Raw genomic sequence first — 72,089 nt, 5'->3', positions numbered from 1 at the left:
AAAATAATTATAATGTGGGTCATTGCATACCTACCTATTTACATGAAAACGAGCTGGATTTTACTAATACGTCATAGATTAAAAGACACTACGCATCGATTTAATACAGTTATCTTGATGACTATTTTAGAATAAAAAGCAAAGAAAAAATCTACAAAATTAGTCTTCGTGATATTGCAAACATGTTGAGAGCTACCGTCTTCCTTGTAGTGGCCCTTTTCGCTCTGAGCCATGGTAAATAAACAATGTGATAATATCACAAAATATCTAAATAATTGTCCTAGTGAATTAGTAGTTAGATATATAAACACATTAAGTTGTTTCATTAAAGTGCAGTGCTTTTCTGTTATATATTATGTAAATCGAATGTCTTATTTATCATTTTTTTATAAATAGCTTAGGTAGATACCTAATTAAACCTAAAATTTTAATATTTTTTTCTGTTATTTTTTGTTACTAGTAATGCTTCATTATTATTGAATTATGTATATTTAATATGCTTTTTTAAATACCATATTATTGTTTTTACTATTTTGCCCTTCTAAGTAAAAATATAGTGCTTTTGGTTTTAGTTAAATGAGAACCCAAGTGTTCCTTTATCTTATAATATATATTTGAATTTTTTGTCATAATCTCTAAATACACTTAGAGATACTTAGATATTGTGTCAAAACAATCCAATAATATTACATAATAATATAAGAGAAAAGATAGTTTAAAACTTGGATTCTAATTTCACCAAAACCAAAAACACTATCTATTTACTAGCAGGGCAGTATGCAGTAGTATCAATAATTAATGCAAAATTGTAACTTATCGACTCCAATTGAAGCATTCATATTTTGTCATATTAAACTACTATTAAATTTTTACTCATATCGGCTGGGTTTAACAATTTAAAGTTATATTTATGTCGCTTTATTAATTAATATGTAAATAATCTACATTTCTACTCTCGTCATAATTTCACTCGCACTATCGTCACTGGCTAGGTACTTTCTTATTTTTGAAATCCATATTATGCTTCATCCAGGATTAATTCATTTAATTTTCAACAGAGTACCTCAGGCAGAGAGTTTAGGAAAAATCCTTATACAGTCCTTGTAACTTATAGTATGACAAAATTGGTGTTGCCTGTAAATATTGAAGGGAATATATTTCGGGGATGAGATCTAAAACGGATAGCATCGCAGCCACTGCTGCATGGAATCATACAAATATTTTTTTTACTTTTATCAGTTCATAATGTTTTATTGCTGTAGAATTATGTTAAACTTGATTAGGTACCTCATCAATCCAGCAATCTCACGGTCGTCATTTGAACAATTTTATTTTTCAGGTGCTCCTGCTGAGTCCGAATTGGATTGGCGTATTGTTGGAGGATCCAACGCTGCTCCAGGAGCTGCAAAATACCAGGTCTCTCTGAGGTCAACATCCAACTCCCACTTCTGCGGAGGCGCAATCCTCAACAGCCGCACCATTGTCACAGCTGCTCATTGCATCGCTGGGTAAGACTATTTTTTTTTAATTAACAAAGATTTGAAATTATCATTACCAGGGAACTCAGAAATAATGGGAGTTGAAATACCCATCGGGTGTGGAGTACCAGGCGACCGATCTCGAGTGTGGCAGAATATGGGATTAACGTGTCAAAAATACGCTTGTCTCTCATTCTGACAACCGCTCTCGGACTATGCACTGACGCTCATTCAATATTGGTGAATTTGAAGGTTGCAACACCCACTATTATTGCGCGTCTATAATGTTTTGTCAATTTTTCGTAGGACACTCACACATTCAAAACATTGCGCCAAAATGCAGTGTAGGTATAGCCTATCGGAATTCTATTTATTAATCTGTTCTGTGATCATTACTTTGTTGTGTCATGGTATAACCATGAAATAAAAGTATATTATAAAGAGTCAACGCAATGTCTTTCTAAGTAGAACTATTTCCTGTGTGTTTGGTTGTGTTGGTGAGTGAACGTATATGTATGTATACAAATGTTTGAGACCATAAGCGTGCAGGAAAAACGCTCTATGATTAAAATTATTGTTAGATACGTTCATTGGTAGATATTTTCAATATAATACGTCATATAGAAACTTTGGTATATATACTATTATATATTTCTTATAAGTAATGTGATCAAATTAACAAAACGGTCAATTATGAATAAGTATCTACAAAGGTATGAAATCACATAATTTAAAAATTAATACCTATCAAAAATTATATAAAATAGACATGCACAATAGGAAAATCGAATACAAAAAAATATAGATTCTTAAAAATTCTTGAATAAATAGATTAAAACAATACCAATGAAATAACTTTGAAAATTATTGATACACAACGTGGAATGCCAATGAATGATGAGTGATGACTTACATATTATTAAGCCGGGTACTCATTACTGAGCCGTAACTGTGACCGTTGTAGATACAGTAACTAGTATGGGCGCCAAACCATTAGTTTGCAAGCATAATAAATGATTATTTCACGTCTAGAGCTGGAACGATACAGTTACGACGCGCTAATGAGTATCCTGCTTTATAATACGTTTTTGAAACTATTCTGTTTGTAGCATATTGCAACGGCTCCAGTTAACCTTTGTTGGATTATCGTAAGTATTCAAATTATTTAACAAACTGATCCTTTTTTGCAGTCGTTCTGCTTCAAGCACCATCGTCGTTGTCGGAACCAATACACTGAACTCCGGAGGAACTGCGTACTATGTTTCTAGACTCACAGCTCATCCATCTTACAACCCTAACGCCATCATTAATGACGTTGCTGTGGTCATTACCTCTCAGGCAATCAGCTTCGGAGGATATGTTGAGCCTATCAGCCTTTCTAATTTTGAGACCGGCGGTGGTTCACCACTAATCCTTACCGGATGGGGATCTACTTCCGTAAGTATTAAAACTTCTAAAGCATTATTATATTTTATATCAATCAAAATTAATCACTTTTTAATACTATAGTATATATTGAGCTTAATACAATGTATACCTTCTGGGATCGTGTCCGTAAATTTGTACGTATGCAGTTCGCCGTATCACACTTCACTGTGAAATGTTGTATTGGAAATATATGGTCGTATATTAAGACGATACATCAGTGAAACGGCAAATAATTTTCAACTATAGGCGCGACGAAATTTTGGACTCGCTGGCATTCGAAGAGTGAACGTCGAGGTGTCAATACGTCAATTTGTTTTGTGATGGCGACGGGGGTATTAATTCTTAAATCGTGTAAAGATGACTAAAAACGTTACCCATTTACTTGAAAAAGAAAACATGTCAATGAATATATTATTATTGTTACTAATAGAACAATAAGTGCCCACCACCACCCGTCATATATGCACAGCCGTGGATATGCACGGCCGCTCTCTATGACGCTTTAAACGTGTCTGAAAGAAGTGATTTTAAGTGCTCATTCCGTCCCGAGACGGGGCCGCACGGGACTGATGCTGCAACCATGTACCATAGTGCTTAAAGAAGAAAGTTAAGAAAGAAAATTTTTGTTTTTTGGACTGGCTCTGCTGTCCGCTGACGTCAAGCTCTTTGTGTACCCGCATACTGAGTGTCACGAATTGAAATGGATGAGTCTACAGAAGAGTCGGGACTATCCCGCTCCCCATACGACGCTGCAAATTTCTTGAATGCCGCAAAGTTGGCCTCGGTTGCTATCAGATCTCCATGACCAATTAGGCCCGTGTGAGGACGGACCCTGGCAAACAGCTCCGCTCGTTCGAGTTCCATAAGCGGGAAATCCCAGAGGATGTGTTCAACATCTTGGTGGTGATGCCCGCAGGTACAGCCCGGCCCATCTACTATCAAGCCAAACTCGTGGAGTCTGGCGGCGAAGTTGCATAAACAGAACATTAAATGGATGCATGTTGGATTTATATGACAAATTATATTTCGTTCGGCATGCGTTATTTGCACCCGCGATCCGCAATCCGCGCATCGCCTAGCCACGATCTTTTTAGACCATGCCTCAACTGAGGTATAGCCTTAAAGACCGTCCAACCTCTTTGGGTCGTATAGTAATGAGATAAAATTCATGTCTAAATAAAAGACGGTTCTTGTTGGTATACACTATAAATACAGGAGGCCAGCGGCAAATAATTTTTGAAAATAGCCGATACTGAATTATTGCTTGGGTTAGGTAAAGGACAGTAGACAGTAGGTATGTAAATTAGAAATACAAAATATCAAATCGAACATATCAAATTTAATATTAGATAACAATAATGATAGAGTTATTAACTGATATTTGAAACGAATCAATATCAAATTAATGTTCATATTGAATGTAATAAAATTGGAAAACTATTGTCTGCAATGCTCCACGAACAACGCGTGTTTTTTTCATCTCGGTGCTCTCCAAAAAGAAAGCTCACGGCGAACTGTATTACGGTGAAATGTACGTACAATTATATTTACGTGTAACCTTCTGGGATATGTTCGTTGTGTTCAAAGAATTTAAAATTTAGAACCATAAACCTATGGAAAATCTCTTTCGCGTGGAGAACTACTGCCATAAAATTATTAGGCAGTTCACAAAATGGTAGGTAGTTATTAAATATATTATAATATATATTATTAGATGTTAATTTACATGTCTTATTTTTACAGTACCCTGGATCAGCCCCCAACAATCTTCAGATCATCACCCTTAGGTCTATCACTTACCCTGAGTGTCGGAATGCCATGTCTAGCGTCAACCAAGTTTTCGAAACCCAGATCTGCACATATAACGGGGTTGGACAAGGTGCATGCCACGTAAGTCGATTTTTGAATGAATTCTTTTTTATTAGTTTGAATCTTTTAAAAAGTACTTATAGTGACCTCTGCGTCTACAAACGCAAGTATCACCCAAGCTCTAGAGCAGTGGTTGTTAACCTTTTCGAAGTCACGGTGCAATTTTGGTCATAAGAAAAAATTGTGGTGCACCAAAATCAAACGGTCAGAAAACAAAGAAAAATATGCGGGCATAACTTTTATTTCAAATTAAACAGATTTCATAACAGTCAAAGAAAATATATTATATAATACATTTATGTAACTGTAATAAAATGACCCGTAAAAAAAGGAATTTATATTATATGAAAATCAATTAATGTGATACCTGAGCTTGTTGGATTTTGCAGATTTCAGAAATATTAGGTCTAATATTTGATGTAGCTAACCTCAATAATTATTCTTCGTCTAAATTCGTATGTCTTTCTAGTTTTTTACTTTTTATATTAGTCATTGTTGAGAAACCGAGATGACACAAATTTAATATGATGTTGAAAACTGTAACAAGATTTTCAGTGCCCGCATGTACAGAGCTGGATATTTGTCTTGGACAGAAATCCAAAATTCCTCCATAGTTATTTCAGAAATTTAAATTTTAGAGTACGATCCGTTGACAGGGTCACTTTCTTGGTACTTCTTTTATTAAATTCTTTTTCTTGGTACGAAAATTTACAACTCGGTGCATCAATCGTAGAAAATGAACTTTGTCTCCAGTCATAATTTTCTATATTTACGGCAGGAAATTAATATTCAATCTTCTCTTCCAATAAAGTTAAACGTTCTGTTATAACGGAAATAATTCCCTCGCAATGTTTTGAAGGACTTTATTTTTATCTTATTTCACGGATTTTTTTGTTTTTATCGTTTTTATCGCGGCGCACTTGCAACAAGTTAGCGGTGCACCAGTGCTCCGCGGTGCACCGGTTAAGAACCACTGCTCTAGAGTCTAGTTGTACGTACGGATCCTGCTTCTTTGTATATTCTAGTACCTAATACTTTTCATCTTAAAATCCTACGGTTTCGTTTTTGTTAATATATTTTCTCGCCGGTCTCTGCCTTGAAAAAACTTTTTATTTATATATTTTTATTAGGTTTTTAATAAAAAATCTTTATCTCTTTGTAGGGAGACTCTGGTGGCCCACTGGTTGGCAATGGACAGCTGGTCGGTATCGTGTCTTGGGGCTACCCATGCGCTGTAGGATATCCTGATGTCTTCACTCGAGTCAGTTCCTACGCATCATGGATCAACTCCAACGCACAATATTAAATATCTAATATATACCTTTTGTATTTAACAAATTTAAAACTTTTATTAATTCTACAATAATGTCAAAATTACGTTTCATTGTAATTCTAAACATCTAAACCGCGAAATATCTGTAAACCATTGTGATGATAATATTAAATATTTTTTTGTATAAAAACTGTAATATTATTTATTTCGATAGTTGTAGTAGGTATCCTATCCATGGCCTCCCACAAGAAGTGGGCTGATAGTGCTCTAGTCTTGGGACCCGGGCTTAGGAGGAGCCCAGCGTGGCAGGTCGATCAGTTAAGTGCGATAAACACACCACAAATTTGTTTTGATGAGTAGAATTTTATTTTATAATTACTTTTAGTGTGTTTCATATCACAAAAGCGGGTCGCGATCAGTGCTTCATAATATGAGTGCTGACAATTCATGCCAATTCATTTAAAAATACCAAAAATCGCTAAAACTATACGAAATACCTTGGAGTTCCGCGGAATACCGTTTGGGAAACACTATCTTAGAATATTACACTGCCCTTAACCTTAGCGACAGGGTGAGGGTCCGCTATGGTTCTGTATTTTTCAACTTTTCCCTAAGAAGATTTTTCCGCCTGATTAAACAAAAATATTGATATTTTTATTATGGTGCCATGGCATTATGGCTGAATGTCATACAAGACGTAAATCAACACCTATTTCATTATAACATAAAATCAAACCAGTTAAGCAGGGATTCACAAAGTTTGTCCCGCGTGACTTTTCGATATGACCCGCGACGTTTATGTTAAATCTGCAAGTATTATTTTTTATTCTTCATATCGAATATTAAAAATTACATTTAAAATTAAATATCCTCTGGCAACAATTAATGGTGGTAATCACTTTGATATTTGTGTATGAAACTTAAGATCAAAAATAACAGACAACCATATCACATCTGTTTTGCGTATTTACTTCACAAAATTTGAGCTTAGATTGCAGGATTTGGTTTCAAACAAACTTGCATAAATCATATGGTGAAAAAATTAAATATTATTTTTAGTAATTATTAAGAGTAATAATGAATATTAATTAAAAATATAAGTTTACACAATAAAATATTTTTTTTGCCTTATTCTTTTTAAAAACAGAAAATATTTATAATGGAAAGGGCAGCCCTCCAAATATTTTTGTTTTCAAAATCGTCCCTTTGACGAAAAAGTTTGTTTATCCCTGAGTTAAAGTATACCATAGGGCATAGGAGAATCAACGCCGCCGACTGGACGATTACGCATTATGGATAAGCAAGCTGGGTTGAAAATATTTATAATATAATTTGAAATATTATTTGAAGTTTACAATACTATAAAAAATAACCGTCCCTTAAAATATTGTAAGTACATATATAAAATAAAACAATAATCAAATATGTCGTAAGTATATAGTATAATATATTATATAGGCGTAAAAACTACATTTTTCTTTTGAATAAATATTGTGCCCACCATTTCAATTTTTTTTATTATAAATGTGTTCTTGGTCACAAACCAGTTGGGTTCCCCTGTTTTCAGAAAAAAATGTTATATGGATACCATCTCCGCTCCTAAGCGGACTATATGGACCTTAATTAGGTGAAGTTTATAATATTAAAATACTATTTTTACGACAAATAGTTATTGTAAGTGATTTTCTCAATCAATTGAGATTGAGAATTTGCACTGGATATACGGTGTGATTCAGAGACAGCTTCTATACCAACCAGGCCATCGTGAATGCATTTAAAATAGTATTCCATTATAAATATCAATAAAATGTAGATTACAAAAATAGTACTAATATCTATTAACATAAATATGCAGGAGGTTGTAGAGTGTAGTCCTTTCCTCAATCCTCTTATATAAATGTAACTCTTTTTCTTTTCATCATTTTAGATACAACAATAGTAGGTAAATACTGATACCAAATATTACAATGCCTAAATCCCCCATCAAAAATCTTGTAGTCGACAGAGTTGGGATGATAATAATATTATATTTTGTAACTGTAAATGAGTCGAGGCCAGGCCAGGGTACACAGCCAAACAAACAAACAAAAAATACCGTTAATTGTTTCTGGGCGGACGAAGGACCGAGAGTAGGTACGGGCAGTCGGTAACCTACCCCCGAGCCTTGAACTTCGCGTCTAAATACAATTTGCCACCTTTCCGCGCCAAAGCGTGCGTTTACAATTGTGTGTGTGCTAATAATTAATAAATTTTTACTCGTCTTAAAAGCGAAATATACTTACGTAATACTTAATGTCCCTGAATCCACGTTTTTAATAAGTATAATAAAAAGTATAAACCAACACCCTACATAAACCCATACCTATCAATACATACGAGAGTTTTGATAACTACTGTAATGATTATGGTAAATTGACATAAACAAATTTATTTCATACCCGGTAAAATTTTATAAATTTCAAATATCGCGGGGATATGTACCGTGATGTTCCGACTTAGACGTGGCTGCCTTGGTCTCAGCTACCGGTGACTTTTTTGAAATTAGTCTCAGCCACGTTTTTGTATGTGAAGGTTATAGTTTAGTTATAAAAAGTGTGAACCTCCGTCCGTTCGTGTCGTCGTGTCTGTTAGACATGCCCCATCGGAATACTAAAGCAACCAATGGATGGCTCAGAGAATTGCACCAATTTATGAATGCCGCAGGTCTTCCAGTGGCCACATGTCTTGCGTATCGTATAATACCGAGATGAGTGAGGTCAACCCGTGGATAATGTTGTTCGACAGCCAACTGTGAAATCATCCGCGACACGATCCTCAATCATGAGGTCCTGGAAAAGATGAAGGACTATTTTATTCACCCAAATCATTTGTGGTTTTGAATCAAAGTTATGTTGGTTAATTTTAGTTTAGTTAACTTATTAATGTTGAGAGCTGTTTCGGGCTATAGACTTATCATTGGAACGGTCGACTGGAAAAATAACTTCGTTCAAAAACCATTATAATAGAGTTCTACAACGTAATCGCGAGTTCAATTAATACATAAGTAGTATTTTTTTCGTTTCTGGAGAACGAGGGTTTGGACCCGAAAACCCTCCTCTTGTGTACGCGTCTGTAGATGTCAGTGCGTGTACCTACCTGGTATGATATGAATAATTTAGCCTGGTAATTCGGAATCTTTCGAATTGAGAGCCTGCTGGTGTCTGCAAATAGTAAGTGCGGACTGCTTTCATTAATGCTCTATTGTGTTCGGAGTTATTTTCCGTCGTCTCTATCATACGTAAATGTTTCATCAATATTATTTTTAATTTTAAGAGAGCTCAGTAGTTAGTAGTCTGCATAAGATTAGCAGTAATAAAATTTGTCTGCACAAAAAATAATAAAACAGCTTCTTCATACAAAATAAACCTTATTTAATATCATCACAGGGGTTTTCACGTAAATATTTTACGTCTTAAAACAAATAGAAAAGTAAATTTGACAATACTGAAATAGACTTATATTATATTTAAGATTGTGCATTGGAGTTGATCCATGATGCGAAGGAGCTGACTCGAGTGAAGACATCAGGATATCCTTTAGCGCATGGGTAGCCCCAGGAGACGATACCAACCAGCTGTCCATTACCAACCAATGGGCCACCAGAGTCTCCCTATGAAAGAAAGAAGATTTTTTTTATTGATATCAAAGATAAATTTGGCGTGGAGTTGATTTGTTTAGGAAAAGTGATTTTAAAAAGATGGAATGAAAAGAGTTTAAAATAAAAGGAAATTCAATGTCAATGAAAATGTAGACACAAACTCAGCAGATAACATAATAATATTTGTAATCTGAATTGAATAGAACTTAGAATTTAGATATTTATTGTTTCAAAGGACTTGAAATGGCGTCTCTATAAGATCAAACAGACTTGAACTAATACGAAGCAATAGAAAATTGCACATATATATCCAAAATTCGACTTACGTGGCATGCACCTTGTCCAGCTTTAGTAAATGTGCAGATCTGAGTTTCATAAACGGAATTAATCCAAACCAGGGCGTTTTTGCAGTCAGCGAAGGAGACAGACTGAAGGCTTATGATCTGAAGATTGTTAGGTACTGATCCAGGGTACTATAGAAATGAGACAATATCATAAATGTTTAATGAATTCATTTTTGTCTCGAATAATAATACATTTTAAACTATTGACTCTATAAAAGTATGCCAAATTATAAGTAGGGACCTACTTTCAGATTTACAGGTCCCTATGAGACACAGCTTAAATTGGTCTCAAAACAATCCACCAGGAGCAAATTTAATGCAAAATATTGTGCCACTTAATTATTATTGAATCTGACTAATCATAACCCGGAAGAAACTCGTTATATTATAATATTATGTGCTTAAGTGTGATTAATAAGTATATAACAATGCTCTAGCTGTTTTAATACTTACAGAAGTGGATCCCCATCCGGTAAGAGTTAGCGACACACCGCTTCCGGTATCCGAAGTGGAAAGACCGATAGACTCAACGTTTCCTCCGAAGATGATTGGCTGAGCGGTGATGACGACGGCAACGTCGTTATTGTGGAGGTTAGCGTTGTAAGATGGATGAACAGTGAGTCTAGAAACCGAGTACGAGGTGCCTCCGGAGTTTAAGGTAGTGGTTCCGACGACGACGATCGTGTTTGAAGCAGAACGACTAGAAAAAAACAGTTCTCTTCCACATGATATTCCAATTTCTATTAAAAAAACAAACATTGTACAAAAGACTGTAGCTACATATTCGACTACGTTAAATGAAGTCAACTAACTGATTAAAATTGTTTAAAGTAATTATAATTATTCAAAAATAATGATCTCACCCAACGATGCAATGAGCAGCTGTGATAATGGTGCGGCTGTTGAGGATTGCGCCTCCGCAGAAGTGAGAGTTGGACGTTGACCTCAGAGAAACTTGATATTTTGCAGCTCCTTGAGCAGCGTTGGATCCTCCAATGATTCGCTTGTCCCAATCTGACTCGGCGGGAGCACCTGAAAATTAATAATGTTGGAATTTATACCTAATGATATTTTTCATTTATTCTCACCGCTATATATCCCTTGCTTGCTTCAAATGCATCTTGACTAATTAAAAATCACTGCATTCTGAAGAAAAATAATCGGATTCGTATACATAACTATCAATTAAACGATTATTTTTTTTTAATAAATCACAACGTATTTTTACCATGGCTAAAGGCGAACAGTGCCACTACAAGGAAGACGGTAGCTCTCAACATGTTTGTAATATCACGAAGACTGATGTTGTTGTTAATTTTTGTTCGCCTTTTTATTTTGAAATAGTCATCAAGATAACTGTATCAAATCGTTACGTAATGTGTTCATTGATGCAGCCGTAATCTATGACGTATTGGTAAAATCCAGGTTTTTTGTGAGTATGTAAGAACTTATAATAATTATTGTAATGATACTTCTGTGGGGAAATTGAGTTATCACAACATATGATAAACGATCAACATCCTAATAGACATCCTGATAGGTTCAACTTTTCACCCAAAAACATGCATGTCCATAATCAAAGAACTGAGTATGTTGTCTTATGAGTATGTCTTTCATATTATTCATCTTCTTTACCTCAATTCACTCATCTGTATTCCTAAAACGTATCCTTTAAATCAGAAGCATTGACATTTTCGGTTGAAAGGAATGTCCTACTCAAGAACTCAAGTGTAACCGACCTTGAGTTATCTGAACAGAAAATGTGACTTGGCTTTCAGGTAAAACAGTGTCTTTGTATATTTAGTATATTTTATCTACCAAACAACAATAGTGACTATTATTTCTTCTCATAGATACTCGACCTGGGATCTTGCTCCCAATAGTGCACTTTCAGGAACGCTCCTACATCAACTTTGAAATGCGCTTCTTGTTCATTATGCCAAAGTTAAAGTTCAAACCAATGACAGAAGATTAATCGAAAAGTCCATGACAACATGGGAAGAAGAAAATTTGAGAATATGAGGTACCTCTCTCATACGTCATTCCATGCTCCAAGACTAAGTCAGTTAACTAAGTATAATTATTTTGAAAAAAACCCAAAGGTTTTCAGAAAAACCATAAGTAATACATCGAACTTTGTGTCGTATATTTTTAGACATATATTCATTACACATTAAAAAATCCAAGATTATTTCGGTTTATTTATCAATTATACCAAGAATATCTGGTATTTTCACATATCATAATATTATTGAAAATATGTACATCTTGATAAATAAATTATTAGTTAACTTACAAGATAGATTACAATTCATTATTTTAATCTTTGTTGTAATTTCACGTAAATTTCGCAGACATTTTGACTAGTGTAAAGAAGGAATAATGTATTGAAAAAAAATATTAATTTATTCCACAATATTTTCCACACACAAGACGCGTTTAGAAATCATTATAACGCCAGTATAAGATATAAGCAATTTCTTGTCCTTTTTTCAATTTCCGAATGACATATTTTAATTGTCAATTGATTTCAAGCATGTGTTTTGATAAATAATTTTGGAAATCTTATAAAAATACTAGCTGAAGTACCCGGCTTCGCACAGGGTCGCTTCGTGGTTATATTTATCTTAGATATTTAAAAAATAATAAGAGGTAATTATTTTTTTAATATCAAAATACCTGTGTAATACAATATGGCAATATGAAAATAATTCTAATATGAGTAAAGGTCAAACAAAAGAACACTAAATTAAAATCGAATCCAAAATATGCAAACGTTATTAATGTTATTAATATGTAGTAAAAAAAATCAAAATTGGATGGAAGAAACAAACAATAAACTTTGTATTTTATATAATACTAATTTAGAATCCTTCGCAGGTGTGCGCACAACAACTGACAAAAGTTTCATCGCAATCGGATGAATGGTATAGGAACGCATACAAATAGAAGAATGAGATGATTTTCTAATTCGGAAATCTTCGTGGGCATGCGCACGATAACTTACCAAAGTTTCATTGCAATCGGATGAATGGTATAGGAACGAATACGAATAGAAGAAGAAAAATACGGTTGTACTAATTCAGAAACCTTTGCAGGTGTGTGCACAACAACTGACAAAAGTTTCATCGCAATCGGATGAACGGTAAAGGGACGCATACGAATAGAAGAATGAGATGATTTTCTAATTCAGAAATCTTCGTGGGCATGCGCACGACAACTCACCAAAGTTTCATCGCAATCGGATGAATGGTATAGGAACGCATACAAATAGAAGAAGAAGATGATTTTCTAATTCAGAAATCTTAGTGGGCATGCGCACGACAACTCACCAAAGTTTCATTTTAACCGGATGAACGGTGTAGGAACGCATACGAATAGAAGAAGGTACTAATTCAGAAACCTTCGCGGACCACTGGCCACTGACGAAAGTTTCATCGCAATCGGATGAATGGTATAGGAACCATATGAATAAAAGAAGATAGAATGATGAAGAAGAAGAAGAAGATGGTTGTACTAATTCAGAAACCTTTGCTGGTGTTACCACAATAACTGACGAAGGTTTCATCGCAATCGGATGTATGGTATAGGAACCATACGAATAAAAGAAGATATAATGAAGAAGAAGAAGATGATGATTTTTCTAATTCAGAAACCTTCACGGGTGTGCATACAACCACTTATCAAAATTTTATCGCAATCGGATGAATGGTATAGAAACGCATACGGGACAGAAAGACATTCATTTTTATATATATAAGATATAGCCTATACTCTTCGCGCAAGTGCAAGCAATAAGTTGACAAAGTTTTATCGCAATCGGATGAACGGTATGGCAGCGCATAAAACACGAATAAACAAACAAAAAAATATTGTTTTTTATATTATAGATATAATTGTATATTATCCAAAAATTGAAGAAATAAATTCGCTCGAGTTTTCTGTGCAATTATAATATTAAATTAAATGACAATGATTGATAAAACAAGATGATAAAAACTATAATTTTATTAATGATTTTTTTGATTAATTTGCACTGTATACATATTATGTTTTATGGGTATACATGTTGTTACCGATTGGAAGACTATAAAATACCAAGATGGCGGTCAAGTAATGGATTATCGGATTGTAATATGTCAGAGTTATACGACAGTCAGAAACTAATGAAGATATGTACTGATTGATATTATTAAAATTCTTTACCCACTCTAAACCCCACATAAGTCCATTATTTTCGAGAAGTTTCTTTTGAAATATAAAAAATAGACATAGGAATCATTTAATAGTCAACTAAATTGTTCTCAACAATATTATATTTTATTAGCTGTCCATGTTTCGCCCATCAGCATACGCGCTCTGTATTGCATTCTGGTATAGACCGTTTTCACAAGTTTCAAAAGTTGTCTATGGTTAAGGAATCCTTAACCATAGACAACTTTTGTTATGAACACGCCTCTTTCCATATTACCATTTTGACAACTGCTGTCAAAATAAATTCGCGTGCTATAAAACAGTCCATACACTCATATTCATTTAACATTTTTTCTCAATATGGATATTGGTAGTGTTAATTCGTTTGGAAGTACATGCAGAATATTATTTTATTTGTATACGCCAGCCCGCAGAAATACAAGATGCCAGATGATAAAATGACACTTGACGCTAGAGTATTATAATTAAATATTAATATGTATTTACAGTTATTGCATTTATAAAATGCAGTTGTTATATTTTTGTCATCGTTTAACAATTATAAAATAATTTACCTAAACTATAGGAAAGAGAATTTTTAAATATGGTATTATTTTCAATATAAATGATATTAACTAAGGACAATGTTTCTGCATGGCGTTTTCTGCTAAGGGAATTTTAGTTATGACAAATGTTTCTGCATTCCGCTCTAAGGTTACGTTATCATACTGCTCTTTTCAGTTTTCACTCAGTGAATGTGAAGGTAGTTTTATTTGAAAGAAATGAAAATATATTTAATATTAAATTCTACAGGTTTTTAAAAAAGGTTTGTCGATAGCTATTTCGGTTGTAACACCATTATCAAGACTATTCAGATAGGCCGTTTGCCTTTGCTTAAATACTATACGTATCTATCTATACACGTATAGTAAAATTAAAAAAAAAACCCCACTTAAGGTTTTCAAAGTATTAATAATATTACAATTAATAATAAGTGTAAAAAATTCATAATATTGCTGGAACGAATAAGAAAATGTATTCAGTCTCTATCTATACACGTATAGTATTTAAGCAAAGGCAAACGGCCTATCTGAATAGTCTTGATAATGGTGTTACAACCGAAATAGCTATCGACAAACCTTTTTTAAAAACCTGTAGAATTTAATATTAATTAGATTTTCATTTCTTGTAAAATGGAATTCTACAAAGTAAATGCTAACTCAATTAATAAGTAGTTTTATTTATTGTTTGATATATTAATTTGATGACCTGCACGTGCGGTGAAACGAAAATCATGGAAAATCTGATTTCAAGCAAGGTACCTCATACTCGTTGAAATGCATCTCCAACCAGAATGCTGAAAGTACAATGTGTAGATTATATTCATTGGCGAAGACTCCACATTAGGCGATTAAGCCTAACCTCTCAACAAAAATATTTTTTAATTGCCATTGGTAGGTACTACACAAAAAATATAATTTTCCAAAGATATTAGGCATAACAACGTCTTTAGGTAAGTATTATAAATTGTATTGTTTGCCGACTTGCTTCAACCATACGGCACGAAGAAATTCCACTAATTAACTTGGTGATACTAAACACGAAGTTGAATTTCTATAAAATTATAACATACTACTATTATGTTTAAGCTTTTTGCTAATTCTAATAAAAACTTTCTTGCTGGACATCAAGATAGTCCATTAAAAAACGTGACATACTACGATTTCAGGATGTTTAAAATTATACATACATGACCTTGACTTGCCAATCAGAATGTATATCAGGATGTCAATAGTATATTCTTATTATTAATTATTTACCCACGACATAATCATTAAAATATATACTGAAAAAACTGCATTTTACTAATACGTCATAGATTACAAGACTATACCAATAAAATTATTAATACATCACGTATCGATTTAAAACAGTTATTTTTATGACTATTTTAAAATAAAAAGGCAAACAAAAATTAACAACAACATCAGTCTTCGTGATATTACAAACATGTTGAGAGCTACCGTCTTCCTTGTAGTGACACTGTTCGCCTTTAAACATGGTAAAAATACATTATGATTTATTAAAAAAAACAATCGTTTAATTTATTGTGAATTGATAGTTAGGTATACGAATTCGATTATTTATTCAAAATGCAGTGATTTTCAATTAGTTAAGATTTATTTGGAGCAAGCAAGGTAGGTATCTATAGCGGTGAGAATTGCAGAATATCATTTTAAATTCCAACATTATTAATTTTCAGGTGCTCCCGCCGAGTCAAATTTGGACACGCGAATCATTGGAGGATCCAACGCTGCTCCAGGAGCTGCAAAATACCTAGTTTCTCTGAGGTCAACGTCCAACTCTCACTTCTGCGGAGGCGCAATCCTCAACAGCCGCACCATTGTCACAGCTGCTCATTGCATCGCTGGGTGAGATCACTATTTTGATCACTATGAATTAATAATTATAATTACTTGAAATAATTTAATCTGTTAGTTGACTTCATTTAACGTAATCGAATATGAAGCTACAGTCTTTTGTATAATGTTTGTTTTTAATCTTCTTCTCTTCTTTTTCCACGGCGCTACATCCGGGGTGGGATTTGGCCTCCTCCACAACCGCTCTCCACTCACTCCGGTCTCTCGCCACACTTCTCCAGTTACCGAGTCTTCCTATATGAAGCCAGTCCACTTCTACGGCGTCAGCCCATCTCCTTCTTGGACGGCCTCTGGGTCTCTTCCGTTGGGGTAGCCACTTCGTCATGATCCTTGGCGCTCTAACTTCAGGCATTCTCTCCACATGTCCCGCCCATCGTAGTCTTCGGGACTTACAGTATCTTATGATTGTTTGCTGTTCAATCAGCTCTTCCAACTCGTGGTTCATTTTTATTCTGTAGTTCCCATTTTCCAACGTGGGTCCAAAGATTCTGCGGAGTATTTTGCGCTCGAAGACAGCTAATTTGTTTTCCTCGTTTTGAGTTAGCACCAAGTCTCACAGCCATAAGTGACCACTGGCCTTATAATTGTTTTATAAATTAGAAGTTTACTTCTTCGGCCTAGAATTTTCGACCCCACCATACGCTTGCAGGCATGCCAGCATTGATTCCCGGAGATAAAATGGATTTTTATCTTCTCTGCTGTCTTATTTTGGGTATTTAGGCTGGATCCGAGATACGTGAACTTGTCCACCCCTTCATATGCATGCTGTCATAATATGCTGTTTGTTTTTTAATAGAAATTTGAATATCATTTGGAAGAGAACTGTTTTTTTCTAGTCGTTCTGCTTCAAACACGATCGTCGTCATCGGAACCACTACCCTGAACTCCGGAGGCACCTTGTACTCGGTTTCTAGACTCACTGTTCATCCATCTTACAAAGCTAACCTCCACAAAAACGACGTTGCCGTAGTCATCACCGCTCATCCAATCATCTTCGGAGCAAACGTTGAGTCTATCAGTCTTTCCACTTCGAATACCGGAAGCGGTGTGTCACTAACTCTTACCGGATGGGGATCCACTTCTGTAAGTATTAAAACAGCTAGGGCATTGTTATATACTTATAAATTACAATTAGGCACATAACCTAATATAACTAGTTCCTTCCAGGTTATGATTAATCAGACTCGATGATTTATCAATAAGTGGCACAGTATTTTGCATTAAGTTTGCTCCCGGCCGTTTGTTTTGAGAACAATTTAACCTATGTTTTCGATGCATTTACATAATTGTAACTTATTCCTACTCAATGAAATTTCCAGCGTCTCATAGGGATCAATGAATTTGAAAATATATTCCCATACCTTAAATAGAGTCAATATTTTAAAATGTATTATTATTCGAGACAAAAATGATTTCATTAAACATTTATAAAATTATCTTATTTCTATAGTACCCTGGATCAGCACCTAATAATCTTCAGATAATAAACCTTCAATCTGTCTCTTTTGCCGACTGCAAAAACGCCCTGCTTTCGATTAACCCTGTCTACGAAACTCAGATCTGCACATTTACTTATTTAAAAGGACGAAAATTAAAAAAAAACTAATTTTTGAAATAATGTTATTTTACAGTACCCTGGATCAGCTCCTAACAACCTTCAGATCATCAGCCTTAAGTCTGTCACTTTTGCCGTCTGCAAAAAAGCCCTATCTAGCGTCAACACGGTTTATGAAACCCAGATCTGCACACTTACCAAGGCTGGAGAAGGTGTATGCCACGTAAGTCAAGCTTTGGATGTAGATACCTATAATTATTTATCGATTCTTATTAGTTCAAGTCTGTTCGATCTTATAGAGACGCTTTTTTAGTCCTTTCAAACAAATATCTAAATTCTAAGTTCTATTCATTTAAGTGACAAATATTATTATTTAACCTGCTGATTCTTGCAACGAGTGCAAATTTTCACTTATTCTACGTTTTCATTGACATTGAAATTCCTTTTCTTATATACGCTTTTCATTCCATGTTTTTAAAATTACTTTTCCTACACAAATTAACCCCACGCCAAAATTCTCTTTGATATCAATAAAAAAACACTATTAAAAAGGTTTTCTTCTACTTTCATAGGGAGACTCTGGTGGCCCATTGGTTAGTAATGGACAGTTGGTTGGTATCGTCTCCTGGGGCTACCCATGCGCTAAAGGATGTCCTGATGTCTTCACTCGAGTCAGCTCCTTCGCATCATGGATCAACTCCAATGCAAAATCTTAAATATAATATAAGTCTATTTCTGTATTGTTAAATTTACTTTTCAATTTGTTCTAAGACGTAAAATATTTACGTGAAATCCCCTGTGATGATACGAGATTAAATAAGGTTTATTTTGTATGAAGAAGCTGTTTCATTAATTTTTGTACAGAAAAATTTTACTACTCCTAATCTTATGGAGACTACTACCTACTGAGCTCTCTTAAAATTAAAAATAATATTGATGAAACATTTACGTATGATAGAAACGAAGATAATAATATAACCACGAGCACAATAGAACATTCATGAAAGTAGTCCGCAGCTACGATTTGCAGACACCAGCAGGCTCTCAATTCGATTTCCGTTTCCAAATTTCCGATTTACCAAGCTAAATTATTCATATCATACCAGATAGGTACACGCACTGACATCCCCAGACGCGTACACAAGGGGAGGGTTTTCGGGTCCAAACCCCCCCTTCTCCAGAAACGAAAAAAATACTAATTACGTATTAATTTATTGAACTTGCGATTACGTGGTAGAACTCTATTATAATCTTTTCAAGATACCTTCTCGCAGGACAGATGTTATGTTTCATGATGATGTGTATCGTGCGATCAACTTATTTGATGGCACCATAAAGGTTTATTTATTTTTTATTAACTACTAGCTGAAGTACCCGGCTTCGCACAGGGTCGCTTCGTGATTATATTTATCTTAGATATTTAAAAAATAATAAGAGGTAATTATTTTTTTAATATTAAAATATCTGTGTTATACAATATGGCAATATGAAAATAATTCTAATAGGAGTAAAGGTCAAACAAAAGACCACTAAATTAAAATCGAATCCAAAACATGCAAACGTTATTAATGTTATTAATATGTAGTAAAAAAATCAAAATTGCATGGAACAAACAAACAATAAACGTTGTATTTTATATAATACTAATTTAGAAACCTTCGCAGGTGTGCGCACAATAACTGACAAAAGTTTCATCGCAATCGGATGAATGCTATAGGAACGCATACGAATAGAAGAAGAAGATGATTTTCTAATTCAGAAATCTTCGTGAGCATGCGCACGACAAGTTTCATTGCGAATAGAAGAAGATAAAATAGAAGGAGAAGGAGATGGTTATTCTAATTCAGAAACCTTTGCGGGTTTTGGCACAATTATTGACGAAGGTTTCATCGCAATCGGATGAATGGTACAGGAACCATACGAATAAAAGAAGATATTATAATGAAGAAGAAGTAGAAGAAGATGGTTTTTCTAATTCAGAAACCTTTGCGGGTGTGCATACAACCACTTACCAAAATTTCATCGCAATCGGATGAACGGTATAGGAACGCATACGGGACAGACAGAAAGACAGACAGACAAACAGGCATACAGACAGACAGACATTCATTTTTATATATAAGATATAACCTATACTCTTCACGGAAGACCAAGGAATAAGTTAACAAAGTTTTTTCGCAATCGGATGAATGGCAGTGCATTCAATACGAACAAACAAACATCAAATATAAATTTTTATATATTAGAAGATGTTATATTTGTGGACGTGTTAAATAGGTTAAATTTATAATTGTATATATTATCATGTTTCTTTAATATTTACATAAACACATGCTGTCTTTTCTACTTTCTTGTTATATTAGTTGTTATTTATAATTAAGATATTTTTATAATTTTGTATTTATTATGTATTATGGCGCATTGGCCAATCGCTGTAATGCCGTAATACTCTTTTTCTAAATAAATAAATAATGGTTTGTAACAAAGTTATTTTTCGAGTCGACCGTTCCAAAGATGGGTCTATAGCCCGAAACAGCTCTCAACATAAATGACTTAATTAAAGTAGAAATAACAAAAAAAACTTTTTGTCAGGACCTCATGATGTTGATCGTGACCCGGATGATTTGGCTTTGGCTGTCGAACAGCATTATCCACGGGTTGACCTCACTCCTCTTGGCATTCTACGATACGTAAGACATGTGGCCCCCGGAAGACGTGCGGAATTCATAAATTGTTGCAATTATCTGAGCCATCCAATGGTTGCTTTAGTATTCCGATGGGTATGTCTAAAAGACAAGACGACACAAATGGACGTGGGGTGACACCGACCTTCTATAAAAGACGACACCGAGAGAAGAAGAAGATGTGTCAATACTCCGCAACATCATTCTGTTAACATGAATATCATAACATATCAAAAAACTTATCACTAATAACAGTAATATTTCGTTTCGTGTTCGTTTCGATCAGTCTTGTATATTATGGTTGTTGATTTTGGTTGCTATGATTTTCAACTTTTATATTATTCCGCTTGTCGCCATTGTTGCCATCAGGGGGATGTATTTTCCATACAGCGATCGTGAACACTTAATGTATCAGAAATACTCCATCATGATAATACTTGTACAGACCTACAAACTTATCTGAAGAATGGGATGGGGGAGACATTGTCTAAAACTACCCAATCAAGACTCGTAACTCGACAAAATCAGAAATTCGAATGAAATTCTCGAAATTCTACAGATAAGTTTGTAGGTCTGTACTAGATGACAGTACGGTACAAGGTTAGTTCAATGACCAATCAGAGCTCACCCATGGCCCAGCCAATCAACACTCGAGCTGCAAGAGTATATTTTGTCACTGATGTCATGTCATTATTTTCAAATTTCATGTCATTTCTACATAATATTTTCAAAACAAAAGCAATCGTGCAATATTTAACATTGACATAGACATTGATGTAAATAAAATATAATATTATGTAATAGTGTCAGAATAATATTGATGTTCAGCGTTTTTAAACCATAGATAAAAAGGTTTTGCAATTCGTACAGCTGATAATAAAATAAATAAATGTGTAAGTCTACTTTTATTATATTATGTTTATATACCTACCGTAAAACCCCCCAACTTCGCCAAGTGTCCCTAACTTCACCTAAATCAATTAAACACTAGAAACTCTTTACCAGCCACTTTAAGCCACTGAGGCGATTTTAAAGATAATATTCGTCCTGTCAACACACAATTTTCAAACCGCCATTATTTTAGCCGTGTTTGTGTTAGTAACGTTTTTTCGAGTCCGGTTTGAAGAGATTTTTTCGGAATACCTCTGAACTTTTGCTGATTTCTACGAATCTTGTAGAGGTAGATTCTACACATTTTTACTATAATATAGTGATATAGTCTGCTTGCCAAATGTAACGTGCGATTTCCGATATTTGATATTTATATTAAAACGTCAATTATTTGAGTATGCAATGTTTTGTGAACTACTTGTTCCTAAACTTCCCCTGGCTTTAGGGTTATCACAAAAAAATGCTTTTCTTGAAATAGATGTGTTTTTTTTATTTTTATGGTTTTCAGACTAAAAACTATTCATCACTTTGAATCACCAGTTAACATTTTTTCTCATATTTCCTTTATTAATAATGTACTGTCTAAATCAATACATAAATATGATACTATAATGCTTTGGGTTTTGGCAGCCCTAACGTAAACTGGTAGGTTGTATGAAACAGTCATTGAAGTGATTCCTATCTTCACCTAAGTAGATATTTCTTTAAATTATGCCCAATTGTCTCTGGCATAAGACCTACATTTGCTTGAGGTCATTTTTTAATGAATTTCGTGAGTATCCATAGACAATAATTTTGTACTGGACCTACTAAAACACACTGGGCGAAGTTAGGGAATCGTGCCGTAACTTCGTCCATATAAAAAATAGTGATTTATTGTATTATTTAGCATGAAAAGGGTGTTACTTCAATAAAAATAAAAAATAAACACTATCGTTGTACATTACATAACGTCTATAAGACATCATATTGGTGGATATTTTGGTGGCAAAACGACTTTCTGTTAAAAAACCGGGCGAAGTTAGGGGGGTTGACGGTACGCTTGCATGTCCCTTGAAAATTATTTGCAGTCGTGGGATCGAAATAATGATAGTACGTATTGTAATTTACACATTTGCAAATCTACCAATGCAAATATAATTAATATATAACAAGTTTACGTTTTAGTTAATTACATATTATATAAAATGTCTACGCTTATTATATTTGCGTATTCTTACAGAAGTGGAAATGGCGACCATTGTCATGACATTGACATTACATTTTTAAATAAATTATTGTTTCAGAATCTTGATTAATATGATGTCGATCGTTGGGTTTTTGGCTGCACAAAATAACAGCAAGCTAAGAAAATGTATAATGAAATCTTCAGACCACATAATATGTGGAAATTAATGAAGTCATCACTCTGAGAGGAAGTGCTGACAAATAATTACCACCAATTGTGGGAGTGCGTTACGATTATGTATCCATAAATTTATGATGTTATTCATAATGTCATATCATATCATAAGATGATAAGAATTTGTAAAACCTTAGAAAAACACATATTTAAATATACCCTGATTCCTGAAACAGAGTAGGACCGAGCAGTGGCGCACCCACAAATTAGTCCCAAAGGATCTTCTTCTTCTTCGCAGCCTAATTTCTCGTTTATCGGTCTTTTGTCTATTGCACTCGGTGTACCTACATCATGGTCCCCACATCCTAAAACGGGCCCTCAGGCTATGATATTTGGCGGGCCCCCTACCTACCGCTAAGATTAAAGGCAGTGTGAAACACTACATTAACGTTCTTTAAATTGTGTTTCAGCTCAAATTAAGGGTACTTATACAGTGAATTATTGGCGATTTTCAATACATCTACTTTAATAATGGAGCTGTCGAGTATTGACACACAATAATCAAAAAATATATTGCACAATTATATAAGTAATTGAAAATGTTCATGGCCATGAAGTATAATAGCACTCTTTTTACTATTCAAGCTAATTTATGATGTGTGTTTATCTCACTTATCTGGTCAACCCGACACGCCGGGCCCCCCACAGCCCGGGCCCCCAGGCTAGAACTCTGTCAGCCCTCCCCAGCCATGACCTATAGCACTCCGGAATTCGGGTGGACACCGAGAATTTTTTGACAGTTCCATTAGGGATTGTGTTTCTAAAAAAACCTGAAATTAGTGTTTCGAAATTTTGGTGTTAGAAATTAAAATCTAAGAATTTTTTCTAAAAAGGGTGCTGGAGAATTATTACAAATCATTTTTTTGCCGTGTTTTTATTTGTCTAAGCCCAAAGGTATAGTTTATTGGCTTTCAATTTCAATGTTTAAAATCATTCTGATCATTTTCATTTTTGGGGGGTGCCAGGGCCCCTAGCCCCCCCCCCCTGGGTGCGCCACTGGGACTGAGTAGGATTCAAGCTCAGATAATTTACTGCCCACATAACTGCTCTTATTCTTTAAACGTAATGACCTCAAAATCCAAAATCCTAAAAACCCTAAATATGGTTGATATACCGTGAACCAACTAGAGCTATCAATTGAAGAGAGACGTAAATGAACAGAAAATGCGGAAACGGTTTAGTACAGAAGATGGTGTAGCTAGAAGTAGCTTGATTTATTCTTCAGATCAAAATCCCAAATGAATGAAAATTTAAAGACAAGGTGGAAAGAAATCTTAAATAATAATAGAACATACATCTTGGGTTAAACTTTAAAAAACAGTTCTTAAATCATTTCAAACATTATTAAAATATCTTATTATGTATGACAATACACCGAGTGAGCTATTTTAATTATAATTATTTATAATACAACGTTTGCCTAAACACCACCATAAAGTGGTATAATATATTAATATTTCAAGTGATTTATTTGAACAAGTCGCCATAGATCTAGGTTTTGACTGTTGATTTGATTTATTACTTCTTGATCATCATCATCATCAGGGGCGCGACAACCCGGTGTGGGTCCTGGCCTCCTCCAACAACTCCCTCCACCTGTCCCTATCCAGTGTGGCCGCTTTCCAATTTGGTACCTTCAGGATACGGCAGTCACTGGCAGCTCCATCCAACCAGCGAATCTTTGGCCTCCCTCTTCTTCTACGTCCTATTGGATTGCTGGACATCACTCTCTTTGCCGGTTCATTGTCATTCATACGGTGCACATGACCTAGCCATCGCAGTCTCCCAATCTTAATTGATTGAACTGCGCTGCAATTTTCGTACAGCCCGTAGAGCTCAGTTCATTATGGTCAGGCCAAAAAACGCAAGAAACACAATGCACGCCGAATGTCCTCGAGTATTAACAATATTAAAAGCGAATTTTATTTACGTGACAAATTTAATGCATATTATGGATAAAGACAAAATATTCTTTAACATGTATTTAAGTTAATCCTATATAACTCCATACTCGAAATTTAAACCTTCTTATAGTCTAACCCAGAAGATAATCCACTTTCAACTATTTGTAGGTTCTCTACGTTGAGCATAGTTATTGCTGTCACAACTCACAATCATCGATATAACCAATTACTTGTTAGTTCTATACAAAAACTAACGTTCCCGATATATAAAGTAGCTATCTGGAATACACATAGTACTTAACTTTACTGCTATATAATTCGTATATACTGTATATTAGTCAAACAATATATAGTCAAATAAGCATATCGATTGTGGAAAGGAAAAAAGGCGTAATCCACACACATCAAATTTTACATGAGGCACAAAAACGCTGTCTTATGGTTTTCGGTCAAAGTTAAAATACATAGTAGTGATAACCTCGAAGTGCATGCAAATCAATAATTTTGTTTTTATATGCCTAATCTAATATTAGTTATTGAATTAATTCAAAAACCAACAGCAATGATGGTTAAGCCGTTTTTCCCACGTCACTATTTAGATAATAAATCGGCATTTGCAGTTTACATAATTTGGACACAATGTGTATTTTAGTCGTGCACAAAGTTAATACGCAATAAAACCTATTTTTTTTAAATTTTGTGTTACGCCATTTTTCCTTTCTAAAGTCGTTATATAAAAGAAAGTCAGTAGAAAATAACCACTAGTTACTTTTATTAAGTAAAAGAGTCTCAAAATTTTCTTTTGAACCCTTTACACCATTCTGCCCTACTTTAATGATGCGTCCGAAATAATAAACCCACTCTCAAGAAGCCTCCATTGTTTAGAGGTTGTGTGTGTTTTAAAACAACACAAATTACTACTACCTAGTTGATATTATTTGTTACAAGCTTTACATGGAAAAAAACACTCAAAATATCATACCAGCATTCAGCACCAGTTTCCAATGACAAATGGCGGTATTACCCAACATCGATATTCGTTTAAAAAATGAACTAAGATAAGTAATTACCTCTCAAGTTCAAAAGAATCAAAATGTTATTACGAAAGGTTATTTAAAGATTATTATGTAGATAACAAAATTTACCTGTTAATTACAACACAAAATAAGATTAAAATAATCATAATCCATCACGTAAATTAACTAATAATTTATCATTATCTGATTTATACAATAATGTAATCGATTAAACGGACGAACTATTTTTAGCACAATTGATAAAAATACAGACATCTAGCATTTTTTAATCTAAGAAATATATATTGTACAAGGATCAATAAACGTGATTTTCCGTAAATCTTCGGGTTTTCACGAAATACTCCAGATCCACAATATGTCTTCCATTCAGTCATTTTCGTCTACGTCAGCTATCCGAAGTGCTTTGCTTTTCAGGGGGTTGGAGCGGAACTTTTTTTGATTTGCACCGCTCCAGCTCCGCTCTGGGTAAAAAGTTTTCATATTAATATGTAGACAAAATAAAAAATAAGTAGGTACATAGTTATAAATAAAGGTTTATTATTATTTTTTCGTAATTTGCATGATTAATTCCATTAAACAAACAACGGTGACATCTATATAATATTGTCAAATGTATTTTGTTCCAATAACTTCGATGTTTGATATGTTCCAATAACATCGCACCACATAATTGCCTTTGCGCAGTATATTATACTTATAGGTAAATCAGTATACGGTGGCACTGTACAGTAAAAGAGGCTTGCAATCGTAGTGGTATTGTTTGCTAGTATTAAAACAGGCATTGCAGCAAACAATTCCAATAGACTTACGAATCGCCTATGGTGCCACCGTAGAATGACTTATTTATACCTACGTAATATCAATATCACTGTATGAAAAGACATTATATTATTATGACTGATTTATTGTGGGTTTTTAATGTTGTACTTGTAACATAACATCCGGAACAATGGATCACTACAAATTTTCGGTGCTCCGGCTTCGCTCCTGCTCTGGGTAAAACCCCATTGCTCCACTGCTCCGTGCTCCTGCTGCGAGCTCCGCTCCAACGCTCTGCAAAGCACTGCTTTTGAACACATATACAACGAACGAGGAGTAAGTAACCTAAACAGGCGTCCTAGGAGCGATCGAGAAAGAGCTTCACTAGACACAAATTTTGAATGGCTTCTACTAGAGTAGGTATGTAGTATTTCTAGTGTTTAACTACATCTTCGTTACTTTGATCAAGCCTAGATTAGCAAAAAAATATTCTATCTTGGTTAGTGATGCTGCAAATGTACTTCTTCTTCGTGCCATCCCTAGCGGAGGCCGGTCACCATATCTTAGACCCGGAACAGTTCAGTGGAGCTACACTCGTATAAATCACAGAGGTTCTTAAGCCACGAAATGCGGCGTCGTCCTCCGTTTACCGTTGATCTTTCCTTGGATGACAAGTTCGGGAATGCTGTACATTTGTCCTCTCATAATGTGGTCGAGGTACTGTAGTTTTCTGGTTTCTATACTACACAGAGCTTCTCGATCATTTCCCATTCGATTGAGAATTATTAATTATTTTATATTACATTAAATTATGGCCTCTGGACTTAAATATTGAATCTCATTCAGGGTAGATTAATTATGAGTACCTTTAAATATTTCATGGTTGATATCAAGTCAGCGTAACAGAATTACACCCGTGTGAGGACGAACTTGTTACTATCCTGATAGTTGTGCATCCACCAACTTATCCAGGTCGTCAGCATTACCTGCATCGAGGATTCTTTCTGTGTCCGCATTTTGGATCCACGCAGAACCATTCATCAAATATATTTGATTAGCCTAGTTTCTAAGTGGATACATTTTTGACATTATAGTAAATAAGCCACAGGGGCACCAATTATTACAGTAATGAAATACACAACAGAACGAGCCAAGCATGAGAAAATATAATATTACACAATACTTGTCATATCACTGAAAATCGATCTCGGAACCCGTGAGAAGCAAGCGTTAACAAGGGGAGGGAAGTTGTTTTAAATATAATACTATGTTATAGTAAAACACTGAATCTGAAACAAAACTCTAATTAAAGTGTCGTACGTATGGCTGTTCTGGGACTTTTTTCGATTACTTACTTATGACAGTCAACCTTACTTCAATAGGCACCCTTTGCCACTGATGCCAGGTATAATGCGTAAATACAAAACCGGATTAATTGGATAAGGGAAGAAATAATAAGAGTATGCTTAATATAATATAATATAATATAAAATATGCAATACATATAGCTAGAACACGTCTGAAAGGTAGGTAGGCTTGTGTGATACTAGATCGTTGAAATAATAAAATTGTGTAGGTGAATGTGCCAACACAATTCACATGATCGAGAGGAATGGAATCAATTTCGAGTGCACTTTATCTAGAAAAAGATTGATACTGACTGATGATGATGACGATGATGACGTCATAGATTAAAAAGTCCCTGCATGAATTAGCACATTACGTATCGATTTGATACTGTTATCTTGATGGATATTTTAGAATAAAAAGCAAGAAAAAAAATAATTAAATTAGTCTTCCTGACATAGCAAACATGTTGAGAGCTACCGTCTTCCTTGTAGTGGCCCTTTTCGCCCTGAGCCATGGTAAATAAACACTGTGATAATATTATGTACTTAAAAAAATTATGTTTAATATAAATTTTGTTGGTGAATTTATAATATTATAAATTTATTTATTGAAAGTGAACTTATTTTACAACGTTTTTCTCAGCTCGTATTCTTATTTGTCCGGTGGTTCTTTGTCCGGTAAAAATCTTGCAATCGATTTTTAACTAACTTCCCGACTAGCTAGGCATTTGAAACTTTTAGAATATATCAGAACACGATGCCAATGCATTTTTTTATACTTTTAGCCATCTTTAAGTAGAATTGAATTAATTTTCAGTTAATTCTGTTTTGTATGAAAAGTCATTTCGACACCATTATTGGCTGCTAGGGGTCTGGGGTCCTAGCAACTAAATTATTAATATATAAGTGCGTTACTATGGAAATCAATATGACATGTCAAAATGACATTTCAGTATTATTTCTATCAAGTACAATTTTTTTTGATCGTTTAAGCTAGTCAAGTCAAGTTTATATGATTCAACAGAAAATTTAAGAACATTTATATGAAAAGTTCTTTTTATCTTGTAATTATTTTTATTAGATTTGCTAAAAATTTAATATTTTTCAGCTTTGTGTACCTACATTGAAATTATATATTCATCCGTCTGATGATACCATGAATAATTCTACAAAAACTATTCCCAAAAATTTTGAAAAATATAATAATGATTCTTAGAATCGGTACTAACAACTGCAATACTATGAATATATTTATCGGCTCTTATTGAAACTTTCATATTTTATTATGTACCTATTGTTTTTAGTAATTTTGATTGTAAAGTGAGCGTCATTTTATATTAAAACTATGCCAGCAATATGTACATGTACATATTTTTTACATTCTAGTATGTTGTTGCCCCATTCCAAGCAATACTCGTAAAACGTCTGTTTTGCACTGTAACGGTCCAAACGGATAATATACAATAATATAGGTACTTTATACCAAATGCATCCAGAAAAATCCAGTTGGAGATTCTAATCGGATGCATTTGGAATCAAGTAAGACCTGCGTCGACATTCCCTAATTGCAGTGTCGTGTGTCTGAACCGTGTAAACAGCAGACTAATAATTCTAAAACTCTAAATTTCCAGGTGCTCCCGCTGAGTCTGAATGGGACTGGCGTATCGTCGGGGGGTCTGATGCTTCCGCAGGAGACGCAAATTACCAGGTCTCTCTGAGGTCATCAACCAACTCCCACTTCTGTGGAGGATCAATCCTCAACAGCCGCACCATTATCACTGCTGCCCATTGCATCGTTGGGTAAGACTATTTCTGAAGATTAAAAATTATACCTAAGTAATTATATTTTCAGTACGGTATCAACATATCAATCTGTGTTAACTGGGTGATTTATTTAACCATTTGGTACTGTATTAATTCCAACGCCTTCAGTGTTGCATTCAGGTATATACAGACCTTGAGGGGTTTTTTTTAATGTACATTGTATTTAGTTTGTGTGACATATGCATCTTTTGTTAAATTTTCATTATAATTTAATAAATTTGTGGTTTTAAATCTTCAGACTTTCAGAGGCCCATTTTATAATATTCTAACCGATTGGTTACATCATTTGCATCAAAGAACCACGCCGCGGCATTCCTCCTTAAGGCGAAGTCTTCACTGAGCCTTTTTTAAAGAGGCACCTAGCGGAAAAATACGAAGCTTGCAATTTGAGACATTTTTTTGATAATTTACAATTTCAACTGTATTAATGAATAAATATGTATGTGAAAACATTAAAAATAAAAATATTTTTTATTTTAAGTCAAAGACAAACTTACAATTGTAAAAAATGTAATAAAATGTGAATTTGTTCTATCGGTCCGCACCCTATTATTACATATATTTTATGGTCATATTTATTATTAAAATTTAGTTTATTAAGTTTTCTAAGCATCACCTAAGCGATTTTTGACAAATTCATAGTTTTAATATTTTTTATATCTATTTTAAAAAACATCAATTTTTATAAAAAATATAAATGTGTATAACTTGAAATCCTTTTTATTTATATTTATATAAATATTTTATTTATATTTATAAAAATAATTGATTTGATATAAATAAAAAGGATTTCAAGTTATACACATTTATATTTTTTATAAAAATTGATGTTTTTTAAAATAGATATAAAAAATATTAAAACTATGAATTTGTCAAAAATCGCTTAGGTGATGCTTAGAAAACTTAATAAACTAAATTTTAATAATAAATATGACCATAAAATATATGTAATAATAAGGTGCGGACCGATAGAACAAATTCACATTTTATTACATTTTTTACAATTGTAAGTTTGTCTTTGACTTAAAATAAAAAATATTTTTATTTTTAATGTTTTCACATACATATTTATTCATTAATACAGTTGAAATTGTAAATTATCAAAAAAATGTCTCAAATTGCAAGCTTCGTATTTTTCCGCTAGGTGCCTCTTTAAAAAAGGCTCAGTGAAGAATTCGCCTTAATAATTAATTGCAGAACAACATCTGTGTACCGTTGCAAATCTTTCTATCATTGAGTTGAAATATAGCCAACAGTTGAATTTGCGATATGATATTGTTGGCATTTACAAAACACATGTAAATTGATGTATCGCCGCACACAATGTAAGTGCAACATCTTTGGATGAAAAAAACATCTGTTGTCGCATGAAATAAGTTTCACTAGACACGTTTCAACGGGGCATGCGCATATGCTGGTTTTCGCGCTCAACCATTCTTTTCAGCTCAAAATACATATACATATTGCGGTTTCGGCTAGCCGCGTGACGTCACTGTTCTGTCCCGATTGTGTGCACGGAAAAGAGTTCCAACATATTATGTAAATTACATATATATATATATGTATATAAATATATTATTTACCACCTAATATCGAAAATGAAAATTCATCCTAAAATTATTAAATAATCTCTTACATTTCTGCAGCCGTTCTACATCAAACACCATCGTCGTTGTCGGAACCACTAAACTGAATTCCGGAGGCACCACATACAAGGTTTCCAGGCTTACCCCTCATCCAGCTTACAACTCAAACCTCATCTACAACGACGTTGCTGTGGTTATCACCAGCGAAGATATCAAATTTGAAGGAAATGTTGAGGCAATCAGCATGTCCACCACCGAGACCGGAGGTGACGTTCCAGTAACTCTTACCGGATGGGGAACCACTTCCGTAAGTATACAACTTTTTTTATTTTTTTAAATACATATTATAATTTATTCATAATAGAATACTTACCTTTTTTGTTTTTTTGAATCTGAAATTTCCCCAATATTCTTATATATACGTACATATTATTATTATGAGACAGGCTGTAAAGATGCAATACCTACTATTTTTTTTAAAAGGACGAAAATATTTTAAAAACTAATTTTTGAAATAATGTTATTTTACAGTACCCTGGATCAGCTCCCAACAACCTCCAGATCATCAGCCTTAAGTCTGTCACTTTCGCCGACTGCAAAAAAGCCCTATCTAGCGTCAACACGGTTTATGAAACCCAGATCTGCACACTTACCAAGGCTGGAGAAGGTGCATGCCACGTAAGTCGGCTTTTGGATAATATACTGTATTTATGACTGCTTCCAACTACTTCAATCCGACAGTGATCTGGTACTGCGACAGTAATAGTGGGTTATAAAAAAATGACATAGCTATAGTCTATTCTATTTAGTAGTAGATAGACAATTTGGTAGTATGTGGTACTGTACAAGGTGAATTCCATTTTTTGTTTCATTTTGATTTTGTGGTAATCTCATTGGTATTGAATATTTGATTTAATTAAATTTTTGACTATTCTGTATCTCTTGCCTATTCTACTTTTAATTTCACTTTTAACTGTCATTAGAAAAACTATTTCTCCATCGTTCCTCTGTTGTTTATTTATTATACTATAATAATTATAAACCTTATAGTATAGGATAAGCATCCAAAGTACCCTACCTAAAAACGGTAAAATTCCTAGTGCCTCTTTAGATGAATACACAAAAAATAATAATTAATTACAAATTCATTTAAGTATTAGATTATTATTAAAATTCTTCTTCTTCTTTCATAGGGAGACTCTGGCGGCCCACTCGTCGCCGATGGAAAGCTGGTCGGTATTGTGTCCTGGGGTTACCCATGCGCCAAAGGATATCCTGATGTCTTCAGTCGCGTCAGCTCCTTCGCAAAATGGTTCACCGAAAATATGGAATCTTAAGCATAAACCTATATTAAAAGAAAAAAAGACCATTTTAATTCCTGTATTCAATCAAACTTACTCTACATATATTTTAAAACATTTAGCTTTCACATGTAAACCATTATGATGATATTATGTAAATAAACATTTATATTAAAAACTGTATAAATGTATTATTACTTACAATTATTATTTTTAACATTTGCTGTCAAAGTTTGTTCACTAAAACAAATTATTATGTTTCATTATCTTGCCACAACTGCAGATACAACCATTAATCACTACCACTAATCACAACCACAAATCACAACCACTAATCATTAACCACAAACAACAAACACACCCAATGGTGATAACGAATTTTTGCGGATTACATACATCCTATTCTGTGAGAGTGAGCATCGCTGTGATTGACATCCTGACTGACTGTTGCCATGCGCACTACCTTACCATCCCTCGCTACTTCCATCGCTAACAATCTGTACCTACGTAGAATTATTGTCATCATTGAGTAGAATGGTGTCAAAATCTTCTGGCAGTGCAGGCGACTCGTTAGCGTTACTTTCAAATGACATCGTTGACAAGTCTTAGTGATTTTGCTGTATCCGCAATGCCAGAAGAATATGTCTTTCCTATATCCTTGCATACATTCGTCATACACTTTGCACTTTGAAGATAACAATGGAAACATACACCCTCCAAACTAACCATCCTGCACCATACCCGGTCTTTACTAAGTATATGAGAAGATCCTACATTTGGTGTGAAGCATAAGGTTCGTATCTTTCAACCTGAACGAAACGAATCAAACTAAACCATGGACAATATACGTACAAATTGTATGAGTAGAAAGTAGACCGGAAATGGTTTGAGATTTGACGTTTGGTTCAGTGTATCATTGAAAATCAAACCGTTCTCGGACTATCAGAAATGGTTTGACATGAAACGTCAAACCAATTCGGACGATCCATAGACTAATGACGATCTGTCAAAGTGATGATAGGCATTATTCAGCATTTATATATCGTGAGATGTTTATAATAATATTTTAGACATTCACACCATAGGAGTTTACTTGAATTATGTATATTATAGATTAATAATCAATATGTACCTATTATTCATAACTAACCATACGCGAACAAGAAGCCGCTCTTGGTCTTATTATCCCAAAATCCAGCCATATTTTCTATGCAAAGAGTTCGATCTAATATCATTACGTACTTGTAATTATTATCATGTCAGACCAAGAATTTATTTTCTCAATGTATTTACGTATATTTTGTAACGGAGATTCTAAACTACAAACTGTCTTATTGGGAGTTTTAAGATTACGAACGCTCATTGGTAGACGAATGAAAACTGCCGAACAATCTAAGTAAAGACATCTTCACGTTCACATTATGATGCCACAAATTTTCTAGATTCAAGACAATTATTGGCCTTTGCGGCGATCAGGTCGGACGGCCCGATGGGGCTAACTAGCAATGGCCACCGAGCTTGCACCAGTAAAGTACTGGTTGTCTTGTTCACCCATCTATTGCACACCGAAGTGGTTCCTCTTACGCCGGAACAACAAGCTTGAGATACCAACGATATATACGCCGAATGATAAAAAATATCGTGTCCGAAAATTTATAAGTAATATGCAGTTCGTAAATTTCAATTCTTTACCTATTAAATATCTGATAATAATGACAGCTTTATTATCAGATATTGGATATCAATCAATATCAAATAAATTATTAATAAATTGAATCTAGCATGAGCACGCAATTTTTCATAATTTTATATATATGTATATACAATTTTATATAAATTATATGACCAACATGTATTTCTAATTTACTTACCTACCTATTTACTTTCGTCCTTCGTAGGTATGTATTCCGGTGTTTTTTTTTTATTAGGTACGTATTTTTAAGTGTTTTATTTAGACATGGATTTAATCTAAATACTATACGGCCATATATTTTTGATCCAATATCTCACGGTGAAATGAGATACGGTTTATTGCATGCTTACACATTTCCGGAGACGGAATAGAAATAGTACCTACTTATTGCGATGATAAGAAAAGAAATTCAAGCTATTAATAATAGTGGCATTCGAGATCTTTAAACGACAGGACAGCGCGGCGTGGACAACACAAATTTACACGCACGTTCATAATAGTTAGGAGCATTAGGTCACGCGCAGAAGGTAAACACGTCTTGTTGAAATTAAATAATCGTAGCGAGGGTTTGATCCATGTACCTGGCAATGTTATATGTTTACTGAGCAAGGACCATATGGGTCGGAAGAATGGGTAAAAATCATTCCTGGTACATTTTGTCTATCGAGATCACAACCTAAATAATATATAATGGAATATTCAAATTTATTTATTTACATAGTTATAGTGTACCTTGCAAATTATAAATTCAACACGTTCACAACATAATATTAAAAACAAAGAAATAGTATTATAACAGTGTTAAAAAAAACAAAGAAATGGAAACAATATTAGTAAAAGAGTAAAAGAGTAGTATTAGAGAGTAGAGACTTGGAAGTCCATCGAATTAGATAAGTAGACTTTATTTTAACAATTTATAAAACAACGTCCACCTAAGCCCATCATTACGTATATGGAATATGTCAATATCCAAAGCGATTTGGTTGAATACAGTAAGTTAATCGTGTCCGGAAATTTGCACGTATGCAGTTCGCCGTATCACACTTCACTGTGAAAAAAATTTTTTTTTCGACCATGTCCAATCCTAATATGACCATATGGGGCTCCACAGAGTAGAGGTTTGTATCAACAGATTTTATTTTTTACGAGAAATGGATGTCAGCCACTTGCTAATATTGTATCGGAAATATATGGCCATTATTAAAGACCGTCCAACCTCTTTGGGTCGCATAGTACTGACATAAATTTATTCAGCAATTAACATCAGCAATTTTTTTTTGAAAATATCCGATATACTGGACTATTTATTTTGTTAGGTTAGGTTAGGTTTTTATTTTTGAATTCATGAATTTTGTCAAAATCAGCGACGAAAATTGAATTAATGATCATATTGAATCTAATAAAATTGGAGACCCTATAGTATTCGGTCATCTTTTTCCGATAAAAAAGCTCGCGGCGAACTGTGCCAAGGTGAAATGTGTTACGTACAATTTACATGTAACCAAGTTAATACTCTCCCAATTGACATTACCAATAGCAAGTTATTTCTGCACCTTGTGAGATATTCTCTCTCCAAGAATACTCTGTTTACTTCCATCCATTCCCCATTCCTTCGTCCATTATTGGAGACTTGCTATCTGTCTATATTTTATAATAATTATCATTTATTATGAATTTTACGATAACACAACGTTCATACGGGACCAATGCTGCACATTATAATTATTCAAAATCTTCAAAAAATACTGTAGATTTCTTATCTTTGATTCTTGGTAACAATCATGTTTTATTGTATCACTTTTACGAGTACCTACAATAACAACATTGAAAATAATCAATAATTGATATTATAATCTTGATTATATTTTAAATAAATACGAGGCGATGGTTTAATAATATCAGTTTTAATTTTTTTTCAGAACTCTCTTCAGCAAAATGGTGAAAATATTCTTGTTGTTTGTCGTGGGTCTGATTGCTTCGAGCCACGGTAAAAAACTGTTAATTTGATTATTGCTCATTAATTGTTATTATTTAATAAATAATTATTGTGTGTTAATTATATTTAGTCTACTAAAATAACATGTGATTAGAGTGCTCACGTCTAATATTATAATGATATCGAACGAAAATTAATGAAAACAAAAGAAGCTGTAACTACCTACATATCCGACTGTAATAGAAAGGTGTGTCTTGGGTACAAAGTACATCGTGAAAGAAATAAAAATATAAAACAATGCAAAAAACTGAGTATTAATACGTTAAAAAAATGTTAAAAAGATTTAAGTACACACAGTAAATGAATGGATGTTCTCCTTTATAACTATGAAAACGATTGACCTCAAGTGTGGACAAATATGGGATAAACTTAAACACGGTGTGGTAAAGAATATTTTATTTTCAATAATTAAGTTCGTCTCATAATATTATGAATTAAAATGTGTCACGTAAAAATAACGCGCATTCAATGTTTTATGACTATCGGCGCGCTTTGTCTCCCTTGGTTTTATGGCCTAAAGCCCCCAACTTAAAAAAACGTACGTTACGTCATAACTGTTACCATACCCGATTGGATAAGCCAGTTGATGATTGAGATGTAAGGCATAGTTCGTCAAATAAAAAAAATGCTCTATTTTGCCTCTCACGAGAAGAAATACATAATTAGGAAAATATAGAAAAAAAACCTTAGAACCAATTCAATTATTTTAATTATATTATATATACGTATAACAAATAAAGGATATTATTATTTGTGACACGATTAAAAAAAAAGTATTTATAAAAGGTTGAAGTATGTCGAGTGAGCTAAACAAAATCCAAATTTAAAATTTAAAAAAACTTGAAGTAAAATTTGATCGAATAATATACGTATCAATTTAATAATTGGAAGTATTTTTGATAATCTATATTTCTAAGGGAATTATCAGACGATCGATCGATAGCATTTATTCAGGATAGCAGAATTTAGAATTATCGTTTTCCACGAATAAATTGGAAAACCGCAAAGTCAAATAGATATTATGTGGTATGACTTTTTAAAGAAACTATATGAGAACATGCTTAAAACATAGTTAGTCCGAAAAAATAAAACTCCCTGAATATATTCAGAAGCCCTCCACCAAATATCTTACCTTGTAGTTATTAAAAATATGTATCGATATAGTAATTAGGCATTTTGTTTTGGAATTTTGAATATTCAGGTGCTCCAGCCGACTCTAATTCAGAATGGGACTGGAGAATTGTTGGAGGATCAAATGCTGCTGCGAACGACGCTGAATACCAAGTTTCCGTGAGGACTCTTGGAAACGCACACTTCTGCGGTGGATCAATCATTGGTACCCGCACCATCCTCACTGCGGCACACTGCGTTATTGGGTGAGACTTTCACCATGTGTTTACTATTAATATTATTATTCTAGTAATTTTAACACCACAACAGACCATGTGGCCCAATGACAGCAGTGTGGTTTAACAGTAGTGTATTTAATAATAGAAGTGAAACAATCACAGACATCCAAATTTTGAGAAAACGATATAAGTAAATATATTGTGAACTCACTGGGATCTAACCCGGAGCCCCCGGATGACAGACCAGCGTCTTGCGTACTGGACCGCAAGGGCCGCCCATCATCTTCATTGTTTTATTCTCAATCTTTGTTTCCATCTTTTCAGTAATATTTTTATCTTTTAATATGCCATCTCATTTTTGTTATCACTTTGTAAGATAGTATCGTTTATGTTTTATTGCTGGACTGCCTGGTCATCGGAGATAGAAGGTTAATTTTCTATAAGGTTAACTTTTCTTCTTTTACTTTTGGTACACCAGTTTTAAATACGATCCACGAATCTGGAAAAGATTACAGTAAAAAATGACCGAATTGTATTTTAAATTTATGTATTCATCCAAAGGAATTTAGTTAGTACAACTGCCAAGGCAAGGATTTACTTAGATATAATCTTTATAGCGTATAATAGCCAACTACAAAGATGTCGACGATATATTTAAGTAACCAATTCGCTGTATGACTAATTTAAATAACAACTGTTATTTTTTTATAAAAAAATTATTTCGTATTAAAATTTACTTTTTATCAACAGCCGTTCACCCTCAAGTGTTATCGTGTACACAAACACCACGACCCTTAATTCTGGTGGACTACGTCATGCAGTGTCTTCTATTACAACCCACCCTGACTATGATGACATCATGATTGCTAACGACGTAGCAGTTATCATAACTTCAGAAGACATGCACTTGGGAGTAGGTGCACAATTGATCAAACTGGGAACAACTTACACCGAGGGCGGGTTTGATGCTGTGCTGACTGGATGGGGAACAACTACTGTAAGTTATATAATAATATCGTGTTGTTGTTATTCAGCATAAAGATATTAACTGTTAAACAGTGACGTATGATCGGGAGTGTTGGGGGTTTGCAGCATGTAGGCGTCGGATTCAGGGGGTGGCAAAATATGCAGAAATTACATTTTATAAAACCAAGTTTAATCAAAATATAATATATTCAATTCAAATACGTGATATGAATCTAATACTTAAATATATAAATGTTGCATACTACCAAAGGCTGATACTTACCAACGGGCAGCAGATCGAAGAATTAATGATAAATATATTATTAAAACATAAGTACATAATTATACATAGTAATTATAATTTTAACATCTCCAATCTATGACTAATGACATGCATCACAATATTGTTTAAAAATATACTAAAAAGCATTCTCTCGAAGTCTCAATCGACCGGTTAAGGCAGGGGTCGGAAAACTCTTGGACCAAAAGAGCCAAATATGAGTAGCGACAACGGTTAAAAATATTAAACATATATATTTTTATAAATATGATTTATTTAAGTGAATTGATTATATGTTATAATTGTTTATTTATTAAGTGAAGAAGATTTTCCGAATAAAACTAACGTAAATATATGTTTTTTATTGTTGAAATTATAAATATAACTTTTACAGAATATGAATTACACACAATTTTCACGCATTCCTTAAAACGAACGTGCAAACTTGCATTTATTTGGGCAGTTTCTGTATTTTGGTATGTAACTTGTAGTTTTTAATTTCAGGCACGGCTCCAAATTCTCATCGGTTATTTGGCTTCTCTAAATGCTCTTTATATTGTTTTCATGTTTGAAAATGATTGTTCACATACACAGTATGTAGACTCGAATATAGTAAAAATAGCAAATGAAATTTGTTTTAACTAGTCATATGAGTTCAGAAGACTATTCCATGTATTAAAAATAACAGTATCTACCTTATGTAGATCTTTTAGAGCACACCAATTGTGTTGTGAAATTAAATTGTATTATCCCTCTCCAAATCTTCAATTTTGGTGGCAAGACATACAAATTTGGAGCTCCAAAAACCTTTGCTTGTTAAATCCACCAATAAAATTGTATTTCAAAAGTGCTCTTGTCAATATCAAATGGAGAAAAATTTGATTTGTTGACTTTTGCAATGGGCTGATTTAAAACAAATGCTAGGGTTTGTTTACTATTTTTAAATTCTTGGAATCTCCGCATAATAATAATAATATTCCCTCATACCTATTTAATATTTATCTGTCATTTAATATTTATCAGTGCTAATAAGGGCATTATTATTATTATCAGAGTAATTATTAGTATTTTCAAACTGTATTTATATTTTTCTGTTTTATTTGTTTATAAAAATAATAAAAAAAATATATTATTTAGGTATATTTTGCACTGTATGTGTTGTAGGTGGATTTTTTGCATTAAAAAAAACGAGACATAAAGTAAACAAACAATTATACATTTTTGCATAAAGCATCACAGAGGAATAATTAGACTCGCGATAATGTCATTATGTAATATAATAAATGTAGGTACATATCAATGGCAAAATTAAAAATTGTGAATTTTGCAAAAGTTTTTGTAAAAATTGTGAATTGGGAGTTTGGCAAAAAAGAGCCGCACGCCAATACCCAAAGAGCCACATGTGGCTCGCGAGCCGCGGTTTGCCGACCACTGGGTTAAGGTATACAATGTTTTTGAAAAATTAAGCTATAATATTCGAAGTCACACTATTCCGATGAATTGGCTTAAAGTTTAATGTATAATTACAATGTCGTAAGTGTTGTTCATAAACATTAAGTGTAATAAAAAATGATAAGTTAATAATTTTAGTTATAATATAAATATTTTGATAACAATAAAAAAAATATTTCAACATTATTTAATTTGAGTCAAAATGGCATAATAAAAATAATGCCAGTGGCGTGGTGCAGTAGGTGTAATATATAATTTAGAAAACCGCATTGTATACAAAATTGTTTTAGAATTTATCAGATTTATTTCAACCAAGATCAAGGAAATAACGAGAAGATGTTACAGAGTTAACTAATTGGAAAATAGCTGTTGTTCTAGTTATTTTCGTAAAAAAATAGTTTTTTTATCAGTATTTTCAGCAATAACCGGCCTATAGCCTTAGGGTCGTATGCATGAGATTCCCAAAAACCTTATAGGCTATATACTGCACGTTTTTATGCATGAGTACAAACATAATTAGCTGTTAAGTGACGTCACGAATGTGACATCTCATGTGTCATGGTGTTCGTATTATAAAATTTCATTCCCCGATAAATAATTCAAAATTTTGAAATTGTAAATGTGTCTGAAAGTGTGCGAACGGTACCATATAAATTTAATAATTATACATGAATAATTATTATGAACTTTAAATAATTTATCAGCTATTTTATCACATGTATTTTATAATTATTCTACTGTACGAAAGGTTGTATTGCCAGTAAACTTTTCCATTTGGTGGCAACACTGAATACATTTAGTGGCAATACTGAATATTATTATGACTAACTTCACTTCAATTATTGTGAGATGTCGAAACAGAATAAGAATAAATGACAGAAAATGCAAATGATTTAGACAATAATATGTAATGATCTCTGTATAATATTATCATTTATACCAATCACCGTATGACACTATTGATGTTTCCAGTGTATTTGAGGGTTGTGCCTTGTTTATTACAGTTATCTTACAATACTTAACTAGGTAGGTAGGTACCATAATATATTGAAGAACGCAGAATGCTTCCAATTGTATATTTTAATGCCAGATACAGCAGTAGGTACATATTTTTGCGCTGGTTTAGCGGAGATATTTTATCGTAATCCTACGTAAGTCCATCTTATGTCTCCATGAGAAATATTGCAAGCGAAATAGGTACGAGGCATTTTATCAGTTACCTACTATCTAGATTATAGACTAGGGATCAAAATTATACGTATTTTGTAAACAGCACGACTAGGAACTGTTTTTAAAGTTCGCAAATGTTTTACAGAATCTACAAAACGAACAAGGGCCTCAACCAAACGTTTGTTGCAATGAATGCAAAATTAAAATGACATTTCAAAGTGACAGCTGAGGCAGCCATTTTTAATGGCGCGTGACGTCAGATCGCTTACGTCACAAACAGTGTTATAAGCTATTCGATGGAAAATCGGTTAAATAGCTTATAAAGAATTTGGGAATCTCATACATACGGCCCTTAGATCACCTAAGATCCTGGCCCTGTTTGATTTGCAAGAGAAAATCCTCTCTTCGTATTTCTAGTGAGTGCCTCTTCATCTGCTTCCTAGTGATGCGTTATTATTATAGAGATGGCACAGATGACAGTATGCTGGGAGTTTAATCACACACGAACACAACAAAACATTATTTAATGCATTGCTTTTTTATATTTTCAGTACCCGGGCTCAATTCCCAATGATCTTCAGATAATCAAATTGAAAACAATCAGCTTTGCTGACTGCAAGGCAATTCACAATACTGTATATGATACTGAGATTTGCACGTTTACCAAAGCTGGAGAAGGTGCATGCCATGTAAGTTTATTAGAAATTAATAATAAACAAAAACCCTCGTTCCATAGCAACATGCAACTAATTGATGTCTTTCATATCCTTTGTCGCCAAGGAAGTACCTGAAGTATTTTGAATTTTTTTATAAATTTCTAGATGTGTGAACAAAAGAAGGTACATGTAATTGCTCTACACCAGATTGCGCAAATGGAGTTGTTTTGATGGGTTATCTCTAATTTACTGAAGTTTGTATAATTCTAGCCTAAATTTAATGTAGGTATTATTAATACACGGTGATAAAATTAATTGATTCTTAATGTATTGAAAATGGCTGATGATTACGACATGCTCTCTTTCCCTATAAAAACACAAGCCTGGGGAAGTTACATTTTAAATCGAATACTCACTACCTCGTATGAAAGACGACTGATTTCATCAGATTGAAAAATAGTCAAAAGCGAGAATATCAAGTGCTGGCTAACCGATTTCGACTCGTCCTGTAAGGGCGCTATAAGGCGCGAATTTCAAAAAGAAAATCAACCTGGCTTTCGTCAATTATTAATCAATCACGATTACAAGCATACATTAGTTCACACGTCGTATCGATGTATTATTATGATGGTAACACTACTCATTATGATAAGTATATGTTTACTATTTGATTTGATTATGTTCCTAATCGAGTATTATTGTCTTTTATCATTCCCAGGGTGATTCTGGCAGTCCACTCGTTGTTGGAGGCGAACAAGTCGGAATCGTGTCATGGGGATCCCCGTGCGCCGTTGGTTATCCTGATGTCTACACTAGAGTCAGCGCATTTATCCCGTGGATCAAAGAAAACAGTCAATAAATTTAATAGAAATAAGTAACATGTAACTTAATTATTTTTAAATAATTACACTTTCCATGATTATTTGTAAGCATTTACTATAAAAACAAGTACAAGCGAATACTTTCTTATAACTTTCTAGCTTGCTATAAAAGTGTTTCTATTACAAAAGTAGTTCATTCTTTATAGTATAATGAAGTTGTTGTAGATAAGTGTGTTTTTTATGTGTAATAAATCAGATTTTTAAAAAGTTGCTTCATTTATTTGGTGGACTCAAAAAAAATATTTTTTCCCATATATCATTAGTCATTACACTCATTACAGTAGGATTTGGTCTATGTACCTTTGTGTATGCTGAAACATCCAAATCCAATCATGAGTACTGCTGGCTGTTCAATTCAAAAATAATAACTCCAGACAATCTAATTTGAACTCGCTGATTCATTGTCACAATGATTGAAAGATTAATATGCTACGATGGCTGATTTCTTCAGGCAATAACAAAGGTTAAACACGGCATACTGCTTTTACATGTACCTAAAGATAAATGTCGGCGATTCTTCATTTATTATCTAAACTCTTCCTTTAAGCACTAATGTGCATGGTTGTTACATGAATCCCGTGCAGCTTCGTTCCGGGATAAGGAAGTATGGCACTAAAATCTTTTCATTCTGACACATGTATAGCTTCATGGAAGGCGACCGTGCACAAATCGCGGATACATATACATGACGGGTGTAGATGGGGTAACTCTAGTAATTAGCATGAATACTACTACAATAATACTACTCGGTAAATTAGATTAAATAAGAAGACAGTGAATTTAAAACATATTTTTTAATTGATATGTAATTGGTACGTAATATTAAAGACAAACTTGAAATTTTCACTATGCCAATATTTTTCATTAGCAAATAGCAAATATTACACCAAACACCCACTATGGCCGCGCGGCTTAAGAATCGGTCTATAGCGTCGTGGGTCCCAGTTTCGAATCCTGGGTCTGACAAGTACACGTATTATTGTTTTTCAATTTGTGTATTAGTCAGAGTATGGACTTAATAGGTTGAGCAAGTGGCTGACATCCATTTCTCGTAAAAACAAAAATCTGTTAATACAAACCTCCACTCTGTGGAGGCCCATATGATCGTATTAGGATCGGACATGATAGAAAAAAAATATTACACCACAGTACATTTGCTCCTGAATGGAGTTATTCCGGGCAACAAGTATTCTTTATAGCAAAATGTATATTGTAAAGTTATTCTAAGAAAAAGAATGATATGTCCAGATAGGTGCCCCATTATTTTTTGTATAGTATCAGTCTTTAAAAAGATATTGCATTATGAAGCACTCAAGCCTGTCGATTCGTTTGTTATAACATTTCATTAGGGAATAAGACAATAATTTTGGGCAGCTACATGATTGCTAAGAAATTTAGATGATTGCTAACTGCATGAATGTCACTTGGCACCAATGACATTAATGTGGACGAAGCATCTGGGAAAAAAATGACACTCACTTTCTTGTCGGGTCAGCCGAATGGCATAATCTGTTCTAACGCCATTACAATAAAGGTGATATTGCTATAAATTCCCGATGCCTTTTGTCGGGTCTGCCGAATGGCATAATTCGTATTTTAATGTCAATATCGCTCGCTCAAATGAACATTGACACTAGAAACACTGTTCTAACTCCATTACAATAAAGGTGATATTGCTATAAATTCCCGATGCGTGATATCGCATAATTGAAATTGCAAAATTTTGTCACGTGACGTCTACCTATACATGTGCGAATGTCACTATGCGCGGATTTACTTGCTAGCTACTGTACTGAGTGCGTTGTCCATTAATAATGTCATTGCTTGGCACCGATAAAAATTACCTACGTTATGAATTGACAGAGCAAGTACTCTTAAATAGTTTTCAGTTTAAGAATCGTTCATATATTACGAAATTACATCGTAGAGGGGGAGGGGATCTGACATAATGTCATTATTTTTGACGGATGTTTTAAGAGGGGGGGGGGGCAGTTTAATGTCGAAAATCTGACGTTACAAAATCAACAAAATATTTTTTTTTCTTAGAACATTTTAATACGATTGTTATAATATTATACAGTATTTGCAATAATATAATTAAAATAATTTGAATAATCACCCATAGAGATACCTACTATCATGATTCTCATTGTTTAGATCAGTGATTCTCAATCGTGGTCCGTGGAACCGTTGGGTTACAGTATTTTGAAATTTGTAGTTATATATAATATCACCATTGTATAGAGTTTTACTTGGAGAGGAAGTAGTCCAGTCAAATTAGACCGAAAAATACGTTATGGTTGCAAAAGGTCGGGTAGAAGATTTTTTTTTTTAATTTGTTTATATGTTTATGAGTGACAAGAAAATGAGTTTTGCCAATTCGGATAACTTCGGCACAACTTTTGGCGGGCAAAAAACCGCAAAATTTTGGGTGTTTTATGGTTTTTCGCTTATATCTCAAAAACGGTTGGCCGTAGAAAAATATTGTTTTACATAAAATTAAAGCTTATTAAATTTTCTAAAAATATTTATATAATACGTTTTTTCTTATCTTTAACTGTTTATGAGATATTTGCTGTTGAAAACACGCGTTTTATCAAAATTTTGGGTGTTTTTTTGGTTTTTCGGTTATATCTCAAAAACGGTTGGTCGTAGCAAAAATATTGTTATATACAACATTAAAGTTTATTAGATTTCATAAAATGTTTATATAATACATTTTTTTCTATCTCTGACCGTTTATGAGATACTTGCTGTTGAAAACAGTATATCGTGGCTCTAGGATTATATTGTCCAAAGCAACAATATGTGAAATGTTCAGGACACGAAAAACAAAGTTCACTACCTTATATTTCAATATTATTATTTTATTTTTACATTTAATAAATAGGTTGGGTAGGTAATGGTGGGTTTATTACATTCATGGAATTTGGGCCACAGGTAATGGAGTGACTAGTTAGATAAAGTCCATTAATTTTGCTGGGTTTTTTCAGTTAATATGCTATTGATATTAAATATTTTGTTATTGTTATTTGAAATTATCCTATAATTACCTTTTATTGGTTTAAGAATATCTTTCTGATTCAAAATATGGTCAGTAATATTAAAATTATTAAGAATTGAAATTATTAGGGTACCTACTTATATAACAATAAAATATTAGTTAGGTACTCGTACCTATTAAAAAAAATATTTGGGAATTATTAATTAGTTAATTTGTTTGGGTTTACAAACTAGTCTTTATTATCAATGGGCGCAATGTTCCAGGTGGGGATGGGGGGAGAGTTAGTGGGAGTGGTAGAAAGGGCCACATTCTAATTTCTACTTTCACCAGCATTGAGACTCACAGCACCAACATTAACAATCAGTTTATTGTGGTTGACGGAGGACATGTCCTACATAAAGTAGTTTGGCCCCGAAATTCATGCTTTGATGACATTGCGAAGATGTATTCGGATTATTTGACAAAACATTATAAGTTACAAATTGAAGTTGTATTTGACGGATATCCATCCAATGCTGCATCCAGTGGGACAAAGTTTGTAGAAGGACAAGGTTTGTTGTAAACGCCGTATAAATTTAAAACCATGCCCTGAAATTATGTTTCAAGGAAACACTGTCAATCAGGTGGACCAGGAACTTTTTTTGAGCATCGGAAGTAATGAAAATCACTTGATAACACTACTTAAAACACATTTCTCACGGGTTGGCATAAAAGTGAACCAGGCAGAAGAGGATGCCGATGTTTTAATTGTAACTACTGCCATTTCAAAAGCAAATGAATTTAAAAGCATAGTAATAATAGGTGAAGATATTGACCTTCTTGTACTGATGTCGGCAAGAGGACAATTCTTGGACAACTTATTCTTTCGAAAACCTGGAAAGGGAAATAAACCAGATGTGTTGTTCTCGACAAAATCGTTTAAATATGATGCACGTACCATTCTTTTCACACACGCGTTCAGTGGGTGTGATACAACATCCTCTCTATTTGGCCATGGAAAGATTAAATTGTGTGGTATTTTGGAGAAGAATATTCAGTTGAAGGAAGTGGTCACAGTATTCAACAATCCAGATGCCAGCACTGATGAAATAGCTGTAGCAGGAGAACAGGTACTTATGAGGTTGTACAGTGATGCCTGTAGACCTGAGGAAACACTGGACACTGCGTTATCGGCTATTCATGAAATCGGACAAACAGATTAAATTTAATCTATCAAGACTACCGCCAAATCGAGACGCAGCGCGACACCATTCGCTGAGATCCTACTACCAAATGCAAACTTGGCTTGGCAATGTTAAAAAACCAGAATATTGGGGGTGGCAGCGAACCAGCAATGGCCTAATACCCGTGGAGATCATTAAAGATCCAGCGCCTAAAAAAATACTGAAAGTACTTTCTTGTGCATGCAAGAAGGGGTGCAGTAAAGCATGTACCTGTCAAAAATCAGCGATGAACTGTTCGTCAATTTGAAAGAACTGCAGTGGAGTAAATTGTGAAAATGTAGCAGATATTTCTGGATTGGAGGAAGAGGACGCTGAAGAAGATGACTTTTATATTCAAGCAGAACTTCCCAGTAATGAACAGGTAATGGATGATATGAAATTAATATATATATATATATATATATAATATCTCTCCATTCTTTTCAAATTAATGGAATATATATAGTATTGTAGGATAATGATCCCGACATGGGAGCTGCATTGCAAGACTTTGACGACGTAAAACCTTTGCCTACTCCACCTCACCAAAGCGGCAGAAATGGTTAAAAAATTAAGATATTTGGTGAATATTATTATTCTGTACATATTAACATTTGTTTTTTAATCATTACTAAAACTATGAATATACTTTATTTGTAAGATCTTAAGTTTAGATTAGTATTTCTTCTCATTAAAGTTTGATTTTTACTAAAACGCGTGTTTTCAACAGCAAATATCTCATAAACGGTTAAAGATAGAAAAAAACGTGTTATATAAATATTTTTAGAAAATTTAATAAGCTTTAATTTTATGTAAAACAATATTTTTCTACGACCAACCGTTTTTGAGATATAAGCGAAAAACCAAAAAAACACCCAAAATTTTGCGGTTTTTTGCCCGCCAAAAGTTGTGCCGAAGTCATCCGAATTGGCAAAATTCGTTTTCTTGTCACTCATTACCCCATATACAAATTAAAAAAAAAAAAATCTTCTACCCGACCTTTTGCAACCATAAAGTACAGATTGACTGGACTAAAGGGCATTTTTGTACAATTAAGTAATGCAATAATAAAGAATGAATTATCAATAGTCATTATTAAATGTCACCGCCTACCACGCACCCCTCATTTTATTTCTGTCAAAGTTTACGTACAGCGAAGCATCTCCCGACTACCCAGATCATGCGTTAAAAAATGTGGAAGAAAATTAATCCAGGAATGCGACTATAGTTAACATTTTAGATCTTTGTTGGTTAATTAATTGTTTTACATAGGTACGTCGTAACATTTTGATTACATTTTGTTATTTTAATTTATTGACCAGATATGTAGGTAGAAGATTTTACAAAATGCTTCAAGGTTTCCGTCATACAAAAAAGTTTAGGAAACGTTGGAAGATAATGATTATAACTTCAAATTTTTAAAAATACAATCGATTTCTCACCATTAATCGTTAGATACAATCAAATTAATAAGAATAGATATATCGTTTGCGCAATATTAACAATATTATGCTTTATATAATCAGAATAATCAATTATGGAGATAATTATTTAAATAAATACGAGTTGACAATAATTAATCAGTTAGACTTCAACAAAATGGTGAAAATATTTGTATTCCTTGTCGTGGTCCTCATCGCTTCAAGCCACGGTAAATAAAACTATTGATTTATTAGAATTAGTTTATAATTATCTTAAATAAATTATTATTTGTCAATTAAATTTCGTGTCAACAACGCGATCACAATACTATACGATAATTTATTTCGGGTACAACAGCTCACGATGAACTGTGATATGGCGAACCGCAGAGTACGTACTATTTACATGTATCCGGATTTTCAGAGCTATTTCGCCGAACTAATACACCGTTGCCGTCTATCGCGAGACTGAAAATATCTAATATTTTAATAATTCCTTGACACCGCGAGGGCGAAGACACACAGTCGAGTTCGACTGCGTCGACGCAGGTCTCACTTGATTCCAATTGCATCCGAATAGAATAGAATCTGAAACTGGCTTTTTTTAATACAATTGGCGATTCTAATTGGATGCATTTGGAATCAAGTAACACCTGTATCAACGCGCTACATTTGCAGTACCGTGTGTCTTCGCTCTAACACAGCTGAATTGGATTTATTGGATTCTAACACGCCTAAAAAGGTTTGACGTCAACGTCTTGTACCGAGTACCTAAGCACAGACTAATTAACTTATTTTTTCGTTAATGTTTCCTATTTAATTATTATAAAAATAAACTAAATGCTTTTAAATGTTTCTATTTTTATATTATAGGTATAAACTTTTGATTTTTAAACATTTATTGATATCACTCTTTATTTAAAAAAATACTTTGAATCTAAAATTGGGGTAAAGTAGTCCCTTGAAGGGAGTTAATTTATTATATATGGTAAAGTATGTTTCTAGTTATTAGGAATAATAATTATGTAGGTGTATCTATACATACTGTGACAGCAGAGATGACAACACCGATGACAGGCGGAAAATAAGAAACCATAGCAACCAAAAACAATGGAATTATAACAGAAAGGAAAAATACAGGCAATGTACGCCAGATATTTCACGCATTGCTCTTCCATATTATCGATAAATAAAACATTTAACTATTATTCTAAAATACTAAAATAAAAATAGAAAAAATATTTGCTAAATGTGCCGCAGAGGTGGCCATGTCAATCTAACCTACCTAATAAACCTCATATAATCTTGTTTGTGATAATGGTGCATCAAAATGTATGGAAATTTCAAATTTTCAATTAACGATTCTTGGATCGAAAAGCCGATGCGCCGACAGAAAAAGGTATTTATTGTAATTGTCTACACTAACATAACTGTTTTCGTAAAAAAAAATATAAAAGCTCATGGCCACCTCTGCGGCACAATTACCAAATATTTAAGTAGGTACCTACACCAAATTACAAATTTTTACACTTTAATATTATTGGTGGGTTTAGTATTTAGTGTGATGGTATTTATTCATTTTTGGAATTATAAAATTTCAGGTGCTCCAGCTGACTTTGATTCAGAATCGAATTGGAGAATTGCAGGAGGATCAAATGCCGGCATCAATGCCGCTGAGTACCAAGTCTCTGTGAGGTATTATACAAACAATTACCTCTGCGGAGGAGCTATCATCGGCACCCGGACTATCATCACTGAAGCACAATGCGTTTCTGAGTGAGACTAACAATATTTGTAATTTGTATACTCTTGTGAATTCGCCACCTAAGAAGTCTAAGGAAGAATTCGTTAGAAGATCCGCTCTTATTATTATATATTATTTTTATGGTCATGTTTTCTTTAATGTATTCAAAAGATTTTTGATTAATTCCATCCGCTCAAGTGAATACTCAAAAACGACGAGACTGAAACTCCAGTATCTAGCTAATGTATTTCAATGGCAGCTTGCTGACAGCAAGATTGGAATCTCTCAGTTTCAAAACGTCCGCGACCAAAACCGAAAAGACGCACATGTTAGGCCATCCTCTCACGTGAATACTCAAAACAAAGACGAGACTGAAACTCCAGTATATAGCTAATGTATTTCAATGGAGGCTTGCTGACGGCAAGACTGGAATCTCTCACTTACAAAACGTCCGCGACCGAAACCGAAGAGACGCGACATGCTAGTCTCCCAGTCTCTCAGTTTCCAGTCACCCATAAAACAGTGGAACCAATATCAGTAGTTCGATGAAAAATCATATCTTTTTACCAAAATTGATAGTACTGAACTGAATTCAACAAGCAATAACAAGCCAAGACGTCAGAAGTTAAAGATGGGGAACCGATTTTTAATTTAAAATATGTGGCAGATCTTAAGAAATACTCCTGCCTGTGTAATTACAGGCTGCCAGAATATTTCCGTAAAGAAATTACGGAAAAAGCTAAAAATGAAGTAGGAAAGACAATGGGTTTGACAGTTTGAGGTTATGAGATTATTAGGTTTCAGTAGCGCCGTGTGCGAAGCATCAGTCACTGGCCAGTTTATGAGTTCCATCACCAACTAGTTCGTCAGATTTTAGTTTCTGCCTGAGCGGATGACCTAATTCATAGTTTTATTGTTTATTATAACTTAAACTTTTTTCTCAACCTTGGCTCAACTATATTATATTATCATCTATTTCTTTTTCCTTTTGATGCATACTATGTGTAGCTCAAAGCATTCTCTGTTCTCTGTTGTTCGTATTGAATCAATTACAATTTGTCATGGTCTTTTGATTCATATTTTTACGGTTTTTACATTTTTAGATATAAAAATTCTCATGTATTATTATTTTTATTAATCCTACATAGTAATTAATCACAATCCGCCGCATTTTCTATTCCAATTTGATTCCCAAATGATCTATTTTTTAAACACCAACTCTCTTCTCTCTTTACAGGCGTCCACCCTCAGGTATAATTGTGTACACAAACACCACGACCCTAAACTCTGGTGGAACAAGTTACGCAGTGTCTTCTATTAAGATCCATCCTAGATACAATGAAAAAATCGTGCTTTCCAATGATATAGCAATTGTTATTACAACTCAGGACATCCACATGGGAAAAGGTGTACAAATGATCAAGCTGGGAGAAACTTACATCAATGAAGGGGTTGATGTCGTGCTTACTGGGTGGGGGATAACTGCTGTAAGTTTAATAATAATAATATCCGTCATTAGCTTGTAGAGATCTACTCCTGGATAGATATATTCTGTTTATTTGTATTGCTACCAGTCTTGTATTTTAAGTTTCGCGATGTGATCGATGACTACCTGTGAGTTTTTGTCGTTGAAGGATAATTTGATGACTGATTTTATCTACAATTAAATGTTTAATATTGATCTTATTTTAACCGTTTATAGCTATCACGGTAAATCAAACTATATAAGATCCTTGGTGCCTAAATCAGCCCAAGTGGTAGTATATTTCTTTAGCAAACCCTTTGTCACCCAATTATAGATTACGATCACATATATTTTTATTTATTCCAATTTATCTTCTATTCTAGTTCATTACGTTAAGCGCCGGTATGTGCGATTCTAATGTTAAAAGTAGCAAAGTCCAGTTTCTGTGGGCAGTGTTCTGTAACTCAGAGGATACTACCTCCCTTCTCTTGCTCTGAGCGTTAATCTTCTACCATGGTGTGTACAATAAAGTTACTGAGAGCTTTCTAGCATTGGTTATATTAAGCTTTGGAAGTTATACGTACAGCCATACGTAAGACACCATGCTGGTTAGATGGATTTCAACTTTATCCAGGTGAAGCTGTAGTCTTCGATTATCCAAGATCTGCTCGTAAAGCAAGATGATGTCATTGGCTTCTTCTTTGTCGTCTGCTAACCGGAACAGTTCGGTGGAGCTGCACTCGTACCAATCACGGAGGTTCTTAAGACACGAAATGGGGCGCCGTCCTCTGCTACGCTTCCCATTGATCTATCCTTGAATGACAAGTTGGGGAATGCTGTATTTTTGTCCTCTCATAATGTGGCCGAGGTATTGTAGTTTCCTAGTTTTGATACTACGTAGAACTTCTCGGTCCTTCCCCATTCGATTGAGAACTTCAACATTTGTCACCCGGTCAGTCCAAGGAATTTTGAGGATGCGTCTATACAGCCACATCTCAAAAGCTTCAAGTCTCCGTGACATCTCTTGGTTTAGCGTCCATACTTCCATACCATAGGAAAGAATTGAGAGCACATAACAACGTACCATACGCAGTCTCAGACCTAGGCTAAGATCTCGATTGCTAAGGAGGCGTCTCATTTTGAGAAAGGCGCTCCTTGCGATCTCAATTCTAGTTTTTATTTCCTGAGACTGGTCCCATTTCTCATTGACCCATGTACCTAAATATTTATAATGGGTCACACGTTCGATTGGTTCACTGTTAATGACAAAATTTGTGTTGGTGTCTGATGTCGCTGCTTTTGATACTAGTAATAGTTTTGTCATTGGCTTGCTGGAGGTATTTTATTACTTCTTTTCTCTCTATTTCTCTATATGTGGATACCTGGGACGTGCACGGTTTCAGGCTACTAATTTATAGGTATTCTTATTTGAATACGTAGGTAGCCCATTAGATTATTCCTATATTGGCAATCACTTTGGGTAAAGTCTCACTTGTGTATGTTGTCTAGTAGAACTGTGTCTCACCGATTGTGTATATAGTCACGGAAAAATATTAAGAATATGTTTTCTGGCGACTCTCCTATCTTTTAGATTTGCTATGCCACGCATCTTATGTTATGTAATTTTATGCTTTATAAGAAACGCACAGGTCTTCTGTGCAGTTTCAACTGTAAAAAATATTATTCGATGACAGATGAAGAAAACAAAATATGAAAATAGCGTTTCTGTTATATGGATTACGCACTGAAAAATAGTAACTAATTGAACTACACGTGTACATTTATTATATTTTGTGGTGGTACATCTTTAGTTAAGTTCTCCACTTGGTAAACCCATAATAAACTACATATTATACATGCAGTATTTTATCATCGGACGATTCAGTTTCCAATATCTTTAGCACTTTTACTGTCACAAATAAACTGACTTCGCGTTCTACTAGTTCTAAAGGACTTATTCTTATGGTTCCTCATTCAGGAGATAATGATATGACATCTGAATAGTCTCCACCTCGACATCTTGATGCATTCTCGTTAACGTAATCGACTAAAGTAGGTATTCCAAATTTGGAAAAAAAATCTATCTGAAACAAGCGATAAAAAAATTATCGTGGGCTCAAATTAAGTACCTAATATAAGCATGGCAGTAAAATCTCACAGGTGTCACACAACATGGTAACATAATTGGAAATGTATACATGATATTATGTACAAATTAATATTTAAAAATGATACCTTTATCTTTTCAGCCACATACAGGTGATGTTTCGAATGATCTTAAGATAATCAAATTGAAAACAGTTAACCCCGCTGAGTGCAAGGCGGCTTATAATAATTATTTACAAGAGGACACTGAGATTTGTACACTTACCAAACCCGGAGAAGGTTCATGCAATGTAAGTTTTTGCACATATATAATAGTTGGCCATACTAACATGACACACGACCCGTATATTGAATTACTTCAAAATAATAAAAATTTATATGAATAAAATAAATTGATAATCTTTCAATGTGTTGCAAATATGTATCTGTAGTTGGATGGAAAACACAAAACTCAGAAGCCACACTTCCCATTATTATTGTGTTCCCTGAGGAAAACAGTCAAAAATTTACATTTCTGTGGCTATTTGGGGGAAGCAGATATGGTCGTTTTACCTATTTTTCAGGGGAGCAATTTGAATGTTGTGTGTCTGGTGATAAATAGTGTGTAATTAATTATGAAGGAAAGTAAATGAAATATTATGAAGAAATTAACTGAGTTTTAATCAGTTATACGCATTTTTATTTAATAACACAGTTTTTCTTAAAAATCACTTTAAAGAACATGTCAGGTCATAATCGTCTTCGCTGGTTTCAGAATCACCAATATTGGGTACAGAACGTTGAGTTTCAAGTGAATTATAGAAAGTATGATACACGGGATATATCAAATACAGGAGGACCTCGACTTTCGCACATAATTGGTTCCTGAAAAGGTGTGCGAATGTTGAATGTTTGAAAGTAGAGGGAAGTAAAAAAAAATTAAATTGTGTGTATTTTGAAATATTTATTTATCAAGTAAATATAAGATGTTTAAAAGACATGTTTAAGTGGGGTTTGCGGGTGTTTTCCTTAAAAAGTTACCAAGAGTTAACTCTTTGCCACTCTTCTTTTTCTTATTTTAAATAAAATATTTTAAATGGTAAATCATTAACTTTACAATATTGCTTAACTGCTGGCACGAAATGTAAAGTGAACCAATCTTTTAATATTAACGCAGTAAACCCAGGCTTTTTTATTTGATTACTGTAAGCAATTCTTTATCCTTCCCTTTCAATACTCTGGGATTTTCTGGTTGATAAATTAACATTGGCATCAATTTTAAATCACTAGCCAAGTTTCCACCAAGAAGCAATGTCAATCGGTTTTTAGAAGGTTTATGCCTTGGGACAACTGGTTCTTCCTTAGATAAGAATGTACGACTAGGCATGTTTTCCAAAATAAACCTGTGTCATCTACATTAAATATTTGGCTAGAGGAATATTCTCCATCTTCAATAATTTTGAATAATGAGGAAATAAATTCTTTTGCAGCATCTTTATCCGCATCAGCCGATTTTCCAGTAAATTTAATATAAACCAACTGTTACTTGCTTGAAAAATCGTGTTAGAATCTACTTTTTCTAGCCTCCCAATCTTTGTACAAACTAAGAGCCTTCGCTTGAATAATTGAAATATTCAGAGGGACATCTTTTTGATGTTGGTCGTCGATCCATGATGACAAATATTTATCCATTTCATCCATAACTATGCCGTGTCCTTTAGAAACAACCTTTAAAGATAATATATTTCCACAATTTTGAACGTATTCCTTAATTTTATTTTTATTTTTCAAAATTGAACATATCGTAGTAGACCTGTTTGTATCATACGAACGTCCGATTGAAGCAAAAGATTCACCGCAATCAGAACGTCATGTGAAGTTTATAAGTCCTTGATTTCTTTTTGTTCGTATCAACACTGCAGTTTTTCCGTTTCTCACTCATGTTTATAAATTTTTAGGGTGAAATATTTCAAATGAAGAAAATTAGCAAAACGCACAACATGACACGCCCGCACGCGCTTCTGCGCAAGCCACCTATCCTAGCTAACTCACAAGCAAAGTGACGGGTGCGAGCAGGATGCAAGTGACGCAAGAAATGCACTTGCTTGTGAGCAAGCGAGAAGGGGATATCTTAACCCCACGACCAGCGCGACGTTTTAAAAAAACGATTTTTTTTGAAATGTGCGAAATAGCGAATTGTGCGAAAGTCGAACGTTCGTAAGTTGAGGTCCGCCTGTAGTACACTCAGTTAGTCCTTCTTTTCTTGAGGATTTATTCGGGCAGGTGCCATATATGAGTCCTCGATATTCTAGGAATATGCTGACGCCCTCTGGAATTCCTTAATAACTTCATTGTTCTGAAGGTCTCCTCATCATTCAGAGCGTATTTGAATATTATATCACCGAGTAGTTTTTCATACCGTAGGTAGCAACTTTATACTGTGTCAATTGATCGGTTGCCCTTCAACATACTGTCATGTTACATTTCACGTGACATGTCTACATTTCAAACGCAGACTTAAATAAATAATGTTAATTTAATTAACAATAAATTTGGCACAACCTTGTTAAAAAGTGTGTGTCAACCCTTGTTTCTAAAACAATGACGGTTAAAAAATGAACCAATGGGATTTCTTCCCGCTTTTTTGAAAGCGTGATGTCAACAAATAACTTATTTCCGCCCAGAAGATTTCACTCCGGGATTAGATTCAGTGCAGTACGGATGTGTCCGGTTAACATTTAGATACAGTTTCCAAGCCATTTGTAGTTACTTCCTTTCGGACAGGAAGAAGGATTCGCAGTTCATAATTCCAGCCAAGATGAAGTTCCAGCCATCACACTTTAAACATAAAGCTAAGTAATCATTACCATCTTACAACAAATTCTCTATGTCCATACCAAGGAACGCTTCTCAAATTTGTATTAAGATTTGTATTTGTTTTCGTATCAGTTTTAAATTTCAATGTAAATTGGTTGTGTGTAATTAAATAACACTTTTAACGATTAAGCTGTGTTCTTATTTTTATATTGTTATATTTAATTTGTAAATACACACCTTTTAAGGCGCCCAAAAATTATAATTTAATATTTCAAACGAGTTTACAAATGACATTTTATTTGAGGTAGATAAATGATTTATAAAGCATTCTTTACAGAAGGTTAAGTTGGCAGAAAGCCGAATCTCATACGCTGCGAGATTAATAGTACTAAATATTTCATGTTTTATTGATTGAATTAGTTGGCACTCCATGTTTAACGATTGTGCATTACAATTATTAAACTTCTTTTACTATTATCATTCAAACGATATTACTTTACACTTTTTTCCAATTTTATAAATATGACAATTGGAAAAAGTGTAAATAGAAATGTGTTCTATAGAATGCACGTGTTCAGATTCACTGACATAATAAGACAATGCTGAAGAAAAGTTTACGTTTTTGTTTTGCCCTGGACAAGAGTCTGAATAGGCTACTGTATTAGTTACTGTTGCTGGAAGATTCTGCAAATGCTGCATGAAGCACGATGCTATATTATCAGATCCGACCAGCAATCCTTTCATGTCACATGTAACAGCTTGCGGTATCTGTTAGTCCACTATGTTGGTATTTAGGGAAGGTGTGGGCAGGCATTATTGCAAATCAAAACTAGTATTCGAGTGGACTGACTAGTTTTAGATAACAATTTGTCGTGTTCTTTCTTCTTATATGATTCATCAGCCTTAGTCATTTTTTTTTCTTTTTTCATTAAGTTCAGCTTTCCTTTCTAAATCGTTTGCACACTTAATCTAATTGTTATATGTATCACAATATACTTTACAAGTGTCTATACTAGGAGTTTTAAATGTATAGCTTTACGAAAAATTGATGCATATTTAGAATAATATGTAAAAGGTTTTTTTCTGTTGAGAAGTCCGGTCGTTTTTATACAGATCATCCATTTTTGCAATATTTAGTTGCGAAGATAAAGCTTGCGCGTATGTCTTCGGGAGTAGCGACCTATTAATATGATTAATTACTTAATTTTTTTTCAGTGTTATTTTTATTGTATGGTTCGTGACGTCTTCTTTGGTCACCGTCTATGATTCCTGTTTCCGAGGTGCGTTTTTTTGCAATTGCGACGTCAATTTTATTTCGGGATACGCCAATAATATTCTGAAACATCTTGTTGCAAAATTTTACTGAATAAATAAAAAAAAATGTTCCAAAATCCATATAGTACCTACCAAAACGGTAATCATATCTTGTTTTGGCAAACAGAATACATTGATTATATTAAATACTTATTATTTTGCCAGACGCAGATATGGTACCAGATATAGACCATATCTTGTTCTGGCAAATATGACTTGCTTAATTTTAAACATATCTGAAACTTGTTTCATTGATTATGAAGTCAGTAGAAGAGATAAACCATATCTGATATTGGCAAATGAAAATATACACATAAAAGAACAAATCTGCATTTAAACCTCAAAACACAAAAAATCGAACATGCTTGCTTCTGCCAAATAGCCACAGATTTATTTTAGTGATATATATAGTATATTTTGTTTTAAATCTTTTATTTTTGTTTTCACTAAATAAAAAAATTCTATCAGTTTCATGTTTATCGATTACTAGCGAGTACCCGGCATGCGTTGCAATGCCACCCAAAGAAAGAAAGTATTTGTGTTTTAATGAAGTGCTTATGGATACACAATATTTTTGGTTTTTCCGTCTGGTGCGGACACGAATAAATCAGAAGATTTTCGAACGCGTGAGCAGGCCGCATACAGCCCTCTATGCGAGAAACATGGATTTTCTAAATATGGTATAGGAACGCATACGAATAGAAAAAGATAGAATAGAAGAAGAAGATGGTGGTACTAATTTAGAAATCTTCGCGGGTGTGTGCACAATAACTGATGAAAGTTTCACCGCAATCGGATAAATGGTGTGGGAATGCATACGGGACGGAGACACACACAGACAAACATTCATTTTTATGTATTTGATTCATGTCTCTTAATTTATAAATATTACTTTAGAGTTAAAGATTTCAAAAATATTTTTTTACACTGCCAAACCACTCTTAAATACTTGCGGGTCTATTATTAGTACTTAAAGTTGAATGTGGCCCATTAATAAAGCAGGTTGCCGACGACTGGTATTTTACATTGATTATGTTATTGTATTTATGTTTCCAGGGTGACGGTGGCAGCCCACTCGTTGTTGGAGACGAACTTGTGGGCATGGCGTCCTGGATACACCCGTGCGGTGACTCCAAGACTCCTGGTGGCTTCACTAGAATTAGCGCGTATATCCCGTGGATCAAAGAAAATATTCAATAGATTTTTTTAAATATATACATACTTATTTTAAAATACCGACGGTTCCTATTGTCGTTTATATGCATGTACAGGGGCGGCTCTTCCTTTGGGTACCTAGGGGACAGACCCCGGTCCCCTCATCATCATTCTATAATCAATATTCAATTGATAGTCATGTTATACGTTCCTACCATAATACATTGATTTTGTATAAATTAATTAAGTATATATTTTATTTGCACCGTTTACCCATCCCTAATTCTTGTTTCGTGGCGCAACCCTGTTAATGCTTCAGTCTACCTACGTAGCAGGTACGTACAACGATAATGTCGGGTCACAGTTCTGAGAACTTTCCGAGTTCCCTTGCAGCCGGGACCGTCTGGAATGGACCCCGTCAAATCAAAACAAATATTTATGCAAGCAATGCAATTATGAGACTGTGTAGAGCATTAAGCACGTCATATGCACGTTTCGCTGTACATGTATTGGTGCTGGCTAAAGGTCGCCACTAGAAATACCCACTCCTACATAAAAAATGTTAGTACCTAGGTAAAAGTTGACGTACATATTATTATTATTATAATAATACAACATATGTCACAAGTTGTTTTAGTTTGCCAGTCAGACGTCAGTGATTAACGGTCATCCATCTATTTAAATATGTTTTAAATTATATTTGTTAATACATACTCCCTATTAGTATTGTGAAGTTTGATTAAGATTTGATTTTTGAAATTTGTAGATAGTTTTCATCTCACGTTACTAAAATAATTTTGATAAATAATATTAAGTAGGTACTATGATGAATGAGGTGGATTATTTATTGAAATATAAGTTCAGTACATTGACATTTGAAGATAAACTAGAAGTGAAACGATTAGGGCCTCATCAACCTAGTGATTTAGTTATTGTGTATGAACTAGTGAAACCAAAAAAAAAATTGACATTTAAATCGGAATGGTTTACTAAAAAAACGTGGTTGACTGCAAGTGTATCCTTAAAAAGACTATTTTGTTTTCCTTGTTTAATTTTTGGTGGTGAAACTGTTTGGGCTCAATCTGGTTATTCAGATTTAAAACATTTATCAGAGAGGCTAACTTCACACGAAACTTCGTCGTCTCACATGAAAAATGCTGTGACATTAAAACTTTTTGGTAAATCAAACATTGTTGAAAAATTAGTCAGTGTATATATAGGCGTAATATTCAACGCCATAATCAAGAAGTTGACAAAAATAGATACTTATGTACTTTCAAAAATAATTTCTGTGTTAAGACTTTGTGGTTCGTGCGAAATTGGAATCCGTGGCCGCGATGAGACTTCCGAATCCTTGAAGCCGGGAGTGTTTCGCTCAGGGTTCCAGTTACTATGTGAAGATGATCTAATATTAAAAAACTATTACGAAAATTCGCCGTCATTTAAAGGGACTTCAAAAACAATTCAAAATGAGCTTTTAGACTGCATGTACGATTTATATAGAGAACTCCTCAAAGAGGAGATATCTACCACGAATTTTGTTTCAATCCAAGCGGATGAAACAACCGATGTTTCTTGTAAAGCACAGTTGGTTATAATATTAAGGTATATTACTAAACTTGGGACTGTTACTGAACGATTTGTGCAGTATTCTAAACTAGTGGATAAATCGGCCAGTGGCCTGACAGCAGAAATAAAGTTAGTACTGAGTGAATGTGGAATCAATCGCGAGAAATTGATAGCTCAAACTTATGATGGGGCGGCAGTAATGAAAGGAAATTTAAATGGTGTGCAGGCACAGATTAAGGTTGATTTCCCATACGCACATTTTGTGCATTGTTACGCTCATCAATTGAACCTTGTAATGCAGCAACTGTGTTCGAAAACACACAAGGAACTAAAAATATTCTTCGGTAATATTTCTGGGTTCTCATCATTTTTCTCAGTGTCCACGAAACGCACCTGTTTATTAGACAATGTTGTGAACCAGAGGATGCCAAGACCTAGCGCAACAAGGTGGAATTTTTCTGGGCGTATGATAAACACTGTTTATGAAAATTTGAATGAGATGCGGGAGTGTTTTTTTAAATTTCAAGAAGATCCAGGGTGGGATGCAGTAACTTTAAGTGAAGCATGTGGACTCTTAAATCTTTTATACGATAGGTTATTCTGCTGCCTTCTTTCATTTTTCGCGCAAGTTATGCCGGAAGTTGACATTTTATTTCAAAAACTTCAAAAAGTTTCCATAGATAATATTTCAGCAAACTTAGCTATAACACACTTTAAAGCAGCCATATTAAAAATAAGAGAGAAAACGGATGAATTGGGAGACCTCTACGCTGATTTAACATGTAAAAGAAATTTTTCCGCTAGTGATTTGAAGCGCGTGATGAAAGAAGGATGCGATGTCATTGTTGTGCATATCAGCGATAGATTTTCAAATATTGACCATCTTACCGCTGCAAGATTGGTGGATGTGAGATTTTTCAAAGATTTTTCAAAAAAATTTCCCGATAAAGATTTTGATATAGCGGTTAAATATTATCCATTTCTACTTAAAAATAAATTAAGAACAGAATTACAAATTCTGTATGGACATGACGAACTCACTAGTGATGTAAAATCCGCCGCTTGTCTCTTAGCGTCATTGGACGAGAATAATGTAAAAGAGATATTTACTGAAGTCACCAAACTTTTAGAAATTATTATCACGATACCAATGACGACTTCAGAATCAGAAAGGTGTTTTTCGACGCTGAAACGTATAAAAACATCTTCAAGAAATACAATCGGTGAGGAACGGCTGAATGCGCTTTCCATGTTATCAATAGTAGACGAATTCATCAAGTCCGTTCCTGATTTCAACAACAAAGTGATTGACCGGTTCGCCAAACTAAAAAATAGAAGAGTAGAATTTAATTATAAGACTCTTTCGGACACAGGAGGCATATGAAGATGAAGTAATAGCTACAAAAGGTATGTTTTCTTTGAATTATTTATAGAATCTAAAGCAACAGCTACTATACAAAATAAATCACTTAAGTACACACAATTAATGTTAGAATTCAAAATATTAATAAAAATAGAATATACGTTTTGATTGACATTAATTAGGTATACATATAATATGTATTTCATATGATATTTCACGCCATCTGACCCCACTTACTAAAATATGCTAGAGCCGCCACTGATGTACTGAACAAAAAAAAAGAAGTAAAGGCAAATACTTTTGATACAAGTTTGTTTACGAGAAGCCAGGTGGTATTCAAGGATAAAAACCTAACCTAACCTAATCTAACAATATTAATCCAGTATATCGGATATTTTCAAAATTTGTTTGCCGCTGGCTTCCCTTAATCCGACAAGAACCATACTTTTTTATTATTCCACCATGCTAGAAAAATGTATTTTCTTTTCTTAGGGAAAAATGGATATTAAGCTGTTGTTGTATCAAATCGCTACTCAGATAGGTGTAGTAAACCAGAATTTAAAATGCATTTTTTATATGTATGGTACTCTCATGTTCTCACATATAACATTGCATTAAGAAGGTCAATGCAACATCTTTGGGTATGGTGTGAGGACTCCCCACATACTGAATGTATGTATCAGTGGCAAAGGGCGGAGGTAAACTGTTGAGATCCGACATAAATAGTGCACACTAAATTTTGTCAGTCATACTGATTTGTTTTCATTGAACTAAGAATACAGATTGCAGGTGGTGTAGGTGAGTTTTTTAAAGTTCAAATAAACACTTCTTCATCTGTCATCGAATAATAGTTTTAAAATTGAAGATACATAGAAGACTTGTGTGTTTTTTTGGAAAGCGTAAAATTACATATATGATGGTTGGCATAGAAAATCTAAAATTATGGGGAGCTACCAGATTACATATTTCTTAACTTTTCCGTTACTATAAACACAATTGCTGAGAAGATAACTTCTACTAGACAACACACAAGAGGGAGACCTTATCCAACGCAATTTGCCAATGCAGGAGGAATCTAGTGCGTCACCTACGCATTCAAATAAGAATATAAATAAGTAGCCTGAAACCATGCACGTATCATGGATCCAGATAGGGAAACAGTCGCCAAAAATAGAGAGAAGAGGAGTAATGATAATTACAAGATAAAAATAACTTTTTATATACTTATTCTAAAAGTTTCAAATGTCTAGCTAGTCGGGAAGTTAGTTAAAAATCGATTGCAAGATTTGTGCCGGACAGAAAACCACCGGACAAATAAGAATATGACCTAAGAAAAACGTTGTAAAATATCTCCTGCGATAATAGAAGATTACAGCTTCAGCTGGATAAAATGAAAATTCATCTAGTCATCTAGTCAGCATGGTGTATTTTGGCCGTACATCTTGCAAATCATAACATTACCAATACTAGATAGCTCACAGCAACCTTACTTACAGCTATGGTAGCATATTGGAGAAACTGGACTTTGCTACTTTTAGCATTAGAATCACACATACTGATGAAAAACGTTTTCTCTCATCTCATCTACACAGATCTTTCTATCACATAGATAGGTGGTCGCATTCATACACCTTACAGTAAAAATACATAAAGCATTATCTCTTGAAAATGACCTCTGCGACGAGCCTAAAACGTCGAAAACAGAAGGAGGAGGAACACGCAGTGACAACTGAAAAATCTATTACGATATATCGGTAAGTAAATTAGAAATATAATCATATCGTATATATTTATATAAAGTACCTACCTACTGAATGACTAAAAAAAATTTCTCATAAGTATCAGGTTGTACGTATGATATCTGATAACAATAACAGCGTTGTTATCAGATATTTTATAGATATTGATTGATAACGATCAAAACCTCATTGAATTTAATACAATTGGATTACTACTGTATAAAATGCTTCACGAACAACGAGTTATTTTTTCAATCACAGTGCTATACGGCTCTTTCCGGTACGACGCTCATGGTGAACTGTGGACAGCGAAATTTAAGTATAATTTATAATATAACCGACAAAATAAATAATACCCTGTTGGAAATTCAAAGGTCCGATATTATTAGACGCTGCGAAGAGAAGGAGGCGTAAAATAAGTCCGAATTGCGTCGATTTCAGAAAAACATAACCTTTAGGATTGTCAAAAAAGCTGTTAGGTCCGGACATATTTAGCGTATGTACAATAAAAATCGTGTTCGGAAATTTGTACGTATGCAGTTCGCCGTTTCACACTTCATTTTATTACTTACTGGATTATTTTGTTAGGTTAAGTTAGGTTAGGTTAGGTTAGGTTAGGTTTTCATTCTTGAATTCATGAATGTTGCCAAAATCGGCTATGAAAATTTAATTAATGTTCATATTGAATCTAATAAAATTCTAGACCGTATATTATACGGTCATCTCTTTCCGATAGAGAGCTCACGGCGAACTGTGCTACGGTGAAATGTTTTACGTACACTTTACATCTAACCAATAAAAATATTCATTGTCATGCCTTTCCTATCATTCTTTTCATACCACAGCTATAGCAACAAATACATGCAATCACTGAGTGTAACCATTGTTTAATTTGTCAACCCCTAACCCCAAGACATATTGTACAATTAATATGTAGGTTTGACCTGCCTCCGCATTTGATTTGGTGACAGGCAGTCATATTTTTTGACGTACCCTTAACCAAAAGGGATGATGTAGCTGACTATTCACTTGATTGATTCAGATGAGAGCGAGTGTAATCACTAGTGGTATCACAAACCATACATTTTATTTCCCTCTATGGATCATTGTGATAATGTCAGATCATTTGACTTCTTTTCAAAAGACAGTAAGAGGCTCCTGCCTTGAAAGAACTACCGACGAAACCAAAGGTTTGTGGTGTTGTTAACAATTAGTATGTACCAACTATATATCTTTATATTGTTGTAATAATTACTATTATTTGTGAAAGATAATAATTATTGTTTATCTTCAGATATTACATAATTATTATTGATATTTTACCCTTTATTCTTAGTAACAATCACACCATCTTAAAAATAATTGATAATATTATGTCGTTTATGCAAAAAACATTGAAAATAATCAGAGCAATCAATTGACGAAATAATCTTGATTTTATTTTGAATAAATACAAGGTGATAGTTCAATAAAATCAGTTTTAATCTTTTTTCATAACTCTTCAGCAAAATGGTGAAAATTTTGTTGTTCTTCGTCGTAGCCCTGATTGCTTCGAGTTACGGTAAAAAATACAAATAAATAATTACGGTTTATTTAATAAATTATTCTGTGCTATTCCATTTTTAAATCTACTTATATATAGTGGTTTATCAATATTAGTGCTAGTGCTAATATTAGTGCGATGCTGCTAAGGACGTCGCCGTGGCGTTAGACGTTTATGTAGATATTTATTAGCAGTAAGCATGGCACACACGGTAGAATTAGTGATAAGTACTTCTTAAAAGTTTGGTGGTGAAATGAATAAGGTCGATAAAAACAGTTTGATAGGTACATAAAAACATTAACTGCTAGTTCTGTAAATTCGTAAATGATTGATTGGGTCAGCGGTGGCGAACTTATATCTTTCTCCAACACGGTGAGAAAACTTGATTCTCTCGTTTTCCTCAGAATTTTGGAAATTTGTATTTGTCGAGAAATTATTAATGAGATTCTAGAGAAATTTCACCACTAATAAATTCAATCCGTGAAATTTTCCGAAAAATGCTCTTGACTTTGATTCTTGACGAAACTTTCATTGTGGGGTAAAACTCCACAGTTTTAAAGAGATATTTTTTAAAGAATATAATGTTGACAAAACGTATCTTACAATAACCATAGTTGTAAAATTTATATTAAAGTATGTACTAAACAAATAAATCGGAAAACTGGGTAGCCAATTCGATTTCAAAATAATAATAGTTGGCTCCATCACCACGAATTATATGGAAAACAACTTTTAGAATGTAATTAATTAGGTATACATACATAATGTAAATTACTTTTTTTATGTTTTTTTAATTAATACACAACCAATACAGACGAAATTTTGTAAAGGATTAAAGAACCGATAACAATAAATGTATATTATAAATACTACAAATCACCCACCATGCACTTCATTTAAACAACAAAATATTATTATTTATTTACTTTGGGAATTCTAAATATTTAGCTGACTCGGATTCAGAATGGGACTGGAGGATTATCGGAGGATCTAACGCTGGTAGCCATGATGCCGAGTACCAGGCCTCTGTGAGGCTTGCTGGAAACGTTCACTTATGCGGAGGATCAATCATTGGCACCCGCACCATCCTCACTGCAGCACGTTGCGTTGTTGGGTGAGATTTAAATATTTGAAGCATTATATTTTCATGAAAACTGTAAGTTACTGTTTCTTTTCAACTGTTTCTTCTTTAATATTTCAAAGGTTCTCGTCTTCTTTTTAACGGCCCACATGCTCAGCGTACGTCAAAATGGAGCTTTTATGCTATTTTCAAAGCATGATCCTGGACATTCCTTAAACGTTGTAGATAATCTATTTACATAATTTTGAAGCCTTATTATCCTTTATATTTATTTTAAACATTCGATGACTGCATAAAGTATTTTTATTACATAAAATAGTATTCTTTTAAACCTCTCGCTCTAATATTTTAGAATATAGTCATATTTCAGTACGTCCATGTGAAGTGGTGTTAAGATTTTATATATTAATTAATTTTGAAAAGCATTTATAAAACCATTAGTAAAATTATATTATAATATAGACATTATTATAGTGAAATATTTACAATAAAAAATTATATTGATAATCTCTGTGATCCGAAATTTGACAAGAATTAAGCATTTTATTATTCAAAAAATGGGCAATTTAAAGATAATTTTAAAGATACTGATAATATGTCTTTGACCATTCAAATGTGATAAACATTCTACATTCAGTCGTCAAATATTTAAAATAAATATAAAGGATAATAAGGCTTCAAAATTATGTAAATAGATTATCTACAACGATTAAGGAATGTCCAGGATCATGCTTTGAAAATAGCATAAAAGCTCCATTTTGACTAACGCGGCGCACGTCCCCCCTTAAACCTAAGTATCTATATAATTTAATGTGGTAAAAATGTTGTTTACTTTTTATCAACAGACTTCCACCTGCAGCTTTAATCGTATACACAAACACCACGAAGCTAAATGCTGGTGGAACACGTTACGAAGTGGCTTCTTTTAAGGGTCATCCTTTGTACAATGAGATTTTTCACATCAATGATATCGCAGTCATCATCACTTCTCAAGATATTCAATTTGGAAAAGGTGTAAAATTGATAAAACTGGGAGAAACGTACATCAAAGAAGGGGTAGATGGTGTACTTACTGGGTGGGGATATACGACTGTAAGTTTGCTATTAATGTATACAATAGTTACATAATAAACCACTTCTTATATTCAACGAATAATTCATAAGATTTAAAAATGTAACATTCTGTATATTGAACATACATGATTTGAAAACATCTTATGCATATTATATCTACTAGAAAAAATCTATTTTAGAAAAAAAATACGACACCCGACGAGATTTGAATCTGCATAACCACTGGATTCCCGCCAGTGTGCTTTTCCACAGTTAATTGCTTAATTGGAAAGCTAAACTGTGAACAGTTGGAGGCCTTTTTCTAAATTTTCTGATGAATCTGTTGCGTCGTTTGCATCAAAAAATCGCCTTTGCTAAAGAGTACGTCCTGAGTGGCAGCGTTCTTAATTCATTAACACTGTTACCGGAGGTTTAAAACCATCTTAGCTATTTGCATTTTAAAACGGGTTGCTCGTAGTAAAAATATGTTGGATTTGTAGCGTCGTTCTGTATGGATATGTTAATCATTATCCTATTTTATTAGTATACATAGAAACGATGTAAAAAACATTACTTTAAAAAATCCCCTTATCTTTTCAGTTCCCTGGCACGGTTCCGAATGATCTACAAACAATTACATTGAAAACAATTAACTTTGCTGACTGCAAGGCAGTTCACAGTTCAATCACTGAAACTGAACTCTGCACATTAACCAAAACTGGTGAAGGAGCATGCATTGTAAGTTAATCATCTTTTTATTTCTCCTATTTATTCTTTACCAAAATCTCGCTTTAATTCTGAGAGGCAACAAATTGACATCCCTCCTTTCAGACATGGAAGTAAAATATGCTACAATCTTTTTCATTCATTTCTAGAGATATGAATATATTGATTATATAGGAATAGTCCCTGAACCAGCCTGCACCAAGTGAAAAGTTTCGTTAGTTTATCGCTAGACGATGAAAGTCATATCTGTCAGTTAACTAATCTCTCTATTCGTCGTTTCCTTAGTGTCATTGATATAATATTTACCAGTTATATTGCCAAGTTAGATCTTATTAACATAACGAGGATATTCTGGCAATGTGTTCTATCTATAAAATAACTAACTTTACAGGACAGACAAAAAAACCAAACGAAGCAATAATTTTATACAGTAAAGTCCCTAGGCAAAGTGTGGCCCTTACAATATGACCGCCAATCCATTAAGTATCTATTTTATTATTAATTTTCAGCAATATTAAACAGACACATATATAAAGAATCTTTAAATTTACGTACAAACCAAATACTAATAATTAGAGCAATTCCACGAAACCTTACTGTCAAACAGTGGTGGTTTTAGGTACGTGACGGTGACAGGCTTTGAGGTAAGTACCACTGTAAACATTTTGCCTGTGCGATACATCCAGTGACGTCCCGTGGGGGTAGGCAGATTGTATTTTTTTTCTTCAAATATATCTGAAACTGTGGACTCGTAATAACGTCTATTGAAGCAGAGATGGCATTTAAATTAGATTTGGATGACATAGTTACCTACTGACTTTGCAACAAAAAAGGCCAGGAAAGCTTTTTCTATTTTAATGGTTGAGTGTTAATAGACTATTAATTAATAGTGTATTTATGACTAAAAGTAAAATATTGGAGTCATGAAAGGATGATAAAAAATACCTTATAAAAAATGGGGCTGCATTTTGGCGCTGCCTAGGGGCGGCATTTTGTCTAGGGACGTCATTGGATACGTCGGTAGGTATTACTATATTATGTACTGCAATGGTTATTACAATACAGCAATAGTTATAATTTTTTATGGTTATATTATTTTTTAAGCCTAGATGTCGCAACTTTCTGGTAAGCGACTGACATTGTCTGCTTCATTAAAAACCGCCACAGCTCTCAAAAGTTGTAATATTTTTATTATTTCCTTTGTTCGTCGCTATTTTTAATTTACGGATCCTATGAAACGCATGACCTGCCTACTCCCACGGGATGTCACTGCTTTTATATGAAAATAAAAAGTTACATAATTACTGTAGATTACTAAATAATGTAAATCTTATTTTTCGAAAAAAATGACATAGATAAACTGTATTGTTTAAGTTCAAGTGTTTTAATAACACAAATTTGTTTTGGGCATATATTATGACCAATAATTATTATTGTAATCGCTGTGAGACATCGATTGACTATCAATCCATGTTAAATGTCAGAACATCTTGCCAGAATTGCCGCGATAAGAATGTCTGTGATCTGCGTAAAACATCAAGAGTAATAAACATTAAAGTTAATTTGTTATTTATAACTGTATACTAGTCAATGCTATGAATTGTTTTTTATTGTAAAATAAATTACCCCTAGATTTCATAATACCGATTCAATAAAACACAAGCTTCACCGAATCGCTGGGGACGTACAATGTCAACGTAGAAGATATATTACGGCACATGTTAAAACTAAATACATCATGTTATTGAAAATTATTGTATTTTACTGTTTCCAGGGTGATTCTGGTAATCCACTCGTCGTTGGAAACGAAGTTGTGGCAGTCATGTCCTGGGGTCCACCTTGCGCCATCGGTTCTCCTGATATATATGCTAGAGTCAGCGCATTTGTCCCATGGATCAAGGAAAACACTCAATAAATGTAATAATGAATTAACAAAAATATTGTTTATTGTGATAATTAATTGGAGTTTAATGGAACAAATAAATTAAAATACCTACGTATTTATAATTATTTATTTCTTCTCTTTTGATTGCTTGGGCAACCACCAAAATATATCTTGGGATGCAGGAGTTGCTGTAAGGAGTCGGTGCAGGTGTCTCACTCATTTTAGTCGAAATATTTTTATAGAATAGATTATAACAATAATTATACCATATCATTTACGATTGTATATATGGGTCGTGGATTCCTACTTTTAAACCTTCTTTGTATTTGTATTATTCCACGACGAGAAAGGTGTTCATTTAAAACAGAAAAGAATTCAAAATTATATACATATCTAAACGTAAAATCAGTTGCAACACATAATATTTTTTGTAGAATAATTATAGTGAGTTTTAGTACCTATAATAATATATTTCTTACATACAATGTAACCCTTATGTTTACCTTAATGGCTTAATGTAAATAGGAAGCCTCAGCCGGTCGGCGATGGGCGCCATGGTGTGGTGCTTCTGAAAAACTATGAACACAAAAGATTGAGAAAGTGCCTAACGTCCATTTTTCGCAAAAAAAAACTGTTGATACAACCTCCACTTTCATGATGTCCATATTATAATCTTACTAGGATCGAACATAGTATAGGTACTTAAATTCTATAAAAAAAAATATATGAATTCGCTTAGATGTAATATCTTTTGATTTTCTTTCCGGTTAAATCGAAATTTAGGCATATTTAAAAGAGAAAAACGTAATTCTTACAGACATAGATATTGATAGGTAGGGGTTTACGTAGGGTGTTGATTTATACTTTTCCACTTTTTAAAAACACGGATTCAGGGACATTAAGTATTACGTAAATCAGTGGCGAAGGGTGACTTTTGGAAAGAGGTAGGCTGTGGAGATATGATAAAAAGAGCACACTTGTCAGGTATACTTACGAGAATAGTACGATATTTACTACTAATGAATAGGCACACACTAATAAATGATAACGACACACTAATTCAATGAAACTTCAAAAACTCATTGACGACATAAAAATGAGCGATGTGTTTAAATTACGTATTTTTCAAAACATGTATACCCATCAAAAATCATTAGATAAAATTTATTTTTATTTTTAAAAACAATCTATACTTACTTATTTATTAATATTCGATTAAACGCCGTTAAAATTATTTTTTAATTATCTAATTATTAATGATTTTGGACAAAGTGCGCAGTCGTGACAACAATATTATGCGCGAATGTTTTAGGCTCTGCGAAAGGAGCTTGCCTCATTTCGTACAAATCAGCAGACTTGCTGAGGTTACGAGACGTAAAGTCCATACAAAAAAAATTCAGAATTATTCCAAACATAATCGGAAATTTATTTACGTCGAGAAGAGTTGCGGCATTTATTATTTAATTTACGGCGCGGCGCGCTGTGGTTTTTTTAATACCTTTGCAGTTGTTTTGTAAACTGTGT

The 72,089-nt window shown here is 33.7% G+C and overlaps 7 protein-coding genes across 7 annotated transcripts; 6 read left to right on the top strand and 1 right to left on the bottom strand.

Annotated features, from left to right (window-relative positions):
- Positions 1 to 167: 167 nt before the first annotated feature.
- On the top strand, positions 168 to 6,234 carry LOC147074996 (chymotrypsin-2-like). Its single transcript, XM_085942780.1, has 5 exons — positions 168 to 234; positions 1,340 to 1,508; positions 2,669 to 2,915; positions 4,650 to 4,796; positions 5,938 to 6,234. The coding sequence occupies exons 1-5, from the start codon at positions 183 to 185 to the stop codon at positions 6,079 to 6,081; spliced, it is 759 nt and encodes a 252-aa protein (XP_085798906.1). The 5' UTR covers positions 168 to 182; the 3' UTR covers positions 6,082 to 6,234.
- A 3,319-nt stretch (positions 6,235 to 9,553) lies between these two features.
- On the bottom strand, positions 9,554 to 11,309 carry LOC147074995 (chymotrypsin-2-like). Its single transcript, XM_085942783.1, has 5 exons — positions 11,258 to 11,309; positions 10,893 to 11,061; positions 10,483 to 10,729; positions 10,012 to 10,158; positions 9,554 to 9,697 (listed from the first exon to the last, which is right to left on the bottom strand). Exons 1-5 carry the CDS (start codon positions 11,307 to 11,309, stop codon positions 9,554 to 9,556), a joined length of 759 nt encoding a protein of 252 aa, XP_085798909.1.
- Positions 11,310 to 16,233: 4,924 nt separating this feature from the next.
- LOC147074994 (chymotrypsin-1-like) lies at positions 16,234 to 18,935 on the top strand. The gene is made up of 5 exons (XM_085942782.1): positions 16,234 to 16,285; positions 16,487 to 16,655; positions 17,501 to 17,747; positions 18,296 to 18,442; positions 18,792 to 18,935. The coding sequence occupies exons 1-5, from the start codon at positions 16,234 to 16,236 to the stop codon at positions 18,933 to 18,935; spliced, it is 759 nt and encodes a 252-aa protein (XP_085798908.1).
- A 9,758-nt stretch (positions 18,936 to 28,693) lies between these two features.
- LOC147074993 (chymotrypsin-2-like) lies at positions 28,694 to 33,138 on the top strand. The gene is made up of 5 exons (XM_085942779.1): positions 28,694 to 28,761; positions 29,877 to 30,045; positions 31,716 to 31,962; positions 32,187 to 32,333; positions 32,849 to 33,138. Exons 1-5 carry the CDS (start codon positions 28,710 to 28,712, stop codon positions 32,990 to 32,992), a joined length of 759 nt encoding a protein of 252 aa, XP_085798905.1. The 5' UTR covers positions 28,694 to 28,709; the 3' UTR covers positions 32,993 to 33,138.
- A 3,368-nt stretch (positions 33,139 to 36,506) lies between these two features.
- LOC147074992 (chymotrypsin-2-like) lies at positions 36,507 to 43,602 on the top strand. Its single transcript, XM_085942781.1, has 5 exons — positions 36,507 to 36,636; positions 37,847 to 38,021; positions 38,745 to 38,991; positions 42,414 to 42,551; positions 43,237 to 43,602. Exons 1-5 carry the CDS (start codon positions 36,585 to 36,587, stop codon positions 43,375 to 43,377), a joined length of 753 nt encoding a protein of 250 aa, XP_085798907.1. The 5' UTR covers positions 36,507 to 36,584; the 3' UTR covers positions 43,378 to 43,602.
- A 3,243-nt stretch (positions 43,603 to 46,845) lies between these two features.
- LOC147074991 (chymotrypsin-2-like) lies at positions 46,846 to 59,651 on the top strand. Its single transcript, XM_085943285.1, has 5 exons — positions 46,846 to 46,954; positions 50,628 to 50,802; positions 52,008 to 52,257; positions 54,485 to 54,631; positions 59,508 to 59,651. Exons 1-5 carry the CDS (start codon positions 46,846 to 46,848, stop codon positions 59,649 to 59,651), a joined length of 825 nt encoding a protein of 274 aa, XP_085799411.1.
- A 5,740-nt stretch (positions 59,652 to 65,391) lies between these two features.
- Positions 65,392 to 70,595, top strand: LOC147074990 (chymotrypsin-2-like). Its single transcript, XM_085943284.1, has 5 exons — positions 65,392 to 65,467; positions 66,769 to 66,934; positions 67,747 to 67,993; positions 68,555 to 68,692; positions 70,455 to 70,595. The coding sequence occupies exons 1-5, from the start codon at positions 65,392 to 65,394 to the stop codon at positions 70,593 to 70,595; spliced, it is 768 nt and encodes a 255-aa protein (XP_085799410.1).
- Positions 70,596 to 72,089: the final 1,494 nt, after the last annotated feature.

Source organism: Rhyacophila brunnea, unplaced genomic scaffold (assembly GCF_057557595.1).
Source record: "Rhyacophila brunnea isolate RB1 unplaced genomic scaffold, BYU_Rbru_1.0 scaffold_15, whole genome shotgun sequence".
In the NCBI taxonomy this organism is placed as follows: domain Eukaryota; kingdom Metazoa; phylum Arthropoda; class Insecta; order Trichoptera; family Rhyacophilidae; genus Rhyacophila; species Rhyacophila brunnea.
Note: the sequence above shows the minus strand (reverse complement) of the source record. Positions and strands in the feature narration are given on the sequence as shown.

Excerpts from the sequence above, each read along its gene's own strand:
- LOC147074996 (XM_085942780.1), top strand. The coding sequence starts at position 183 with ATGTTGAGAGCTACCGTCTTCCTTGTAGTGGCCCTTTTCGCTCTGAGC. Across the intron at positions 2,916-4,649 it reads CCGGATGGGGATCTACTTCC|TACCCTGGATCAGCCCCCAA; the intron begins GTAAGTATTAAA and ends TTATTTTTACAG. Across the intron at positions 4,797-5,937 it reads TTGGACAAGGTGCATGCCAC|GGAGACTCTGGTGGCCCACT; the intron begins GTAAGTCGATTT and ends ATCTCTTTGTAG.
- LOC147074995 (XM_085942783.1), bottom strand. The coding sequence starts at position 11,309 with ATGTTGAGAGCTACCGTCTTCCTTGTAGTGGCACTGTTCGCCTTTAGC. Across the intron at positions 11,062-11,257 it reads ACTGTTCGCCTTTAGCCATG|GTGCTCCCGCCGAGTCAGAT; the intron begins GTAAAAATACGT and ends ATTAATTTTCAG. Across the intron at positions 10,159-10,482 it reads CCGGATGGGGATCCACTTCT|TACCCTGGATCAGTACCTAA; the intron begins GTAAGTATTAAA and ends TCATTTCTATAG.
- LOC147074994 (XM_085942782.1), top strand. The coding sequence starts at position 16,234 with ATGTTGAGAGCTACCGTCTTCCTTGTAGTGACACTGTTCGCCTTTAAA. Across the intron at positions 16,656-17,500 it reads GCTGCTCATTGCATCGCTGG|TCGTTCTGCTTCAAACACGA; the intron begins GTGAGATCACTA and ends GTTTTTTTCTAG. Across the intron at positions 18,443-18,791 it reads CTGGAGAAGGTGTATGCCAC|GGAGACTCTGGTGGCCCATT; the intron begins GTAAGTCAAGCT and ends CTACTTTCATAG.
- LOC147074993 (XM_085942779.1), top strand. The coding sequence starts at position 28,710 with ATGTTGAGAGCTACCGTCTTCCTTGTAGTGGCCCTTTTCGCCCTGAGC. Across the intron at positions 31,963-32,186 it reads CCGGATGGGGAACCACTTCC|TACCCTGGATCAGCTCCCAA; the intron begins GTAAGTATACAA and ends GTTATTTTACAG. Across the intron at positions 32,334-32,848 it reads CTGGAGAAGGTGCATGCCAC|GGAGACTCTGGCGGCCCACT; the intron begins GTAAGTCGGCTT and ends CTTCTTTCATAG.
- LOC147074992 (XM_085942781.1), top strand. The coding sequence starts at position 36,585 with ATGGTGAAAATATTCTTGTTGTTTGTCGTGGGTCTGATTGCTTCGAGC. Across the intron at positions 38,022-38,744 it reads GCGGCACACTGCGTTATTGG|CCGTTCACCCTCAAGTGTTA; the intron begins GTGAGACTTTCA and ends TTTTATCAACAG. Across the intron at positions 38,992-42,413 it reads CTGGATGGGGAACAACTACT|TACCCGGGCTCAATTCCCAA; the intron begins GTAAGTTATATA and ends TTATATTTTCAG.
- LOC147074991 (XM_085943285.1), top strand. The coding sequence starts at position 46,846 with ATGTATTCGGATTATTTGACAAAACATTATAAGTTACAAATTGAAGTT. Across the intron at positions 52,258-54,484 it reads CTGGGTGGGGGATAACTGCT|CCACATACAGGTGATGTTTC; the intron begins GTAAGTTTAATA and ends TTATCTTTTCAG. Across the intron at positions 54,632-59,507 it reads CCGGAGAAGGTTCATGCAAT|GGTGACGGTGGCAGCCCACT; the intron begins GTAAGTTTTTGC and ends TTATGTTTCCAG.
- LOC147074990 (XM_085943284.1), top strand. The coding sequence starts at position 65,392 with ATGTCAGATCATTTGACTTCTTTTCAAAAGACAGTAAGAGGCTCCTGC. Across the intron at positions 65,468-66,768 it reads AACTACCGACGAAACCAAAG|CTGACTCGGATTCAGAATGG; the intron begins GTTTGTGGTGTT and ends CTAAATATTTAG. Across the intron at positions 66,935-67,746 it reads GCAGCACGTTGCGTTGTTGG|ACTTCCACCTGCAGCTTTAA; the intron begins GTGAGATTTAAA and ends TTTTATCAACAG.